Below are 52,077 nucleotides of genomic sequence, written 5' to 3'. Positions count from 1 at the left end.
AACAGCAGGACAGAGCCTGCGGTACCCTCCAGAGCATAGAATGGGAAGTGGAAGCATCAGCAAAACAAGCATTGCCCTCAGCAATGGGAATGACACACTGTGCTTCAGAAATTATTTGGGTTTTTTAACCACCTAAAGAGCCATACACTTCAGGGCTTGTTTTTGTTACTTGGGCTATATGCATACATGCATTTTAAAAGCAGCTGTGTACAACAGTGAATGGCTAGCAGTAACATTTCACATGTACTATCTAAAAATGTGATGCACCACCTCCACAGCTTCAGCTACCAGAAAAAGCAAGTAATAAGAAAAACAAAACCCACCACCCAAACCAAAACCCAAATCAAAACAAACCACACCTCACCGTTCATATTAATGTCACCACACTGAGCCGTGGGTCAGCACATGTGGTGTCAAGACTCAACACAGGCTGTGGGAGCACAATTTAGGCACCCTCCATCTTTGGTGTTAGTGACAGTCAGACAACCACAGCTTCTGGGCACATGATATTTTATTAAAAATTAAGAAGTCCAAAGCAAGAACAAAGTACGATGATGCCCAGCATCTTACTTCCTTAGTATCATTGTCCAGGAACCAGCAGACACTGGCAACCATGATGCCATACCTGAACCATATACCTGTACATACGTTATGGTAAAATGTTGTATCTAAATTAATATATACAACATGTAAATTTAAAAAAAAAAAAAAAAAAAACCATAAAAAGAAAACAAGTACATTTAAGGGATGTTAGAGAGTCAAACACAAGCTGGAAGGTGCCAGAATTTCAAACAGAAACATTCCCCATGTTTTAATAGCAGTAAGAGAAAACCTAAGGTGGTCATTTTTCCCTTAATGCTGCCTACAAGCTTCCATTCTTCTTAAACCAGTGTAGGTATTCTTCTCTATCCAGAGATTTTTTTAGGGAGGTTTTTCTTGGCTGCTCGGACAGGGGAGTTCCAGATCTTAAAAAAAAAAAACAAAAAACAAAAAACCACTATCTTAAATACTTGTTTCCCTTCTGCGTACAAAAATCTTTAAAGACTGCAGAAAAGCATTATTAAAGTAAAAACTTTAACAAGTTTACTAGCTGATTAACTTCAGGTTGTATAGTCATTAACGTGTGACATTCTCCACTGAGCAAAGAAATGTGACAATGAGATCTTCCTGTTCACGTCTGGCATAGTAGCATTTTTTAGCTTTTTTTTTTTTAATTTTAGGAATATTTTATGCCACATAAATATAATACAAGGAGGCAGCTTACATGAAACAGAGCAGTGTCTTCAAGGATGGTTGATTCACTGCTTAATGCTTACATGAGCTGGAGGAAGGGCAGACACACACTAAGGCAGATTTTGTGGTTTCTTCAGATATCAACATTCCAGGACACTTCCACGCACTTTTTTGTGCTCAAAGCACAGACATTGAGATCTCTTCTGCAAAATTAACAGTAAATTTGTGACTCTTCCCTCCATGGAATGAGCTAGGGGAGCTGGGAGAGAATACTCTCTTGCAGAATACAAAAGTTAGGTGCCTACAAAGAGCACCAGGCTTGTGTCTCTCATTGATGCAGGGCTATAAATTCCAGTAGTGAGGGCTGGGAACATTTCTGTACATTTCAAGCATCAAATTTTCATTCACCTGGATTTTCTTTAGTTTCTAAAAATAAAGCCTTCTCAATGAAATTTCCACTGAGTTACCAAATGGATCAGGACACAAAATCTGTATGTTATATGTAAGAAATTACACAAAGTTACACATCTTAGAATAAAATACAATGTTAGCTGTTCAGGGTTGTTCCCAAAATATAGCAGTATCCTGAAGCATGTATTTCAACTTTAAGAGCCTTACAGTGGTGATAGTTTAAGGCATAGTATGATCAACATATTTTATTATACAAATACATTTCTGTAACAGAATTAAACATACATTTATTTCTAAGATCCTTCATATCCGCACAACATCAACTTTGAAGTCTAATCTTCCTCCCAATTATAATTAACTTTACATATACAGTTCTATGCATTTAAAATTACCTTCAGACAAAAAAAAAAACCAAAAATGACACTTCAACCTGTAGCCTTAGATGCAAACAACCCTGGCAGTGTAATGACTACAGTACACGGCCTTGCAAAGATGGAATGTACCTAAAACATTTACAAATGCTATGAAAGCAAGATCTCTTTCAAAACTACAGTTCCTTTGATGAAATGAAATTCTGATCACAGAAGCATCTGGAAAAAATGCGTAAGCACTATTTACCTTACGTAACTACGACTCTTACTTGTTAGGCATTTTGCCACAAGCCCTTCCCGCTATTAACGCCCTTAAGGAGTTTGAATCTTCTGCCTCCGGAATGCACCAACTTGAAACCAACTTGCAACTGAAGACAAGAAAAAAAATTCACTTCAATTTAATTCTTCCATGTTACATTGCGGTAAAGCCAAAGTCCTATTCCTTGCTCTTTTTAAGGCACTCCCGAAGGGAGTCCTCATAAAAGATCCAGGGCAAAATATAACCCATTTAAACCCATTTGACACTTTGATGTAAACTTAACTGTTCACTGCAAAAGCCTGTCTGCCTTTACAGCCAGGAGGGTCCTGTGGACCGCAGAGCCCAGGTCCACAGATGACAAAGTTCACCTCAATTTTACAAGTTCAGTTAATAACTTTGGGCAACTTGAATTCCTACAGCAATAAACAGGCTTCAGAGCACTTAGGTATTTACAGAGCAGCAGCATCAACTTCCTTGTTAATCCCTACATAAAGCATTTTAGTTTGTCACTGCGTCATGGGGTAATGGAAGCAGAGTTTTTGTTAGAGCATGGGGGAGATGAGCCAATGCCCACCCCAACCATCACAACAGGGCCAAGCTATCACACAGTAACGTTCTGTCATTCTGCACCGAGTCACTCCTGGTTAACCAAAGTCACCCTTCTTCCAGGTAAATAACTTGCTTCCTTTTAATTACATGCTAAAACCCAAAAAGGCACCAGTTTACATTTAAGTGTTGCACAATCCACACGGTGTGAGCTTTGAAAATGGCAATGATCTATTTCAGTTCTTAAAAGAAACAAGGAAAACAGAAGAGCATCTTCTAAAAATAAAACCCCCTGATTTATACATCTGCACCCAGGTAGCAGATTTACAAGCAAACTTGTGAAACAGATTTTATTTCAAAATAAAAAAAAAGTCTGATCATGACAGTCACCAAGTGCTCAGTGCTTCCTACTGCAGCCAACAGGAGCTGTGAAGCCTCAGTTCCCTTCAGGGCACACCCGAAGTGGTACAATCGTAAAAGTCCCTGAACAGAGAAGGGAGGAGGGCAAGAGGGCAGGGAGAAAGCAAACAATTCTTCAACCTTCACAACATCACTGTGAAGAGAATGTAACATATGACAACACAAAATCTGAACATGAACCAGCAGTGTGCCCAGGTGGCCAAGAAGGCCAACAGCAACCTGGCCTGTATCAGAAATAGTGTGGCCAGCAGGACGAGGGAAGGGACTGTCCCCTGTACTTGGCACTGGTGAGGCCACACCTTGAATACTGTGTGCGGTTTCGGGCCTGTCACTGCAAGAAGGACATTGAGGTGCTGGAGCGTGTCCAGAGAGGGGCAACCAAGCTGGTGAAGGGTCTAGAGCACAAGAGGAGCAGCTGAGGGAACTGGGGTTGTTCAGCCTGGAGGAGGCTGAAGGGAGACCTTATCACTCTCTACAGCTACCTGAGAGAAGGTTGTAGCGAGGTGGGTGTTGGTCTCTTCTGCCAAGTAACAAGGGATAGGACAAGAGGACATGGCCTCAACTTGTGTCAGGGAAGGTTTAGATTGGGCATTAGGAAAAATGTCTTTGCTGAAAGAGTGGTCAAGCATTGGAACAGACTGCCCAGGGAAGTGGTGGGGTCACCATCCCTGGAGACGTACAAAAAACATGGCACTTCAGGACATGGTTTAGTGGGCATGGTGGTGTTGGGTTGACAGTTGGACTTGATGATCCTAGCGGTCTTTTCCAAACTTAATGATTCTATAAAAAAGAAATATTGCTGCAACTGGGGTTCAATACACTCCGCTTATACTGAACACTGCTAATCTCTTAGTACAAAGCTGTAGCAGGTAAGACACCTGGTATCACTCTGGGCATTCTATACAGAAACTTTGGTTTTAGTGGGTGCTTCAAGGTATATATGGCCATCAAAACATTTCTGAAGGGAGCAACAAAGGAAGTGAGCAATTTCTACAAAGAGAAAGCTACAAAGGATTTTATTTCCTTCTAAGTATTTGTAATTAAAATTATTAAATTTTAATTAAATTATGTCTAAAAAGACAACAATGTTATTTCTAGTTCAGTACTCATAGTTACAATGACTGGTGCCTGCCCCAGGTTCCAAGAGAGTTCTCTCTAGTTTCACTAAGACCACTTGAAAAGCAAAGAAACACTAATTCCCTGAATGCAGAGTGAATAAATGCACAGAAAAATATCAGAGGATGGAGATGCCTCCAAACTGCAGTGACACATTCTTACTCTCCTAGCCCCTGGTATCACACACTGGCCTACTTTGGCCCCACTGGGGTTTCAGGAATAGCCACAAAGACAAAAACTTGTCCCATTTAGTCTTGTACTGTACTCCCTGCAGGACTAAAGCACACTGGTTTTAACAGACAGAGTTGAGAGCAGACATACCACCTATCATCAAAGTGCACTGTCATATAAACAAGAGGTTACAAAATTTACAGGGCCAAAACAAAAACTTTTATTAGCAAACAAGTAAAGATTCATCATCACTGGTATTGATTTCAGAGAGGGGAGTAGAGGACTCTAACATTGGCACTTCCACAGAATGGCAACAAGCCGCATGAATACCCAAAGGCTCCTCCCGGTATGAGTTAGGGCAACATCGGTTTTGTCCATCCACTTGGATATGAACACGCATAGGGCTGTCTGGATAAGCAGAATCCCACTTTTTTAAGGGTAACCTACATGGCTCTTCACTCAGTGGATGACTTCTACTTAAACTGTCCTCTGGGACAGTCCTCCTGGATGCTGACCCTCCATGGAGCGCTTCTGTAACACCTTCAGATAAAGGATCTCTGAAAGCCTTTCCTGAATCCGCTTTACTGGACTGCTTAAGCTCACTGCCAGAGGTCTCAGCACCTAAAGATTTATCAGTGCGTCCAGCCTCAGGCTCTGCATGTGCTGCTGTGCAAGTATTTGGCAAGACATTTGAAGGCGATGGCTCTGTGATTTCAGTCTCGGGCTGCAAGCTGCTACATCCAGCTTCTTGTAGGCCCCTGGCTTGGCCATGGGCATTTGCCTCTAAGCTAGGTCCTTCAGGGGAAGGTGGAGGACTCCGAATAGTCCCGTCAGCATGGTTGATGATTCCATCACCCAGTGTAGTCTGTGAAGTGCGGGCAGGCGTCAGGAGCGGGATCTGTCCTCTCACCCGAGGTCTGTGGAAGAGTCTGTTCCAGAGCCTGCCCAAGCGCCGCCGAGATGAGCTCCGTCTTGATGAATGTCGTCTCATCTGCCTCCTCATGGCTGTTCGAATGTTCTGCAGCACAGAAGCCTGCAACACAGATGTAACGAACTATGATTTCACACATACTCAAGACTTCTCCTAAACCCTGTTTTTTCCACTAATATCTCCACCTTACCAGGATTCTCAGACTTGATCCCTACACTTCCTTGTTAAATGCGTATTTTCTAATGAACTATTTAAGAATGGCAAAGACAGCTCTACCTGTACCAAAAGACTCTCTATGAGTTTAAGCTGTACTTGTCTGCCCAGGAAGATTCTCCACTCACGTGATCACATCACCACTAAAGAACCAGACTGAAGACCACTGAGTCCTCTATCATCAGCAATAGCAGAGGATCCTCAAAAGCTGATGACTAGCAGAGAAGAAAGGCCAAGGCAAACTATTACTCCACTCGAGTAACAAACCGCAAGTGCTTTATCACACTAGGAACTGTAGCACAGTTGGATACCTTCAACAGGGCACAAGAGATTTTTGAGAACTCAGCAATCAAATAGAAGAATGACTTAATGGCTTCCCAGTGTAATGTATTTGTAAATGAAAAATAATCCCAGAATTTCTCAAAATTACTGCTAGAGACCTTACTTTCTTACCGCTTCAGACACATTTAGAGTTTCAGCTCGAAAAGCCTTTTTTCTGTTTACTTTCTGACCTTTCTCTCTGTCTCTGTTCATTCTACCTTGATGTAGAGCAAAACAGCATGTGCTTATCTCACTGCTGTTCCCTAGCAAATACATTTAACGAGTTCAAAACTACCCAGAGTGCCAAGACGCGCAACTGTGGTTCTTCAGCTCCAAGTACACACTTTCATATGACTTCCATATAATTAGCACAACTACTGAAAGAATACAGTTCCAGATTGATTCTATCTAATTTATAGCAGTTTGGCTGCTGATAGGTTCATTGGCACTCCTGTCTCCATACCTGTGATGCATTGTACACAGGGAAGTCTTCAACTGGGGGGATAAGCCCTTGTGCAATCAGCTGCCCGTAGGAAGGTGGAGCTTCCCGCCGCACAAACTCTGCCTCAAGTCGCGTCATCTGGGTCTCAAATGCTCTGGAAACAGAACCAGAGGGAAAACACGTAAGAGAAATAACAGCCAGTTTGTCCTGCCTCCCTCACATTTATATATAAAAGCACTGCAGAAGGCTTCACACTAGCATCAAAACCACAAACCTTCAGCTAGGCTCAGGATGCTAAAATAAACAAAAGGAGTAAGAGTACAGGGTATAAGCATCAGTAAATCAAATCAGCAAACTCTTTGGTGTGGTCCCAGGTTGCACTCTGCAGCAACAGAAGTTTTTTCAATAGGCCAGCTTATGCAAGTAACAGTGACAACTTGTTCAGCAAGAGCCCAAAGGTTATTTTTGGAAAATACAACATTAAGAACTGGAAACAATCACACAACAGGGACTGCTTGCAGCTGCAGAGAGCTTTGGCTGTCCTGCCAGAACCGAGGTACCTAGGTTCCCAACATCGCACGGTGGCTGGTTTCCAGCTCCTTAATCATGCAGATTTGATCAGGAGAGAATGTAAAGCACACTGTGCTGAAAACAGAAACAGTGTCAGCAGCAAGGCACAGAGCTGCTGCTGTGACAAGAGACAGGCTTCAGAAAGTCCCTTACAACTCTCTCCCAAAGGGCAGAACCATGCTTGTACAAACAGAGACATAGAAACACACAGAGGCTGTCCAGACAGCAAGGCATATAGGACCAGGCTAAAGGGGCAGAGCTCACACCAATGGGAACAGCAGAGGTAAAAAAAAATGCTCAGAACAGGCCCCACCACTGCAGGACATTGCTTCAAGTAGAACCGAGAACGACAGTGTTTGGGGAAGGCAGGGGGAAGAGTTATTCAGTTCCGTTTCAGCAAAGACTTCACTGTAACAGTTCAGCATTCAGTTTTTTGGCAGTACAAGGTGTTTGTTGCAGGAGGAGGTGGAAGAGGAAACTGCTCAAAACAGTTTTGATTGAAGTTAGATACAGGTTCTGCCAGGTCGCACAATAAGTGATCTGAGAGATCATAGAAGTGCCGACATTCCTCTCGCTACTTCTGAAAATCTTAAGTACTCTTCTCTAAGCCTAATTCAGTGACTGCTATTTGTCATCAATTCCTTGGACTGATTTCACAGTATTTTGCAAATTCTCTGGTTAACAATTTACTTTCTTTCCTTTAAACAAAAAGAAAAAACCACAACAGCTATTAAAGCACCATAAAAGCAAGATACTTACCTGTACTCCCTGGTCCTCAGGGAATATAATTTAAATGCACAACCCAGTGCTATCACCAGCAGCAAGCCGCACACAAGACTCCCGATCAGAGCAGCTGTGATGACCTTCCTGGGAACGATCACCAGGCAGTTATGTTCATCGCTTCCATCCTGGCAGTCTTCTTGGCCGTCGCAGCGCCAAGTCTCAAAGATGCACAGATTTGTACCACAATGGAAGTTTCCTGGCTGGCAAGTGAAGCAGTTTTTTTCATCCGAGCCATCTGGGCAGTTCTTTTGGTTATTACAGCGGTCAAGTATCGAGTAACAAAGCCCGCTGTTTCCTTCACATGGGTATTCGTTCTTCTGGCAAGCAGGACAGTTCTCCTCATCCTTGCCATTTGGACAGTGCCACCAGCCATCACAATGCTGCTTATCTGTGAAACATTCCTCATCACTTCCACAAGGGTGTTCCCAAGGAAGGCAATAGCCTTTCACCTGATAGGTTGCATTGAACCCATGGCCAGTGCTCTTGGAGCGGGCATGATATGAGACAGTGAGCTGGCCCTTTGATGACTCCACGCTCACCGAATGCCTGTTGTTGTGGTACGAAAATGTTTGCATTAATTTATCACCTCTCTCTCCGATGCCATCATACACCTTTACGTAGTCGTTGTAGCCTAACTGCAAATCAAGCTGCAACAGAACATGGCGATTATCTTGTGTGTCCACGTACCATGTGCAACGAAGGTCTGACCTGCTGTGATCAGCACGGAATAAGTCTGGGGAAGCAAAAGATCCATAGAAATTACCCAGCCTTTTGCCACAGGAAAGATCAGGACAATTATCTTCATCTGAACCATCACTGCAGTCCTTCACTGCATTACATCTCAGCTCATTCATCAAGCACTTGGTGGAGCGGGCTGCACTGCACTGAAACATTCCTGAGGGACAGATGCTGGACGGAGGCTCTGTTGGAGGGACAGTGCAGTTTCTCTCGTCCGAGTTATCACCACATTCATCCATGGAATTACACTTCCAAGTACTGGGAATACACTTTCCATTTGCACAACGGAATTCATCTGACTGGCATTCAGCCTGACCTATTTTCCCTGTGAAAGAGGGCACGGAGAAAAGTCAGTATCAAAACTTTTGTAACCATCTGATGTCAGTTTTTAACGTTTACTACCCTGCATGTCACAAGTCAATTGGTCAGGCCAGTACACTTCAGGAATACTCTTAAAAAGCCAAGTGGAAATTATATCAGTGTTACCACGCTAACACCTTACAGTCATCGAGACCGGCCCAAGACTCCTGACAACAAAAAATACTACCATCTTCAAGTTTTGCCAGGGGGAGTATAAGTGAAGCCAAAAAAACCTGTAAGGTTTTACCTCTAATATAAGAAAGGCGAAATCCCTGAGCCTGTCCTGAACTTGATGCATCTGAGTGAAAAAATATCCAAACATGGTCCCTTGCAGAGATGAAAGATGGAGGTATGGAAGATCCACACACTTTGTACTCCTCCCTCTTGGAAGAGGGGCCAATCATCAGCCAGTCTACTGCACATTTCTGAGAGTCTTCCAAATCGAAGTTCTTAAAACTGTTAGCAACAAAAGAAAACACAAGTTAGAAAGAGGACATATATCTGGAACAAAGCCAAACAGAAAAAAACAGACTTTAACAGTTGACTTTCTGCACCAAGCAGTGCTGACATAAAGAGATCACATTCAAAGATAATGAAACACCTACAGTATGTTGTGTACACACAAACAGAGCACTCAAATTCCCCCAATTTGGAAAAGCACCCATCTCACAGGCATAAAAGCACGCCAAGTAGCTCCAAAAGCTGACAGAATGATTCCTCTTTTACTTAAGAGTCCTTAAACAAAACTACTTCCAAAAACTACAGATATGGGTAAAAGCAGAATTCCAGAATACATTATACAGAGGGTAGATTAATGTCAGCAGTCTTTTCCAACCTTAAAAGCTACAAAACTATGGGACAAGAGGGGAGACTACTGTCTTGGAAAAAAGAACAATAGGGAGCAGTAAAAAGAACTCTAAAGAGATAAATACGAGAGACAAACATCAACTCTTCAAGATATGGATAGGCAGGGAGAGGACAAGAAGAGAAGAGGACTGCAAGGGGTGGAAATTGAACCTAAAGTCTAACACTATTATTTTTTAATTCAAAGATTAAAATATTCCCTTTCTGGGAACACAAACGCAGAGCAAACAAGCCTGTAACCTTTTACAGTCAAACCTCCAGCCCTTCCACTGACCTGAGCCCAGTGATTATTCAATAATAGTTTACCTAGTGCCCCAATTGTTTGCAGAACTCTGAATGCAACCAGATAATACTCCCTAACCTGTAACTCAGGAACCATACAGAGTATTTGTTCAGTCTGATGAAACAGATTACATTTGCATTCAGTAACCTGCAATGACAATAGCATTGCAAAAAGACGCACACTAATTAGAAAAGGGCACATTGTTCAGGACACTTAGAAACGAATTTTGGTCCTCTTTCATATCACGCAGATACACAAAATGAACTTGGTAGAAGTTTGTGCATGCTCCATGCAAATATCTAGACAGAAGTTTCAGAAGGGCTGAAAAGCTGCTATGAAATACAGACCTCCTTCCACAAAGGACTTCTCACAAACATAAAAGGCGCAGTCTTTGAAAAAGATAAACAGAAAACTAATTTTCTGATATCACTGTGTATTTACAAAAGGCTGTCAATGCCTGCCAGATCTTGCCGTTTGAAGGTGAAAGGGAAAGAGCAACTGCATAAACTACCCAATTCATTTAAGCAGGAGACCCACCCAACCTACCTGTAGGTTCTGCCAAACACATTGGCTTAATAACTCTCCAGAAAAAAAATTATCAGCAAGAGAATGAGAAGTAGGAGAGCACTGAAAGTGTTAAATTAAAATGGAAATTAAGATACGTCCAACAATGTATGTGCAGACAAGGACAATCCACCCAGAAATATGTCCTTCCTCTTGTCTAACTCTTTCTCCCACCATGCTCTATGTGTCTTCCCAGCTGGGGAGAAATATTTCCACAGTACCTAATTCTTTGCTGAAAGTGATCTCATCACGCTTCTCAAAACAGCACATTTTGCAAAGAAATTTTGGATGACTGTGCGGTCAGAATGAAAAGATTTAAGTATTCAGTCAAGGTAGGTAAACTAAAGAGTATCTCTGTCCCAGGTGTCTGCAAAAAACTTTTTCATGATCAAGAAAGTGTACGAACAGGCACTACAGCCTGCAAAAGAATTAGACAAAGCATCAGTGACCCACTGTCAGTCTGTTGCAAGAGATGTGAGACAGCATTACTGAGCTACCACATTGGGTTTGCTCTCTCTAACTCATTTTGGCACCAGACATCAACAAGGGTTTCTATCATCTACCTGGAGGATTGTTTCTAGGTTTTCTTTCCATAGAGACTTTTTGGCTAAGTATTAGAAACATCTATCAGCCCAATAACAAAAATTTTTAAGAAACAGTTACTGAATGAAGAAATGGAAACTCATAACTGGTAAGGTAGGGGGGGTGACTAGAAAACCTTCTGCTTGTGCAGTACAAAAAAGATCATTCACTAAATCTTCTGATCTCTTAACTTCTATAGTTATTTTAGATGTACCAGGACCAACCTTAAAGAGCTAAACAACTTGTTCTCCTATCCTACCCAGTTTCCAGCACTCCAGTCGAGTCCCACAGCCACTCATTTTCCCCATTCTGGTGAAAAGAGCTACTTTTGTCTATCAGGTAAATAATTCACCCACCAGAGCTGTTACACAACACAGGCTGCACACACCCAGGGGAGAATTTGCCTATATAATAAGCTGTCTGCACCTTACATTAAAATGCATTTCTTTTAGGGGGGGGGCAAGCTTTAACACTTTCAAGATTCACACAAAGGAAGAGTACAGAAAAGTCAGCTACACACATGCCTTGTTTACAAACTCCTCTGCAGATGATAGCGACACCTCTGGAGAGCCTGCGTTTGTTTATAATTACCAGTATCGTCTACTTGCACCTTGAGAATATAGTATTGTACGTTGCTAATAAAGGACTTTTTTTGGTTTGTTATAAAGGGTGTGGAAGAGGAAGAAACTTTAGTCTCACCTTCCAAAGCGGAAGCACAGGCATACAGAGGATAACTTGATTTTCCTGAGCATCAGTTGTGGCTCTGAAATAGATTCAGAGCAGAATCTAACACTTCCCCACTAAGAAATCCAAGCTTTAGCCACAAAACCAACTGATTACAAGGGTGATGAGGCAGAACAGACTTGCAAGGAAGCACCACCTTAACGGCCTCCCTGAAAACACCGTGCCTCTCAGGGATGCACAAGCTACCAAAACAAATGCCTTGGTAGCTGAAAAAGGGCAATACAGAATACTCATAAGTAGTAACTCTTTTTAAAAAACAGTAAGTATCTTAATCACTGGTGCCTAGGAGTTTCCAACACCACTGAATAAACACAATTTCTTTGAAATACAGAAGCTCTAGTTCTGATATAAAGTTTTATATATAACAAATACCACAGTAGTGCTAAAATTTCTTCTTATAAGGCCAAAAGCAAAGTCAAAGCAATTGTGCTCTACCTCATGTAAATTAATTAACAGACATATTTTGAACAAATTTTGCTTTGGTTTAGGCTTTGTCGCTCCACTCCAGCACTCTTTCAAGTTATATTGTCTAAACGGAAGCAAATTTTGTCCCATTTAAATTGATGGTGATTTTTACTTAAGACCAAAATCATGATCTATTTGAGCAAGCCATCAACCAACCTCACCACAAAAAACACTCCTTTGTAAAGAAATAAAAACCAACATGCATACATATGTGTGCGCATATAAATATATGAAATTGATTTTCACTTTATAATGCATTTGGAACAACAAGGTTTTGTGCAAGAAGTTTCTGTCATACTAATCTGACAGTAAATAGCCCACTGATTTATTTTACCTAAGAGTCCTGAATAGTGCCTTCAAACTCTGCTACTTCACTTCTTTCACCATCTGTAATTAGATCTAGCACTGCTGCTGTTACAGTCTTCTGAAGAATAATCTAATCCTTCTAACCACAAAATAGAGCACAAAATAGACATTTAACTTATTCCATTGAACTTTCTCAAACTGGAATGCAAATTCTTCTGTCAAAAGGATTAGCCCAATGGTTGAATGACTGAGTGTATGCAGTGGAAATAAGGGACAAAGTCTTGTGCTTGTAAGACTGTACAAACATCTTACAGTCTTTGGAAAAGTACTGAATAAAGTCTGTAGTTACAGTTCTTGAGGGAGGTCTCAGGTCCTTTGTAGCCAAACCCCATGTCATTTTCTGTAATTCAAACAAGAAACAGAATCAAGTCGTACTGAAATACAGAGTACTAATGGTTATGTCACCGATGTGTCAAACAGTGCCCATCAGCACTGCAGTATTTTTAAACATCTTGGGCAGGAAAGCACAGGGTTTGGGAGGAAAAGCAAAAGAAAGGTTGGTTCAGTCACTAACCCCCTCCAGCAAAGCATGCGTCTGAAGGAGTGGGATGTGGACCCAGAGGCCTATCCTACCACACGAGCTGCAGTGCACAGTAGCACTAAACTCCAGCCCTTGCACCCCTCAACTACAGCCTTCCCCACCACACTGCAGCTGCTCCTTGGGATGCAAACATCTCCCTTCACCCACAAGCTTCACTTATAGGCAACACTCCTCTGCTTTGGCACCTCAGCACTTGATGACGAAGGGAAGGAGAATCCGGCTTTTTTTCCTCTCCATGACAGGAGCACACAGCCCTAGCTCAGAGTGCAGGGAGAAGAGGAGCACTCAGGCACAATACTGCAGGAGTCAAATGCTCATATTTTGAGCACTCAGAACTGCAATATTAACAAAGTACAGAACCCACCACTAACACACAGAACATCCTTTAAAATGCTTTGTCCCTTAGGCTATTCTCACTACTACCTGTAATCTCCAACACAATACAGGAATAGAGAAGGAGACTGGTATAAAAAACCAGACTTATTGGACCAAATTTTGCAGGTTTTGTTTCTTCCGAAAGATGCTATTCAAAAGCTCTAACTCCAGTTATCTTGCTTTTGGAACACCTCTTCCGCAGCTAATTCCTTTTAAAAAAATCCCCTAATTTTATACAAAAGCACAAGAATAGTCTATTAAACACTGGAAGCGCTCGAACTCCGAGAACAACTCAATCTGAACTGCCAAATGCAGCACTAAACCTGTTTTTACAGAATTCTACAGAAATAAGTAAAATCATCTGATTTTTCCTTCAGCGGTATGATACTGAAACAAGGTTACCTCCAACACTGAGCAGGACTCCAGGAGCTTACAGAAAATTACAGGATCAGCTATGTATCAGATCTTGCCTATACAATTAGTTGAAGCATTCATTGAATAAAAGTAATAAATGAAGCAACAGTAGCCTACAATTATATTTTCCTATTAACTGTCAAGTATTTTTACGTTGCTAGAAAGAACATCACTAAACCAGCTTATCATAAATACTCATGTACTATGAGTACAAATCAAGTAGTTTCCAAATACACTGAAAATATGAAAAAAATTTGCTACCTGCAAAACTAACACTTAGCAGAGCTAAGCTTTTTGCCATCTGCACTGAAAGAAGCAGTAGCAGCTAGAAAAAAAATGTACTTCTATAAATAATGTAGGGAATTCCCTACAACCCTCTTAGTAATTTAAGCACGAGCAACTACAGATTCAAGAAGAAAAAAAAACATTCTTAATAACTGGAAAAGGACAAACATGGGATGATCAGGAAAATGAACAAAAAAGGGGTAAACTGTTGGAGGCCCAGTAGATGTAAAATCTGAATGAAAGTAATTAGTAAATAAATTTTAAAAAAATGTCTAATTGGGCCCTCTAAATTAATTAAAAAATTAGAGAATAAATATTATGGGTAGATCAGTAGAGCACAGTCCCAAAATAAAATAGACCAGCCAATTAAGCAAGAAAAGTTACTTCTATTTGCCAGCCTCTCACAGCAAGTGCAGACTGTGAACAACTGATGACTTAATTGGCTCATTAAAAACTTCTTCGTAACCACCGAAGCACAAGGACCTGGAAGTCAGGAAAGCTCTATTCTACTCCCAGCTCCCAAGCACCACCTAACTGTGAAACCTTAGGCAAGAGACACCGGGGCTGTGTTTTCAAAAGCTGACATATACAACTGAACGAAATAAATGGCTATTATGAGTTTTTTTCAATTAATGTCAAGTTCTGAGTTTGGTAAATAGACTATGAAGCAGTCCCTTTAATTCTTCATACAATTACAGACCAGCAAGCCTTTACATGAACAGGCCTCAGTTTTACTCAGAAATTGAAACTCAGATGGTATCTGAAAATTTCTTTTTTCAAAGCAAATGACATGAATCACTGAAGTGAAAGCCAATGAAGGTGATACCCCCCGCCTTAATTAATAAGACATAGCTTGAGTGGATCACCAAGCAGATGAGTTTTCAATACTCTTATCTTGAATTCTGAACATGGATAACATTTTACTCTCAGTCCCATAAATTCCTATAATAAAATGCAATTAATTTCTATTCTGCCCACATCAGGTTAACTACAACGACCAGGTAAAGGCAACTGCTAAACAAAAACCATTTTGATCTTTTTCTCAGATAATGAGGAAACATACACACACGAAGCCTGTAAAGGATGATACAAAGGCAGTTACTGCATATAACATCTTTATCTGATCTTACAGGATTTTTATGTGGTCCTCTGTGAAAACAGGCATAAAAAAAGAAAAAATGGGTGGAAAAATCAAGTAGTTTCCAAAACAATAACTAACAGACTGATTACCTGAATCTAAAGTGGCACAACATAGCCCTGGAAAGCAGTAGCTACACATTTGCTCCCAGGTCTCAACAGCACCATTCCATCAGACACAAAAACTTGGAAGACAGTCTTGAGACATGCATAATTAACAGAGAGGTATAAGCACAGAGAACATATATTTCCTGTTCTTGTGAAGTCTCCCCCAAGGATTTCTAAAAAATAAGCTATAAAGCAAATCAGAAAGAATGGCAATGTGAGGATATGAAGAAAATCAATACACACACATGAAAGGTAGATATCGGGACAAAGCTTCTAAAGGACATGCCCACAGGAACCAGCATCTTACATCCACATGTAGATCTGGGCACTGCTTTACTGAAAGCTGCTGAATAAAAGGTTTATAAAAAATGACCACCGACTGCAAATGTTTCAGAAATCGAAACTACTTTGAATTGCAATTTTATCCCTTAATGACTCAAATATGATACTTATATAACATTGCTGTCTTACTGTCAATGAGAATTCAAGATCAAAGGAAATGCATTCAGCGTAACATAACACAAAGGAGGCAGGGTTTTTTTAAACCTTTCAAAATCCAGATGTTATCACAGGAACTGTCTTTGGTTTTCCTAGCAAAATTAAAAAAGCTACTCTTTTATGCCCTTATCAGCACACTGTTAGGACAAGAAGCATACCCAACTGTTAAGAAGAAAAAATGTTTGCATTTGAACCCTCTTTCCCAGTTAGTCTGTATCACGCTAGCCTAGGCAAGTCAGCTGCTTCTTTTATGTCCTTGGCATTACGAGGGCTGCAGCCTTCTAAAGAAATCTTCCAGTGCTGTAACATTTTGCATTTCGTACACTGGAGTGAGTCATTCCAAGTACATTTATAGTCAGAAATGTAACACCACAACGCGACTCCCTAGGATGTAAACACACAGCTCCCATTGTTTGCATGTGCACAGGAGGGCAGGATATGACAGTGACAGAAAACAAACCCATTGAGAAGAAATCTTTCAAATCATATTGCTCTGCACACATCTAAACTGTACACACACATTATTACCAGCTTCCTCATCTTACTTTCCTTTATTTCTTTAGCCCCTGTTACACTCATTCTTGCAGAAGGGAATCCTAATTCTAACTGGGAGCTCTGAGACATTTTCGTAGCACAAACTGCAGTACTACTCTCCAGAGTCAAGTCCTGTGTCTCATTTGTATGTTTCCTCAGAGCTTCCAACAATCTCTGCTTTGAAACAAATTCCCCAAGTCCAATACAATTTAATGGGGTTTAAAAGCATGTTTCTATTTATGGATCTCAAATGCTGGCAGGTATCTACTTCCTTACTTTTGATGAGTAGTTCCTATTTTGAACTATGGATGGTGGAGCCCTCCTATTATTCCATCTGTGGCAGATTTGTTTTTAATTGCTGAGCATCTGCAGTTGAAGAGGTTTGCAGTCCTTTTAAGCAGCTGAGCAAAGAATGAGCAGATGGTGTCAAATACAACAGTACTAAAAACCAAACAAAAAACGCTTTCCTAGGTTTGCTTTTTTTTTCTTTTTTTTAAATAAGAAATTCTTGGTTTGAGAAGGATACTACAATTAGCCCAGAGAAATTAAGCACATTCGCATATGCTGGTATTACAGCCTAAACATTCTTAATAGACCATTCTAGTCTTTTCTGAATAGTATTTTTATAGAATGAGTGTTGGAGATAAACATTGAGCAGAAAAGCACGTGTCTTTTGCTTAACAAGTAACAATAAGCAATGATTATCTTCACTGTCAATTAAACATAGCACCATTTCAACACATTACAGAAAAAGCCATTTTTGCTCTAAGAATTTTACATATTCCACTGAGACGGTTCCAGGTTTTATAGCTTTCACCTATTCCTATTTATAAGCAATGAAGAGAAGGGCAACTATTCAATGTGAGTAAATATCCCGGTTTCCCACCTCCTCATCTATCCAAGGTGGATGAAATCTCATGCAGGCATTGTGAAGATAAATATTATTAAAAGACTACAAGTGACTTGCATATACAATAACGGATGTCAGAAGTAGCCTACAGAAACAAGACGGGGGGGGAACATTTCTAAAATGACAGAGATAGCCAGCCTGCAACCATGCTCTAGTGTAATCAACTTCAGCTTCCTTTGACCATTCAGTAGCTCTGATAAACAGACTCACACCGGTATAACAAATAACTTGCATTTTGTTTCATTTCAGCAAAGCAATCCTTTATCTCCACGGAGTATCAAACCATACCTAATTGTTATCATGTCTCCACGATCTCCTTGAATGTACCAGCTGCAGTTTACAGCTGGAGGATAGTTCAATGGCCAAGAAGGACTATAGATGACTCCCCGTCTCTCTGTGTGCTGTTCCAGTTCTCCACTGCAAGCAGCTGTTAATAACAGGGGAAAAAATATTGTTGTTAATGGTTTGCCTAACAAACAATTCATATTAGCTACAAGAGCTTTCATCAATTTCTGGGGATTGCAGACAAATGAGATTCAACAGTTTTATCCTCTTACTGCTTTCTTCCCTGTCTCAGTTTTTTATTAAGACACCCACTCTACGTGTAGGTAAGCATAACCTGCATTTCAATGCAGGATCAATCAATAAACTTGTATTAATCTACCAAAGGTTACAATCAATATTACTGCATGGATCTGCCAAGAGGATGTAATACAGAAGTCCTTCTTTCCAGTTTCTCAAAGCCTGGGTATGTCACCCAGTGACTGAAGAAGATTCAGTGTAAAGTATCTAGAAGGTAATTTTGTTGTAACATGTTCCTGGACATGTTGCTTATTCTCTTAACTATACAACAGACCTGAAGAGTCTGTAATGGTTAAAAAAAAAAATCCCCAAAAAAAAAAAAAGAAAAAAGTAAACTGAACTCCAGTGTCAAATGTTTTCATTGAACACTATTAAGTCCTTTAAATTCCTTCTGAACTCCCATAAACATCAGAAATTTTCCAGACAGGGAAAGGAGCAAACAGGGCTAAATAAAGGCCAATATTTTCAAGCACTTTCAGACCTTCCTATGGAAAACAGCAGGCCAATTAAGGCTACATCAAATACTTATAATTTGTAATTAAGCAATTCAAAAATGAAAGTGGAATGTTTCAAGGACAAGTGGGAAAGCTGTTCTGATGGGAAAATGTACTCTCAGCAGACTACAAGAGGGGAAATTCTGTGTAATGGAATAGCTATTCTGAACATTCTTCAAAAATATTTTTAAAACTATTTTTAAAACAAGTTACTATCTAGAGCACAACTTGTAGACTGCAGCTGAATATTCAATTTTTGACAGGTTTACTTTCTTGTAGCTTAAAAAGGTGGTGAGGAAAAAAACGTCACCTATACCTCGTTTCCTCATACGCATACACGTCCAAATATACTGGGTTATAAATCACAGATTTACAGTATTGCTTGAAATTCAGCCACATAAATGCATCATCTTCAATTCACAGTCAGGATTAGATTCAGCTGCACTGGAGGGATGGGGTGAAGAAGTGCCGACAAAGCTGCTTGGCTGCAATCAAGTCAAGTGGCAGGGCTGCCTGCAGAACGCCTGGCTGGGGCTGGGGCCAGGCTGCAGTATACCCCCACCAGTAAAACTGGGCCTAGCACTATTCGGTTTGTTCACAGTAAGCACTTTTGAAGTGAGAGCCACGGGAATATAAAAAGCATGAGGTGAGTAACTTACCTGAGGCAAAACATATAAAAAGCCATTATTTTTACTCTCCAAGCAGGGCATTCCACTGAAACATATGCATATAATTCCTACTCGTTTCAAAGGCCACAACAGCATATAGAATACATAAACACACGAAAACATCTATTTTCCAAACAAATATTTTGCAGTAAGGCAGTTACAAAAAAACAAGAACATCGCTATCACACTTCTAAACAGAGAGGCTCCACGCTAGATGCTGGCAAAACACTGAGATGCAGATGCAATTACAGAACTACAATACCAAATGTAAGATCCAGAGGACTTTTCAACTCTAGTTCTCTAGATTGTTTAGGTCTTCATATGTGCTCCTCCACATGCTTGTCACTGCGTCATCGTATCCTAACAGCATAAGAGCACCTAGAGCTAGCAACCACGTACGAGGAGCTGGAAAGACTGCATTTCTAACTGTCAGATTACTAAAACTTCTGAATGGGAAGGAAATTGAACGCACAAAGCGGAAAGAGCCAATACACCAGACAACGCTATCCAGCAGCTTCCAGCAACAGCTCTGCAAATATTCCTGGCTCCTCTTGCACCGAACACTGTTCTGGAGTAATATCACTCACTCGCAGTATATGCATTAGAACAGCGAACAGAATCGTAATTACACAAAGCTTATTTTAGTTTCCATTCTGAGGAAGCTCCAGTCACACTGGTGACTCCGCATGAGCGCCTCCACTCACGCATTCATCAGTGCAGTTAATCAGAGCTTTTATCCTCCCAAATACTTGTTTCTCAGTTTTAGGAAGTATTTACAAAGATCCTGAGCAATAGTTATTTGAACTATGCCAGCCTTTCTGAAGTAACATCACTAGCATTCTTTCTTTTGCAATAATGTATAGTTTCCTAATTTGTAAGCAGTGGATCTGATGTGACAGTTCAGGTTCTCAGTGAGAAATGCTTTTTCCTATTAACAGTGCACATCTGCTATGAATGCGGGGCATGGAAAGAAGACCAGACAAAAGATTTTCCAGTTTAACAGAAGAACTGTAGCTGTGAAAATCTAAACATACAAGGAAGGTAAGGGCTGCACTTACACTCTATGTCATTTTGGGCAGTTCATCTGGCAACGGTCACTGCCACTCCATACTTTCCCATGGCTTTACCCCTGACACACAAAAAGCATTTCAGACTTGCCCTACTCAAAATTAAAAGGACAACTGCTTTGCTCTTACAAAGGCTCCTGATTCTAAGGGATCACTAATCCAAATTCATATTGCAAAAACATAATTGCACTATTTGAAGGATATGTCCACAGCGCCCTAAACCTATCGGGGCAAACTGGGGATGCACACCAGTGCACCCCCCCAAAAATACTACTGTGTTTACCTAAACCTTACTTAATTGCCTTAAGCTTTTGATGCCTTTCAGTTCCCATCAATGCTCGTTACTATTGTATTTGCAATATATCAATAGATCTCCTTGCTAACCAGTCGTCTGCCTCTCTACTCCTTGTGCACTGACTGCTGTGTGGCAGACAAAGTGTCCATGCACTGCTTTCAGTAGCTGTTCTTTCACCTACATAGATTTTGAAAGAAAAATCTGTACTAAACAAAGCCTTCAGTGCTGGCAACAAAACAGAAAAACCACACAAGGGCACAACTTCATACTGTTGGGGTTTCAGTGTCAATAAAGGGGCCTCCACTTCCCTCCTCAGCTCCTGGCCATGAAGACTGCAGAATCACATATGTGCCTAAGTATTGCATTATTAAGTTGGGCTTCGGCCTGACAGTGTGGTTCCTTAAGGAAAACAAACAAAAGCCTTTTCAAATTGCCAAAACATCTAAAGGAAAGGGAAGTCTCTAAATAGAAAGGTACAGTCCTGGATTCTGAAGGCTTTATCATCAGCGACAACACAACAAGAAGAGCGGTGACAACGTTTTTTCAACAATTGTTATACAACTTGCTTTCTGCAGCCTTTCTGCACAAACCCAGAAGAAATGTGAAAACCCAATTTACTAAAAGCCCCAAACGGCTTACATTTTCCACATTTAGGATTACTGAAGAAACATAAGAGGACAGAAGTCCCTGGATTGGCAAACCAACCCACCAAAAATCTTACTGAGGCTTTTAAAAAAAGATAAATTCTGAAGACAGACAATAATGAATCTTTCATAGATTAAAAAAAACTTTAAACAAATGCCAGAAGAGGTTTGAGTTCAGAGAGTTTCTGTCAAGCAGGCATAAATCTTAACAAGGCTCTTTCTGTAATAATCAAATGGATTTCTTCTACTGTAAACAGCATTAGATTCCCCCTGCCAGTTAAATATGACACAAATACTTGCACAGAAAGTTTCCAAAACTTTACATGAATAATATTACTCCTATTTTTGCAAAAGCAACCATAACAGAACAGACATTGAGCTGCACCAGAGAACAGCGCTGGGGGCACTAAGCTGTGCAGGAATAAATTTTCAGACGATCCCAGCAGAAAATAAATCCTGCAGTTTCACATTCTTCTGTGATGCCCCAGGGTCTGCCCCAGTCCCAAAGGACACATCCCAGCCATCTGCTCCAGGATAAAGGATGGTTTGCACCTGCCACAAGGAACCTTCTCTCAGAACTGAATGCTTGGCAATACGCATGTCCTCAGTAGCTATCTCAGGGTCAGCAGCCAACTCTCCTCGAGTTCTCCAAATGCTCCCTTCAAGGAGGGCTTGCACACATTGCTTAATGCAGATCCTCTGTGCTTATGGAAAGGACTTAAGGCTCGCCTTCATTTTACCCAGTCTCCAGCAGGCTGCTTCTGCTCCGGATACCATAACCAGCAAAGGCACAGCCCAAGGGTTCAACTCTCTGATCTGACAAAATCTGAGCTCACGTTCTGCTGGATCAACAGGCTGAACTGGCTCACTACAAGCCCAGGGAAAGGGGGCTCAGGAGGAAGACTGCTCCCTGTCAGCAGCAGCAGCTTTTCTGGCTTAAAGTCAATGTACAAATGCAGCTGAGATCGTGGCTCGACCTGCGTTCTCCAGAAGTCATTATTTCTGCTATTACTAGCTTTCCAAAAAGAAACCACGCTGTACCTTATCATAGAGATCAACACTGTAGCAAGCTGCTTTGTCAGGACATGTTTAGGACAGCAAGCATTCCTCCCAACTTTTACCAGGGCTCCTAAGGAACATCTCCTGCAAGACGATTCCCAGCCAGGTCACCTGCCTTACAACTGCACTATCCTACCTCATTATCCTCCAAGGCACAGGTAAGAGAAGCTACACATGGATCACACTATTGCAATGACCTTTTATGACCATTTTTCTCCCCTGCTCCAGTTACACTGTCATGAGACAAAGTAACTCAAAACTATATCAAGACAAGAAAACATGAAGGCTGCAGGACTCTGAAGTTTTCAGTGTACTTGAAAGAATAAAAGCCAAATGTTACAACTCCCTCTTTCTGTTTCTAGCAAAAGAACAGCATTAGAAAGCAGCAGAGCCAACTGGATGAAGCATTATGTATCTCAGGCCAAGGCAGTATCACCAATCTAGGCCAGCCACCGCATAATTACTCAAGTCACACTTCATAAACTCACATACCATACATCCAACAGATGACAATCTTCATCAAAAGCCAAAGAACCACACAGGCAGAACAGACTAGGACATATATGACATTCTGGATTTTTTTCCAATGAAAGAATGGAAATACTGCGTTGCAAATAGATGTCCTATATGGTTCGTCCACACTTCCCCTAAACTAAATTTAAGGAAGTTACCTAATCATAAAATTACTACCTCTTCCTGATTTAAACCTTCTCTCAAACCCTCATGTTGATTTGAATGCTTGAGCTCCTACATTAATCAACCCACTGCCTTAGAATTATTTTAATGTTTTCCCATTTCCTTTCCTCCCATTTGCCTTATTTGGTATTTCTGGTTTAATCTCAGTTGCAACCTCTTCGGGCATAAAGTACACCTACAAACGTGACTGTGGATTGACAGACACAAGAGGGCCCTTATCACTAAGGGGACCCTGACTGCAACGTTCCTGTAACATCAGTAAGTCACAGTACTGCTATAGAGAAGGAAATTACACTAAGGGCTGCAATCCTGGTTGAATTTCCACTTTGACATTCATGAGACATTTTTAACATTCTTCTTTTACCTCCCCAGGGAGTGGGCCGATGTCCCTGACTTGATATTCCCAGGCACATTTCCTAAACATAGAGGTTTCCCCAGTACATATCAGCACGTACTACAATCTTAGTTTCAAGCTTATGATGTTTTCCTAGCACAGTGACACTGACAAAGCCTATGAACTGAGGAAGACTCAGAAGCCCTAAACTTCCTAAAATGTCATTGTTACTCTCTCTCAAACAAAGGTCACACTGTTGCATGGGGAAGAAACAGTAACAACTCAAAAGAACAGTAAATACAAGAAAAGTACATCTTACCTAATGAGGTAACAGCACTTTCTATTTTCCCAGTCAGGAAGAGATTCACTGTGTAAAGACAGAAAAATAATGTTGATACAGGTTCCAGCGGCACAGGGTGGCAGTCAGTAGTTAACCATTTGTAGGTGTTTGCTGGGGTGTTAATATAAATACATTACAGTCTTCCAACAAGAACTTTGCTTATCTACACAAGCAAGTCATATAATCAATTATTATCCTTCACTGTACTATAGAAAAGTCAACACACATTAGTTTAGTATCTGTCAAATATGCTACCAGAAGAAACAACTGCCAATCTATCCTAAGTTGCCTTCTGCAGGATTTTTTTCAATTAGGAAAACAGAAGAACAATTACACTAAAACATTTGTCATCACAGCTAGTCACTTTACCTGCTTAAATGCCGGAAAATAACTAATGAGATTACTATCTTTAAATATGTCTCCTCTGAATAAAGCAAAGTTTGTTCCTCTCAGGTAAAAGTCACCTTGAAAATAAACTGCTAAAGCTAACACGATTACCTTGACTAATCAAGGGCAACAAATGGAAGTTTTCAAAAAGGTCCATTGGTAAAATCAAAACAGGATGAGGCGGTGCTTGCAACACACATCTGACTTACAAATTAGCCTCCAAATACTCTTCACTCTCTCAGAAGTCTCCTCTCACAGTATATACCATTAGAGTGATCTGATAAGAGCACTTATTGCCAAAAAAAATTTCTCCTGTGTCATTGTTGCTCCAGAGGTCAGCATTAACATTGTAGTTCCATAGTAGTCTCCCCATACGCTCTTTAAGGCACTTCTCTAACAATTACAGCATATTTCACTAACCGTTCTCATTTTAGCAGTATTCTGTAATCTACAAAGTCAGTCTATTAATAAAATGACAAATGTTTAAAAGAATTGGAAAGGTTTAAAAGGTTACCAAAACTTAATTTACAACATCCCAGACCAAGCACTCACTTTGGCTTTATTCTGTATGTGTTAAGTCCTAAATCTTTTTATAGTCAATCTGTTGGCAAGCATTTAGTAAAAAACGTTTAAAAATGAACAGTAGGAGATGAGAGGAAGAGAAACTGTCCCTGTTCCCAACAGTCACTTGGGAAGCTGCTGACAATTAACACTATTTATGTCTCAGAGTAGAATGTACGAGCACGGGCCCCCATTATCTTAGACACTGTCTGAACACATCACAAAACAATGACCCTGGCCCTGACTACCTTCTGGTACAACTTAAACCAGCACAAGAGGAAAAAAGTACCTAGTGCTAAAGGGGTGAAACAGAAAAGCTGAAAAAGATCCTTAACTTGCTGGTTTCAGCCCAGTCACCGTTTTCAGTCAGCAGTGGATCTGAACTATCACCAAATTGCAGCAGCCCAGGTGCTTATGGCAGTCCTTCCCTGACTTACGTCTGGATGACCACAATTTGGACTTTCTCCTTCCTGAAGCCAAAGGTCCAAGAGCTAAATGCAGACAGTGCTTTTGGCAGGCACACGGACTGCTACAAACCTCAGGCTGAGGCCAGGCCCCACAAACCAGAAAGAACAACTGCTCCTGGCATCACCCATCGCAGAGGACTTCAGGGTACTACCACAAGGGCAAGGGCAGCAACTTCTGGCTCCTTCTGAGTGGCTGCAGGATTGAACTTTCAGTAATGCACAAGGGAAGGAGGGCAACTAAATGCAGCATACGTATGCTGTGGCTTGAGAAGAAACAGGCCTGAGCTGCAGATTTGCGTTAATAAGCATTAACACTATGTTCAAAGGACCTTAACTGATTTTATTACATAATTATTGTACAGTAACATATTGTACAGTAACGTGCCATGTAATTATTTCCTTTGTTTCACAGAGCTAGTTTGCTCCAATAGGTCAGTAAGCACACCTAGGAGCAACACTACCATCCTGTACCAGGAAACAGCTCAGCTCCATTAATTCTTGCTCTGTGACAGAGCAGCATGTCTGATTGTGACACTTGGATCACAGCAATAACAGTAACACAACATTTTCTCACACCGTATTAAAGCACCGCTATTCCTGTAACCATAGTAATATAGTCATAAAGACAGAGAAGAAATTAACCAGTGATTAAGTCACAAATTCGATTCCATGAAAATTAAAATATTTTGTTTCGCTCCAAAGAAAGTACATAAATACACTCTGCCTAACTATTATCACCACAACTGAAAGGAGTGTTTGAAGATGCATTGTATGGTAACGTCTGGGTCTGTATTACCATTCTACAGTCCTTCTTCATATTTCCTTCCCAAATCTTCCTGATGGCCATAACGGAAGATGAGCTCCCAAGCAGAGGTTCCCTCACATGGCTGATGAGGGGCCCCTATGCCCTTTAAATGGAAATAAGTAGCATGAAGACAAGGGGTGTGACAGAGTGGAATTATCTGACTTGGAGCCACATTACTTTCTTCTGAGGACTGTTAAGCAGACAGTCCTAGCTTGCTACCAGGACAGAGTTATAGGCAGCTTTGCATGCCAGACCTGGCAGATACCTAAGAAAGACAACCCCCAAAAATACTCTTTTACCTCTGCAAATGCAAAACACCTATTGGATGCTGTTGCAAGCTCTTTGCTTTCATTTTCAAACTCTTTCACACTAAGAAGTCATCAGTCAAGAACAGATCTTTAAAATAGAGTCTAAGTTTCACATCAGGTACTTTCCCCAGCGGCTGAATAAGCTTACAGCTCCCAGTATCTGTTTTCCTCACTCTCGGTCTCACTCAAGACCGTCAAATCAAACCACAAGAGCGCTGTAACCCAGCATTTTCTGAAGCACTCAGCTCTCAAAAGTGTCCAAGGCCCAAAAGAAAGAACAGCCGTTCCCTGATGTTTTTTTTGTCTCTTATCAAAACAAAATCTTGTCAAAATAAAAACAGGTGGGAGACTAGGGGTATATTAGAAAGTTTTCTAAACACTTTTCTTCTTAGCTGTTGGGTAGTTATGGGAAAGCCAGAAAAAACAGCAGCGGTTCAGTCAGCTTGAACTCCATGTAGGAAACTTACTGTGCCGTTCATTTGGATTGCTAAATAATTCTCAGGGTGAGGTTTTCAGCTGGGAAAGCAGTTATTTGGATCAAAAGAGAAATTTACATCTTGGCACCTCCGAACTAAATGACAGCTACCAGGCTTTTCCTACAGCCAGAAGGAGAGACACCAGCTTTGCTGTTTTGATTACTTCCTATTTGATAACTTTCTATGTCCTCCAGAATTTCTCAAGAATGAGGAACAAAATGGCCTCGTGAAAGAACAGTTGCAACAAACCCAGTTCCAGTCTTTGGAGCAGCAGTTTACAGACAAGGTCACATACAGCAATGGTCAGTGGCAGTGCATTGATACAGACACCAAACACCACATACAGCCTACGGGAAAACAAAAAGTAAAAGAAAAGAATGGCAAGAAGCAAGAACCAAAAATAAGGACAAAAGGAAAGGACAGACAAGCAGGAAGTAAAATACAGAAATAGTTAAATCAGCAGCATTATATTCTTATGGGTTCACTGAAGCAGAATACCTTACAAGCTTCCCACCTCTCATGTTTCTCAACTTCCACTACTGCCAGTTGTGCAAGGAATAGGAATAATACATTCCAGCTGAAAAGAAGAGCCAGACAGTGAAATTCTAGAAGTCATAGAAAGCAGAAATCTACTAAACTTTCAACCTGGCATTACTCACAGCTAAATACACCAAGTGTTCTCACTTAAACTCTGGAGTTTACATAATCTTTTATTATTATCTTACTAGTCATTTTAATAATAACCGTGCTATTTCTGTTAAATAACGAAAGCCTTAACAAAGGTCTGACCAGTCCACAAAAAAACCTCAAAAAATTCAAGAGATATGGTGGAAACTTTTATCTTTCTCTAACTTTAAATAAACAACGCAGCAGAAATTAACCTCACGCTGTGCACATCTCTGACATCCCTTTACGTCCCTGCAAAAAAAAGTGGTACTAGCTAGAACAGATGTTCAAACTGTTTTGTAGTTTTGACAGCTTTTTACATTGCACTCCCATTAATTAAAATAGATACATTTGAAGTAACCGGAGTATCTTTTAAACTTCAACTTCCTACATTTTTCTAGGCAAGCACCGATGTTAAAAAAATCACTTTAAAAAAACCAGAACGACCAGTCTGGCCACAGATACCCATTTCTGATCATTTATGTAATGATCATAATGGGAATTATTAAAAATGAACTCCAACCCACTTTATTAGCAAATAGCCATTGTTTTCGCACATTCTAGATCGAGGAGCTGCAACACCAAACACCCGTCAGGAGAGTGGGGAGCAGCCTCAGCACCGCCAAGCTGCACACAGTGCTTCTGGTAACGCTGCTCCACCACAATCTTTTGGCAGCACGCAGGAACGGAGCGGTCAGCTTTAACAACTCCCAATTTCTACCTGCCCCTGTTAAATACGCGGGCCTTTGGCTCGCTCGTTCTAGGCACAGGCGTCAACGCTTCTCCCGAACAAAAACCACCTTCCCTGACAGAAAGGGCTGACAGACTGGAAACCAGTAACACGCTTCATCACGCTGCCATAACTTAGCACCTGCTGCGAAGCAGAGCGGAGAGCAATTGCTTCAAGCAGAAGGGAGGGAGGAGAGCTGAATATGGCAGAGAAACACGGGGGGGAAAATGTTTTTCCACCCTGCCACTCAGCGAAGTGACAGGCAGGCGAGAAACGCGACCGAGCGTCGGGCAGCCGAGGCGGCACCGCGGGCAGTTTCGTAACGACCCCGGCAGCCGCTGCCCGCACCGCGCTTCACGGGAGCTAAAAGTCTGGAGAAGGCACCGATGATGCCCAAACTTTTTTTTTTTTTTTTTTTTTTTTTTTTTTTTTAAGCGCTATGCGGGGTTACCGCAGCGGTTTCGGAGCCAAGGGCAAAACGCCAGTTTCCGCAGGACCGGGCCGAACTCCGCTCGGCCTCCCGCCGCCGGGGAGCGGCCAGGCACGGCGACCCGGGTGGGCGCCCTGGGGGACCCGCGGCCGCGCCGCCCCCCGCCCTGTCAGAACGCAGCGGGGGAGGGGGGCGGGAGTGGGATCCGCCAGCCCGGTTTGGGGTGTCGTCGTCCCGTCCCGCTCCCCATCCCCCCCCCCCCGCCGGTAACTTCCCGTGGCGGACCGGGGGGCCCGGCAGCCCCACCGCAGGTGCCCGCGCCCCCCGCCCGCCGTGCCCGGACATGCCCCGCCGGGCGGGGAGCGGCCGGGCCGGCACTCACCCAGGCAGATGGCGGTGAGCGGCACCAGCGCGCCCTGCCGGAGCTCCGCGGCCGCTGCCTTCTCCATGGCGGGTCGCCGCCGCCTGCCCTTCAGCGCGGGGGGAACCACGGCAGCTCCGCGCCCGCCTCGCCCCTACGCCGAGCCGCGGAAGCCGGCGACGCGGCCAGCCCGCCGAGCCCCCGCAGGCCGGGGGGCCGGGAGTGGCGCGGCCGCCTGCCGCCGCCGCCGCAGCCCCATGGCCGGCCCGCGCTCCCCGCTCCGGGGCAGGTGGAAGAGGACAGACCGCAGCGCCAGCGCCGCCGCCGCTCCGCCGCCGCCGCCCCACGTGACAGGCCCGCCGTGCAGCTGCGGCGGCCGGGCCGGAGGGCGAGGGGAGCGCCGCCCCGCTCCGCGCCCCGCCGCGCACACCTTGAGGGGCCGCCGGCAGCTGGCGGGCGGCGCAGGCGGAGCGCGGCCCGGGGCGGAAGGGAAGGCGAGGGCCGAGCCCGCCCGCGCAGCGCCAGGGCGCCGGGCCGCCGGGCTTCCTGTCAGGCACAGGGCGCTCCGCTCTCGCCTCGTCCCGGCCCCCTCCGCCGCCGTGCCCGCGGCCATGGCGCGCCCGAGCACCTGCGCCGGGCAGGGGGCGGCAGCGCAGCGCCCCGCGGGGGCTGCCCCTGCGCCGGGCGGGCTGCGGGGAGCCCGCGGCCCCATGGCGGGAGGCCGCGCCCAGCGCCGCCGCGGCCCGCCGGCCCCCCCTGCCGGGGGAAGCGGCGCGGGGGCGGGCGGAGCTGCCCCCCGGCCGGGCTGGGGGAGCCGACTCGGCCCAGCTGAGCCGGTGCGTCCTTTCCCGAGAGTCCCCTCCGAAGCTGTGCTGCGAGCCCGCGGGCGGCAACGGGGGCTCAGGGAAGCGGCTGCTGGAGCTGCCTCCTCCGCGGCTCGCGAGCGAACGCGCTGGAGGTTTTACATCAGATGTCACTGGTAATTGCACGGGGGGAAGAGCCTCCCAGAAACTCGGCTGCCCCCCTGAGCTCTCCGCTCCCTTCAACGCACGGGTCACCCGTCCGAAGGGATGGGACCCGGAGCCTCCCAGGCCCAGCGGAGTGTGAAACCGAAATAATCTGGTCATACTAACGGGGTTACGTATCCACAGCAAGTCAACGCAATTTGGATCAATGCAAGTGACGTAAAACCATCGTGTTCCACTGAAAACGGACGAAGTCTCACGTGTTTACAACAAGCAGCCAGACAAAGTTAACTGGGAACTTCATAAGCAGAAGAGCAAAACAGCGAAAGATGAAAGATGCCCTTGTTCAGGTGACGAACTGCTAAAATGAACCAGCTCTACCTCACCTATTTCCTGACCTTTTCATCATTTTCCCATTTGCAGGTCCTCACATCCTCCCCCAGAAAACCAGTACCAGCTCCTCTGTTGGTGGCACAGCTTCTATTTTCCAAGGAGCAAAGACCTGACAGCACTGCCGCACTGCTCTGACATGAGCGCTGCAGCCCAATGAGCAGCAGTTTAATTCAGCTACAGATGCCAACAACAATAGAAAACTCCATGACAGCGCCTTTTCTTAAACTACACAAAGGAGGGCTGTGCTACAGGGCATAGTTTAATCCTCCAGGGCAAAGATGAGGTCTTGCTGCATTGCACTATAAGCAGAAAAGTTTCCCTACAAAGATTGCATCTTTGCTTTCTGTGGCTATATCACAGGAGAGATACCAGATGTGCAGTCTGTGGGTATTTGTAACAGAAACTCTCCAATCGCTAAATTAATATTGACCAGTAAAATCAACATCATGAAACAGTAACATACGTTATTGTACCCAGTTTCCCATGAAAGGGATGCAATTCCCAAGCAAAATTCATATTTAAGGGGTTTCCATCCAACATCGAGGTCTAACTGTGCTAATGACACAGGCACAGGAACTCACAAGCACTGGGCTGGCATGCCCTCCAGGGCAGGTTGCGGTAGCTGCAATTCAGTTATAACAACCAGGGACTCGGTTATTCTGTCATCGATAGTCCCAGGTTCAGCGCTTCACTCTGACTAGACCTGGTGGAGTGATCACATCGCAAGGGTGACATTCCTGGGGAAGAATAAGAAAAGCAAGAGACAGCAGTAAGAGGAACTGGGATGCTGAGGTAAATCTGAGGCGTTTGCTAACAGCAAACATCACCTTTTAGCAACGCACGCACCATGAGTAAGATTCTCACTAAAGAGATGCCACAACATAAATTATATGCTGTATCAGAAGCTTCGTGCCATTTTAAACTTCTGATTCTCATCTAAGAGTCAGGTTTGGATCAGGTACTGCCCAACACCAGGGAGGAAAGCAAGCGGCCGTGGGGAAGCTGGGTGTCCCGAGCCCATGACAGGTAACACCCAGCTGCGTGCATCATTGGGTCTCTCACACCAAAGGCACATTCGATGCATGCCCAGGGACACACTCGGACAGATATTTCAGATATTTGTTAACTACGTGTGCCCCACTGGGGAAAACAGCTGCATGATTCTAAACGTCTGTACGGTTCAAATATGAGAGAAAAGCATACTTAATTTGCCTGAGGTGCTCTGCAGTTTAAAAATACTAATTAGAACTATGCTCCTCATTTGCCTATAAGGTCATGAGTGTAATTTTAAACACACGGCTCAATTAAACAAATAGTTTCAAATGTCTACAATAAAACCACTCCACAGAGCTATGCTCATGGCACCGTATCTTGTTTAAAATTAATCCACTTGGCAGAAAGCTTCAGACGCAGATTTGGCCAGGGAAATAGAGAAAACGACCAAATTATAACATGGGAAAGGAAACACCAGATGAGAAAGAAAAGGCAGAAATGGATGAGAAAATACCAGGCCAGGCGGAAACTATTTTAGGGCAATGGTGATGACAGATGCTTTCTGGAGTGTATACGGGAAGCAGATCGTGTTGGATGTAGAAAGCATATCAAAGTCAAAGCACAGACTCAGGTTCCCTTTTGCTGATTCTTAATTGATAGTGAAAAACTCTGGCAAGGCGATGAAACAGGGGGCTAAGGGCTGTAATGCCTGGAAACACCACAGTTCACCAAAGGACATCTCTCAGCACGCTGAGATACTGCTTTAGGCCTTATTTCAACAATTCAAAGTGTGGCTACCGTAATATCTCCAGGGTTCAGGTGATCCTTATCCTTGCTGAGCTACAGACTCGTACCTTATCTTAGCAGCCCTTTGATGGAATTATAATAATTGTAATTCACATTTGTCTATCACTCTGGATCTTAATGGAGGCCTAATGGATGACTGGCCTGAGGATCAATAGTAGCACATCTTGCCTACTTGGGATGAGAGGACTGGATGTTAAAATAAATACTTCTACTATGCTAAAGATGCAGAAATAATAAGCAGATCGACACAAACGAAGTTTACACATAGGTGAGAAGGCCCTGCACGCCGCACAGAGGGGCCCTGCCTGTTCTGCAGATGCAGCCTGCTTTACAAGTACACGCGTCTGTGTGCTTTTTAAGTAGCATAATAAATCACACAACATTTTCCACAACTAAATTCTTCCTAATCCAACCAGACAATTCTTAAACCTTTAATGGGCCCATGATTGTAAAATCATTTCGTCTGGGTTTTTGAGCAGTAATCTTCAAATTACGGTCCTGTAACAGCAATAATGGAAGGTGTCATAAAAGAGTTTTTCCTCGGTGAGTCTATTATTATAATAAAATAATTTATCTATTCACCTCTACATTCCGCATTAACCCTTTTTATGATAATTATGAGTAAAGTGCATCTCTCATTTCCATTAAATAACATCCTCGCATCTCACTGAAACAACACACTATATAGGACTGAAAGCAAAGTGACAGATGCAAATTCTTTTTTAGCAGACTCTATCCATGCCACTAACTTGTTGTTAAGATAAAACCCACTCAGTTTAGAATTATTCCTGTACTTCAGTGTTCGTGTAAGACTAACTTAAAATCCTGAGTCTTGATTTTCAGTCACACACTTTTGTGTTCACAGAAATATATGTACAAATTAGAAAATTATATATGAAATTATATATACATATGCTCCAGCATCTACTGGCATAAGGGAATTCATAATCATACTACAACATCCACACAAACACCTTGAAAACATAACCAGGAGAACCCATTCTAGGTGCTCTACTTCAGGATGATTTGCAGATCTTTTTAAAATCAGTTTAAAAGAGTTGCACCAAGCTAAACCACTGTTGCAAGCCAAGTGTCAAGCCTTCATATCCCATTTCAGAACATGTGATACGGAGACGGCTCTAGGAAATTTCATAGGTAGAAGTTATACATTATATATGCTGGAGCTATAGGCATGTTCATTCATTTTAATGCTTTTGACAGAACTGGATCACAAAAAAGTCAAGTAACACCACCAAAATAAAGTTCTGATAGAGTTTTACTGAGTGTAATCAAAGGATATTACAAATTTTTTTTTTAATTTACAGTAAAAAGATGAAGACATCAAAATGATACAGCAATGTTGACAAAGAGATTATGGATTTCATCAATATTAGTACCAAGAATGTTAAAATAACTTGGAACCTCAACCTGCCCATGTGAGTAATCTCTGTCTCAGTCTGACTGCATCTAATTTTATTGCCTTTTCCACATCAGTTCCTTCTGTATCTAATTTTTGTAACTCATAAAAGCTTATGTCTCTTTTATAAGCAACTCTTTCTTTGGATTAATTTGGTTGAGATTTCTTTAAACCAGGACTATAATTTTACCTGTTACACAAGTTCTTTCTGTGCAATTATCTCTTTTTCACCATAAATCGGTTTCAACACAAGAGTAGCACGTACAGATTTGTGTAGATAAGTGAGCCTGTAATCCCATATATTTTAATGACCACTGCTCTCTTTTGAAACCTGGCATTAAAGGAAAGTTGGTTAGAAAACATTGGGTGTGGTAACATGCATTATGTGTCTCAACGTCACATAGTTTACCACCAGTTTTGTTTTTACAAGGGTTCACATTGCACCACTATACAACACTATCTGCCTGGATTTAATAAGGTTTACACTTAGTAAACTCTCTCCCTGAAAGGGAAGATATTTCTCAAGAGTTCTTTGCTGCACCGACTTTAATGCTATTCCTGTCTTGACCCATTATAGATCATTGCTAAAACTTCACAGTGAACTATTTTCCTTACTCTTCATTAGGAATTTGTAAGTCATGCATTCTATGAAGAGCTGGAAAAAACTTGATGTAATTCACATTCATTTTATGAAATGTGATGGGAATAAATATAAGCAACTTGGTATTACGGGAAAGCGAATCCAAATTGTTTGATGGAGAGATACTATAATAAGATGACCAATGTATAGGCATTTTTCCAAGGAGTGCACAAATCTGTGATATTCCTCTGTGACGCTGAATGTTCAATGAAATCCTGAATTTGTATCAAGCACACCAGATTATGAGTAGCAATTACATTAGGGTAATTGCTTGAGAAATAAAATAAAATCATTCTCTCTTGAAAGGGTTGTCTTTGTAACTACTATCAAGGTAGCATTAATTGCATCTTAATTTTTTTTTTTTTATACTTGTAACTTAGCTCTCTTAACAAAACTGGAGGTCTACAGAACCTGCTCCATTAAGTAAATTAGGTCTTGTTTTTATTTCACAGTGTTATTTATTGAGACCAGAGTTTTGAAACATGCAGCATAATTACAGAAGATGATTAGAATTGTCTTTGTTTCTAATCCTTACAGAAATAATTTGAGGAAGTTTATCATGGTTCCTTATCAAAATCACTAATCTGTACTTCATCAATCAGCTCCACTGGACAGCAAGTCATTCTGGACACGTGAAAAAGCCCAGCTAAGACCAACACCGTTTTATTTCTCTTTTCTTTTTACCCTTAAATATTTTCAGTGTGATTCAGTTTTAAAACTATAATCTCATGACACTTTTTTATGCCAACAATTATGTCAATTGTTTCATGAGGCTCTCGTCTGTCACCTGCCAACACACACACCTCGTTGCCTGCAGTACGGTCCTGAGCTCTGGTTCCTGGGATCCTTTGAGCACCTTCCCACTCCCGCTACCTTGCACAGAGGTTCTGCAGCTTACACAAGTACAATGAGTTCCTACAAATCTATTTCACTTGTGACTCCACACACCTTTCAACACCACACCTCCTACCTCCCCTGTGACTTTATCATTTAATAACTGTATTTGGATTGACTTAAACTGTGGTGACACTAGTTTTCATTATCTCTGTACTAGAAAGGCACTGCGAGACAATAGTGAGTCTCCTGATCTACTAAGATGCTAAATTGATTCCTCTCTTCTGCCCGTTTCTTCATATCTGTTGATGAGCTAATTTGGATGATTTAATTTAGTTTATGATAAATCCTTTTATGCTTTGGTTATGTTAGGGGCTTTCTCTCTCTGGTAGCTGGAGTCATTAAAGGATTTACTATTCTCCTTGACATACAAAATCTTTGGTAAATGAGGGCTAAAGTAACTCAGAAGCGAGTCTCTTCTGCTTGTAAATGATACAAGAGCAATGCCAAATGAAAGCTGAATCATGTTTCAGGTGTATGAATGTGTTTTCAGATTCCGCTTCACATACAGAAATTCAGGGAAATAATGGGCTTAGTAAGGCCTGAAGTTCTCTTTATTACTTTACTTCTTTTCTACAGAAGAAAATGAAGTAAACTATCAATACATTCTTAGCCAAACATACACTATCTGCATGAATTACTACAGACTTATTTCAGAATTTAAGTAGGAGATCAAACAGATTTGAGTTAGAAACATGAAAGCTCCTCTAAGTCACAGGATGAACACAGTGAATGTGCACTAAAACTATCTCCTAGGGAGAGAACAAATATTTTCTTTGCTCAGTATGCATATTGTTATCAGAGCAGATTAAAATAGCCACATGAGGTTGCTCAGCAATGTGCTTCCAGCCTCCAATTCTGTTTAAAAAACAAAACCAAAAAAAGAATAGAAATTAAATAAGGTGTTGCATGAAATCAGGCATATCTAAAACTTAGCATGCATGGAAAAGCAAAATATAATTAGGGCTGAACAGACACCTTCAAATGAGTTCAGTGACTGGCTTTTGTACTGTGTGGAGAAGGGCTGGACACAACTGCAACGCAGATGGACAGGCTGCAGAGCAGCTCCCCTGTCACGCTACCCTGTAGCGTTCCCACTGCCAGCCCAGGAAATGCTCTCTGGTATAACATTACCCACTGGTTGGGAACACTAATAATTTTTAGAGCTGTCTTCCACCCATTCTTATGACTGTGAAACTTGTGCAAAGACTTAAGACTGATATAAATTATCCAGAGCATGACATTCAGCAGGCTGACATTTGAGGAATGGTGCAGGAGGCAACTCGGAGATAGTGCTCTGCCAGTGCCATCCACAAGTGCTGGGGTAAAAATCACTGCAATACCTGCAGTTCAATTCTGAACTGGACTCTGAGCACTGCAGAAATTCCACTGTAAACTGAATATAGTTATAGCCTATACTACCCCCTATACTTACTATAGATGGCCATTTTACTTGCATCCAACTACGAGTTCAGCAGGAAGAGTATAAACAGAGGGTAAGAAGAACCAGGCTTTTCATGTTTCATTGACGATTAAGTAATTTTTCTTTTTTTTTTTTTTTCTCTAGTGCTCATTGCATTACCAATACCTAAAATGTAGCTGCTATGGCTACTCCTTTTCATTCAAATTTGGCCCAGGCATTTCCTCAGAGGCTTTATTTGGTCCTAGAGAATTTAACTTGCATTCCACCTGTCCCAGGGGTGGTTGCTAACACTGATTTATGGCTTCATTTCCTTTATTTGTCTACTATAGTTATGTTTTTAGAGTTCCAGTGGCATGGTTTTGAGTATAAATTTCTGTTAAACCCATTCTGCACAAAGCATTGTACTTCTTATTCACTGCAATACCCTACGTAGTTTTAAAAGTCCTCATGATTTTCCGTATGAAAGTATCCTTCGAATCATTATGACAGCTAAAATCATTACTACCAACAATTCTTCCACATTTTTTTTCTCTAAATTCTCAATACATATTCATAGCACAGTGATTTTTGGGTTCATAAAAGAGCAAATTACAGCTTATTTCCCAAATGACTGCAAAGCTCTTCTTCACATGCACAGGCAGAAAAAACCAGCAAAAAATGTGGAAGTATGCATCAGTGAGGCTGTTCCACAGGAAGAATGAGAAAGGACATAAAGGAACACATGAGCTCACCTACAAAAGTCTCCCTATTTTTCACAGGGATAATACAGCCAGACTTATAGTATTGTATTAAGAAGGACATAAGGATGACAATGTATTGGCTCATCAGGACAATAATCTGTTCAGCTAATTTTACTAAATGTCAAGGAAGTCTAAAGCACCAGGAAACAGAAAAACCAACATGTGCTCACATGTGAATGTCAGGTCATTAGGCAGACTGTGTGCCAATGCTTATCATGAAAGGGATACAGGAACATAGACTCATCATACTAAATCATAAGGTCTGTTTCCATATACAAAAGGCTCTGCGCTCTTTGCAGTGTCACACCGAATAAACAAACACTATCTCTCTGGCACCTTAGCGATTCTACCAACTGTTCACAGCAACAGCAAGAATGGGTATTTATTGTGTAAACAGTGTCCAAAACACAAACTGGTAGCATGTCATCAGGAATGGTGGGCTAGTAGCTAGCAGGTGCAAAGATTTAATCTCTGTTCCTTGCTGCTTAGGCTATTTTTTAGTACTGAACAGTGTACAAAAATCTCTAAAAAGTAAAAGCTGTCTGAAGCATGCAAGTGAACTCTATCTGATTATTATAAACCTAGTAACATTTTGACAAATGAGAATGCTGATTCAGACCACGTTACTGAAAGAGATGAAGAAAACAAAAAAAAAAAAAAGAGGACAAGCATAAACCATGGAACAAAACTCAAGGGATTTGCAGAAGAATCAAAGCTGCTTCAACCTTCAATGGAGCTTAAAAACATTAAAAGTCAGGTTTTCTTTTGCATAAAGAAAACCCTGTAATCCAATATACCCTTTAACTGTGACTCAGTCTGTGCAGCCAGTTGTATGTTCTGACCAAAGCATGTAAATAAAAGGAGAGCCTGTGGCAAGTGGGCTGAAGAATGCAAAGGGAAAATCATTCAATAATTGTGTAAGAACCACGTTGTAAGAAAGTATCTGAATGAACAAGACAGCAGCCGTGTGGATTCATTCATACACAGTCTGTAAGTGTGCCTGGAGAGAAGTAAAAAAAAAAAAAAGAGGGGGGGGGCGGGGGGAGAGAGTATGAGGATAATTAGTGATTTAGAGGATCAAAACTCTTTTTAGAGAGCACAGGTACTTGTTTTCACAAAGCTTTCAAGAGATTTTTGAGAAATCCTTCACACAATTTAAGACCTGGACTATGTAACTGTACATGTTGTTACAACACAACATCATATGTAAATACGATGCCAAACAGAGACAGTAAAATATTTCTCAAAAACTGAAAGACAAAGTCCTGGAAAATGTGAGAAAATTCCTGCCCTTGCACTTCCCTTTTTCTGAAGGTAGAGTCATTCGAGATCCTCTTTCATATGCATCAACTTCTCACACGGGGTCAATGGCACTCCCCTGAGCTGACATTTGTTTATTTATCCTTGAGGCCAACAGTAGCATGACTGCCTGCACTACTGCCCCGAGATGTCAACCCTTCCCAGAGTATTTAGGTGGCTGCCAAAACATTCCAGTTATTCCCTTAATTGACTGGGAGACGAAGGTGCTAGATAGAGAAGCCAACCAAATTAATGAAAAATATTATTTTAACAGAAATAAGGAAACAAGATTGAAAAAAATGCAATAGAACAACTTAAGGTAATATCCACCACTACCTGGAGTAGCAGGCAGATGAACAAGAATGTCACAAAACAGTATCTACTTACATTCAGAATTATATGAAAGTATATACTTTCCTAAATATATAATTCCTGCACAGAGTTCTTAGTCTGGGAAATCTCAAATGTAAACAGATATTCCAGAGGGGCTGAGGTGGGAGGAGGAGGGAGAATACTGCAACAGGCAACCATAATAAAACCCAATTTATACATGGGTTTCTCTATACTTATACATTACACATTTAAGAATTCTCTTAAACAGAAAGCAGTCAAGCTGGTAGACAGAACCAGCAGGGTCACAAATTCTAAATTAAAAGTAGCTAACAGAAAAGTACTTTGATCTTGTACAGATTTGAGAGGAGTTCAGGGTAATGCAGTATACATACCACAGAAATTCCCATGATACCCAGACTGGCATATGCATTTACAGCCATCAGTGTTCAAATATCCTTCATTGTAGCACTTTTTCCCATGGCAGCATATTATTTGGTTTGTCCGTGTTCGGGGAGGTGCTGTGGAGATTAAATCAGTTTTAAAACCTATTTGAATAAAAGAATAAGTATTTATTTATACTTTCATTTGTATTCGCTTTGCCAGAATCATTTACAGACAGGTTGTGTTGATTTTTCAGTTACTAACTCATCCAACCAGTTGTTTTGGGAGTTCACTGTAATTAGCTTTTATGAATCTATCATTATTCACAGACCATCTTGGAACAAATGAACAAAAATATTTGTATGCATTTATGTTGTTGAGTACTAAAAATATGGCAGCTCATATATAATTTTTATGCAACTTAGGAAAACTTATCCATTTTAAAATATTAGTCTGCTGCAGTAACTTGTCAACTTTCATAAGTGACAATAATTACGACAATTGTTTTTTTTAAATCTTACTTATGCAATACTCTTCTGCTCTAACTACAAAAAAGAACAGTGGTAGTTACGGTCACAAAAATGGCATATTACTAGCTTGGAAAAAAAATAGTGATCCAAAGAGATAACATTTAATGTCATTGTTTCACTAGCTAATATGGTATTGATCCATTTCCACAGCCACAGGTGTAGCAATCACAAATTCAATTCTTCTTGTTTCCCCTATTGCAAAGAACTTTTGTGTTGTGATTAGTTCATTTGTTCTCAATCCTACGTTCACTGAACTTAATGGCAAAGCAGTGCCCACTGATTGCAACGATTGAGGTATGAATCACAAAGGTTTCCTATTTCTCAAAAGCGAGGCAAACTAGCAAATATTTAACTGCCAAGCAATTTTAAATATTTCATCCCATGTCTATAGATTTACTGAAAGTACAGTAATCCCAGTTGGAAACAATTACAATTACTCACTGCAGTGCCCACATTTAGCTCAGCACAAGTCTAGCTGTATTTGCGGGTAATTTACTTGATGCATTCCAGCACAGAAGGGCTCATTAGAATTTCTGCTAAGCTCTGTAGTGTCCAGAGTCAGGGGACAGAAAGTTAATGCAAAAAACATTAGTGATACATAAATCTTGATGTGCAAGCATTCACAATTTTAATATTACCACAATATAACTTTGTTTCAGAAATATTTGTATTTACTGAATAAAACATGCTCTCTTTCTTACAGGCAATTGTCATTCCAACAGTCATTACTGAATATTCTTCCTGAAGTTCTTCACAGGGAGGAACAGACACAGAGCAAAGATCTGGATCAATTTCAGATTGTAGAGTACCCACCAGAAGCTCTGCAGCCAAATTAGCTATGATCAGTGCCAGGCAGGCCTAAAGCCAGTGGTGCCAAGACAGCCCCAAATCTATTTTTATGTTCTCCTGAGGGCCCCGCGTTCAGAGTTGCTGAAATACGGAAACCAGCATCAGCTGCCTAATCAATTTATGTGAAATCATTTGGAAATTATTAAGTCAGAGATTCAACAAGATGGTATCAAAGGAACCGACTAAATCCTTCTCTTATTTCTAGTCATGTAACACCGAATTTGGACCACTGCATCTAAACTACAGTGTTATGGGTCTTACTAGCCACCTTTTTAAGAGATAGGGTAGCTCAGAGCAGCCTTGGGCTCTAATCATTCCAAATTTCTGTTTACAACTACTAATTCATTAATTCCTCCCTAATCTTCCAGATTCTGTTTCCACAGACCACAGCCAGAGGGACTGCCAGAAGAAACGGCAATTGACCTCATGGGAAACAACATTAAAGGAGCACATGAAGTTCACCCTGTTCTTGCCATCTTAGAACAGGGGCAGATTTTGGCCCTGGCAACCAAGGCAGTACACTCATTTTGACCAAGTGCCCCAAGTTAACTATTCACCAAATGGTTTATTTTTCTGGGTAGTCAAAGAACTGCAGGACACTGTGTATCTTTTCTGCTGGTCAGAGTCAAGAAGTAGAAATCTTGAGCATTATTTTTTTCTCATTCAATATGCAAACCTTACATACTCTAATTTCATTTAAGGAATTTGCTAGAAATACCTTGGATACATTTTCTCAGGCAAAAGAAAAGGATATCATGTGACAATGGTACCTGAACAGTTTGCATAATCCCAACCTTCATCACACATGGACATGCAGTTACAGTCATTAAGGACACACAGCTCTAACACTTCAAAGGACAATCTATTAGAAAACAAAAGAATCAACTTTAGAACTCAGCTAATACAGATAATACTGTACAAGGATTTGGTTCGGGTTGCTTTAAAGGTAGGGAAATAACAGGATACTGGTATCCTGCTCAATTAAGATTATGCATTAATGCATATTTATTATATAAAGATAACTCAAATGACCGTGAGAAGCACCGAATAAAAGATCATAACCCACACCAGAGAAAAAACTGAGTGACTCTGTTTTGCCTGAAAATGACATGCAAATTAAATGTTAATTTAACAAAAATAAAAGTCTAGTACTGAAAATAATAGCCACCCAGGGCTGGCCAAACAGAACTGAGTTAATGTGTTATTTGACAATTTCTGTTACTGACAGCAAATATTTATTCTAACAAAAAAGCACTATATATAATGTAATTCATCAGAAATAAACACACAAAGTTAATTGAATAGTTTAAATCAGACATTTTTCCAAATATTAACCCAAATCTGTAATAATTAGGTACACTATACTATATTATTTCTGGGCTATGATGTTCTAGTATGTTCATTCAGTGAAATATGTCAAATTAAATTATAGGTATAAATGGTCATATTATTTGCTCTTGCAATAATTTTGACCATTACATTTCTCTATCATGGGAGAAAAAAAAAAAAGAGAGGAAGATTTTTAATGTACATAGCATACACACTAAAAAGCACATTTGTTTAAAAAAATCATCTAGAAACAATACCTAATCAACCTTTCTGTCATAAAAAAGCTGTAATTCAGACAATTTCAAAATACTTCTTGTCTTAAGATATTATCAAGAGATTTTCAGAAAAACTCAGCACTCAACAGTTTCCATTGACAACAATGAGCTCAACACATGCTTTGGCAGGAGTAACATGAGGGCTGACTGTGTTTAGCCGTATGTAAGTGAAGAATAATCATAACCACTACAGCAGATAAGGACAGACCTGGTTGTTTTGATGGCACTGCACAGTTAATAACACAGGAAAAACTCTACCCACACAGCTTGGGTTGAATCATCTTTTCCTCCCTTCATTATGAATCAGATTCTTTATTATCTTTTTATTGAATGAAAACCTGACTACAGCACAGTCAGTGGGAGTTTTGCCATTGACGTCAGTGGGTCAATTCTTGATTACCTCACCAACTAATATTAAAAATATCCTTGTATATTTAAATCTCAATCATAGCTTAACTACAGTTTTTTTGACGGAAAGAAAAGACCTGTTGCAAAACGAAAGACAGATGCCTCCCTGTTTCATATACCTCAGGCATTATCTTTTAAACAACTTAGAACAGAGATAAATTGCTGGCTTTTCTGTGGTTGCTGAATGCATTTAAACTTGCATGCTGGCCTTTTCAACACATGAAACAGAAGTTCCCACAACCACGTTAGTAGTACGTATGTGCCCGTGCAATCTGTGCAATCTCAGGTCTCCAGGATTAAAAAAGCAATGTCCTGGAACAAGGCTCATGCAGATGAACCCGGAGCAAAGCACCCACCTGCAGGAATCGTGCTGCAGGTTCCACAGGTCCATCTGCAACATCTGCACCTCACTACCTTAATTATAATGAAAGAGACGTACAGAGACTGAGAAGCAACCACAGCCATTAATAAATACCTTCAAAATAGACTGAATTTCAGCTCATTTGAAGATCTAAAGGCTCTTTGGCCAAAAAGGAATGCTACGTGTCAGAGGCCTTAACATTGTAGATTTTATTTCATAGGGGTTAACAACACTCACACTTTGCTCAAGGTAATTGTTTTTAAAATAGTTCTCAAAATTAACAATAAGGCTATATACATGTAATAGAGACGTGTATTTCTTACTACAAATTCCATCTTCACACCACCTGGATCACAGTTAGGACATGGGTCTCCTGTGATATCAGGCTACATAGTTTTCAAATCTATATTACTCCTACGCAAAAAAAAAAAAATATATAAAAATTAATTTTTATGTATACACATTTGTTAATTAATTTATCACAGAATCACACAATGTTAGGGGTTGGACGAGACCTCAAAAGATCATCTAGTCCAACCCCCCTGCCAGAGCAGGACCACTGAGAGTAGATCACACAGGAACGCGTCCAGGTGGGTTTTGAATGTCAGAAGTCAAGCTGAAAATGAACTGCATTGTAATGGTTTCACCATCTAATAAAACAATCCAAATTGCCAAGATAGGCAATGTACATTTAAAACATGCGAAGTGAAAACACCTTCAAGAAAACAAACTTCTGAAAATAAGCCAAGTGTACCTAATGAAATAATATTTTTCAGAGCGGTCAAAGAACATCTCCAAAACTGCCTCACTTCTCCCAGTGGTCCCACAGAACCCCACATTTTAGATTTTGGCCTTTTGGATGAAAAATTCTCCGTTCTGCTGCAGGAAGGCAGACAACTTGCAATTTTCTAGCTAACCTGTCTCCCTGCTTGAAGAATCTTGGTTTCCATTCTGAACTGAGACACAACCAAGCTTTCAAAAACTTTTTTTTTTTTTCCCCGATTCAGGTGTAGTTACGAGCTGGGTTGACTGGAGAATGCAGCAACACAGGTCCTAAATGGGAAGAATCTAAATTGCTCAGTGCCTGTCTCTTACTCTCGCTGCTGTTGCCCTCTGTTGTGTTTTCTGTCTTTTAAGTGACATGGGGTATCTGTCTCTAAGTTCACAGGCTGGTTTTACCTCCATAAAGGTCTGGACTATAAATATCAATAGCAGAATACACGAGGGACTGATCTGCTGGATGATGGGGTCAAGTCACTTTCTTCTCAACAAGACACACTAACGTCACTGCTTATTTTGTAAGAACAGACAACGAAAATATTTCAACAAGCCTACAAGTAACATGTATAATTTCTGCCAATTACTTACAAATTAAACCATCCATATCAACACTTTCTACAAGCAGCAAAGTAGTAACTGGAAAATGCCTTTGTTTTCCAACATGCAGACTACAGTATCCCAAACAGTTCCCCCCACCACCCCAAAGTTCAGAGCTGACATGTTACACACTGACAAATCCTTTCATGACACAGACATCACATCACATTATACAGGCAAGACACCATGTCACTGGACATGCCTGTCGAAGCATGACACATCACAGAACAGCGTGTCAGGAAATATGAAAGGGCAGTTTTACAAACTGGGGTTAACAGGCAATGTGGCTTCACTCGACGTTTTCATCAAAGGTTTTCAATCAAATCTTTGTGACTAACATGCAGGCAGCAATGCCAGCTCACAGGCAAACTGGAAAATATCTTCCCCTAAGCCTGTAGTTGCTGCTGCAATAAACAGCCACTAAACATCTGACTGCCTCTAATATTTTCCTTCTTTAGGCGACTGTCCCCATGATAAAGATGTCTCCAATATGCACATCTGCCTGCAGGAGTCACTTCACTTTTTCCTATTCACAGACATGGAGAAATGAAAAATTAAATTTGATCACATCTGTATGTGAGAGTTCAAGACCCTGAGCTGGAAATCACCAGAGGCTGGTACGGTATTCTGGCAGAATATCACTGCATGTTTGCCCTGTGCTTATGTTCTGCCCTAGACATGTGCTATGGGCTACAGTTATAGAGAGGACACAGGGCTAAATCCACCCTTGGTCTGATTTAATTTCAGCATAGTTTTTTTCTTATGTTAAGCGATACTTAACACACTCAACTTCATTGAGTCAGCAGCAGGGAGTCACCATGATAAATGTGATAAATTCCGGATACAATTTCACAGAACAAGCTGGTGATGAAACTCCTAAGAAAATTATTAGTCACAACAGCACAGGAGTTAGATCTTCTGGAGCAATTCCTGCCACTTTGAGAATTCTTTACAATGTCAGGTACTGGCTTTTTATTTCACATTATTTTTATGTAAATGCTAAGCTATTGAGATACTACTTCACATGTTACTCTTCTATAGCACCTTGATAGAATTTCAGCAGCTGATTCTCAAGAACAGGTTAGTTTCGTGCTCCTAATGCAGCTAGAAACCAGTAACAGGTACAAATTATGGAGTTTTTGGCAACTGTCTAAGGTAAAAGCTTATTAAAAATACACTTAACAGGATAACTTAAATTTATTACCCTACAGCTCTTTAGAGGTACTGTATATGCTGTGGTTAAGTCAAATAAAGTATGCTAATATATCATCTTTTTCCACCACTGCTGTACACCTTACACATGAAAGTCAAATATTAAGTGTTCAAAATACATCAGACACCAAAAGAGAAAAGGTGCAGCAGCAGCTGAGAACAAAGCTAGAATCTAACCTCTCAAAATGTAGTTCCTGGGCTTTAAGAGTCATTTGGCCCAATCCAGAGATCTATAAAGCAGTGTTATTTCAATAGTTTAGTCTCCTATTTAAAAAACAAATATTCTAATTCAAACACATTTTCCAGTGATGTAGCTGCTGTTAGAAAACAAGAGGAAACATGCTTATTTTGTGAATATACAAGGCAGTCAGACTTCTTCTCTCTTTCTCACCTCAGAAAATTTGCCACCACTGGGATAAAGCATGAAAAGCTGTAAGAATACAAAACTGTCTTCCAATTACGTACATAAAAAGATATTTTATTTATTCATCTAAAGTTAATTTTTAAGGCTTTCATAAAAGCCTGGAACTATGGTCTTTTGTATTCCAGATGGAAAGTGTTTTATTAGATTAATTCAAACCAAGGCTTAACTTTCAACTCATCACACATGATAATGCCATGTGAAAACCATTAAGCAGGTTCAGGCCAGAGCACTGGTATACCTGGTCCATACTGGAGTCACCTGTCCAAAGTTCTTTTGGGATGTATTTTGCATGTTTTGCATTTAAACTACGCAACAGCAAGTCAAAGGCAGGTGTCATACAAACAGCCAGTGAAGATACAGAGGCGACATATTTAATTATAAAAACTCTGCCTGTCTAAAACAAGAATCTTTTTGCCAAGACTGCGACAGCACTGTACTGCTTCCATGGGGCTTTGATTACAGACTACTTTGAACAATCCAGAGCCTCCTGACCTGTTCGTGAATCCACGTCTCGGGTATTGTGTCCTTGCTCACACAAGCTAGAAAATTAAGGTAAACACGAGTAATGATTAAGGAACCACCGTGCATTTTAGGAACCATTAGAGAAAATCATGCTTAAATTGCCTATGTGTAATGTCCACAGAGAGGACCCAAACATGCTCGAGAACTTATACTGTTTACTTCATTCCAGATCTTCAAAGGCAGGAGGATTTGCTCTCCCAGCTTAAATAACTGAACAGTATACTTGCTATTGGCAATTAAATTATTCTTTGGTTCCACTTTAGTATGATTTCAGAGATCCATTACAGCTCTAAAACGTTCAATACTGTATGCTCTGTGGATAAAAGGACCAGAGCACAATTAACAATTTTAGGGATTTGTGTCTGTCGCAAGAATTTGGTCAGGGTCGTATGCAAGTTCCTATAATACACTTTTACAAGAGGTTATAGTTTATTATATTTAACATGCGAGGATTCCCTGTCTTTACCAGGTGTTAATTTGTCCCATTTGAAGGAGGCAGTCATTATGGGAACACATTGTAAGAAATATGGTATGCATCCTTCTTTCTTACAGACTGTGGCCATTTAGTTTAGGCTTGACATCAAAAAAACAGCTTTTTTTTTTTTTTACAATTAGAAATATCGTAAAGTATTTTCTAAAAACTCATCATAAGCTACCTATTACACTTACCTCTTCTCAGGCAATATCAATCATATATTCATATAATAATCACACATCTTCATGCAATATTTTGAGATTAAAATAGGAAAAGTATCTTGACAGAAAAATACCATCCTGGAAAAACATGTATTACATATATGTCTGTAGGCGAGCACAAAATAATCTGAGTAGCTAATAAGCACCTTCAGCAAGAAGACTGTCACAGTCCTACACACTAAATTTTCAAATAACACCTTTATTTAAACCCTTCACAAGTTTTATTTGCAACTTGATTTTTTACCTATCAATGAGATTAAGTCAGTCGGGCCCCTCTTCCCAGAAACAGTCCAAACGCATCTGTGAATGTTGCCAGCACTATTGAAGAGGCTTAGCACCAGCATGATCTAACTGCAGAATGACTGGGCTTACTGAGAAGAAAAATAAAAACATGGCTTTAATATCGATTTTATCCAAAAGCTTAAAGAGCTTCATACAACATTAATTAACTCTCCCAGCAACTCTGTAAGTTCAGTATTATTGTAATTTTGCAGATGGCAAAAGAGATCACAAGTTAAGAGCAGCGTGTCCAGTGCCAAGGAGCAGTTGAGGAGCAAAGAACAGGTCTCTTGATACACAAGGCCAGTCTGACCACACACGCTCTTGCTTGTTGGGAATTAAAACAGACCACGCTTGATTAGGTGTGTATTTTCAAATACAAAATTGCGAATACCAGTAGCATAGCAGCATAAGGGCCAGAAGGTCTATGAGCACCACTTGCTATATTTTAGGACAGTTGATGACATGACTGTATACATACACATATATACAACTGCCTTACTTCACTGGTTATTGATGTGATGGTGTAAAATTTGGGTGAGAAGTGGGAGAAGGAAATGTATTCAGCTCACATTAAAAATAAAAATGCAAATATTTATGCAGACAGGTGTTACTGCCTGCTACCTGGCAAACTACATATAATCTTCAATGTAGTTTTAACTCTATTGACAAATCTTGACTTTAGATTTAAGTTCATTTGGCCCATTGTCACATGTAAATGTAAAAGAAAAAAAAACAAAACCAAAAAAGCCATACACACTCAACATGCACATTTCGCTTAAGCGCTGGTGATTTGTTTAGCAGTCCTAAATACCTTAGGAACTTATCTTTGTAGAATCTCACATGATAAATAATACAGAATCTTTTTGGCATGACTTATATTCTGGTATTTTAACAGAGGTTTGTTTTTTATCACACGCATCACAACACTTAACACAACTTCCACTCGGAAAAACCAGACTTTAGGTAATAGAAGCAAATAAGAAGCGGTGAAGGGCAGGTGTCGGTGCTGCTGGGCGCCCAAAGCCCCAGCGTCAGACACTCAGCCATACGCACCCGAACTGTAAGAGGGGAAGGGGAAAAAAAAAAAAAAAAAAGAAAGAAAGAATGGCTGCGTTTACCTAACTGAGGGGCTACTGAAGTTCTGGAGACAAGAAAAAAATAAATTTGAGAGGCATTTTCTCGGCCCTATACGAAAACCGGCCCGGGGCGGCGGGGAGTGCCCTCGGCTGTGCAGGGTGCAGCGGGCGGCCCAGCCTGACTGGCGGCGTCTCCACTCTCACGCCTGTACATGGGATTTTCCCCCCCATCGCAGCGCAGCTGCAGCCCCGCGGCCCCGGCGCAGCCCCGTCCCGCAGCGGCGGAGCCGTGCCCGCCGGCAAAAAGCGCGCGCCGCCCCGCGCAGGCACCGCTGGGATTCGAACCCAGGATCTCCTGTTTACTAGACAGGCGCTTTAACCAACTAAGCCACGGCGCCGGGCGATAGGCGCAACCTCCGCGCCGCCCCAATACAGCGGTCCGGAACCCGCCGCCCTGCCCGCGGCCCCGGTACCACCGCCAGCGCCGCCGCCCGGCCCGGCCCGACTGCCCTCGCAGGCCGAGGCAGCGGACGCGGTCCCGCTGCCGGCCCGGCTCCGGCCAAGGCCCCGACGCGCGGCTGCAGCGCGGGAGGACGAACCGCGCCTGGTGCCGCAGCTGAGAACCGCGGGAAGGGGGCGGCCGCTGCCCGTTCTCTGTGCGCGACCGCGCACCGCACACACGCGTCAGCCTTTGGTTTGGCACAACGCAGGTAAAGGCTGAAGGAAATAGATAAACGTCAGCATTTCAAAAAACCATTGAGGCGAGATTGCTTACGGGTAGGCTCCAGTCCGGCCTCATCCCACAGCGCCTCGACTGCCCAGGGCTCCCAGCAGAAGATACCAGGGGAAGATCGGACCTCGGTCACGTGCTGCAGTCACCTATAACGATGCAAAAATTAAACTGCAATATGCGTAACCACACTCTGCTTATGTGCTGTGTGATCTGTGCACACACATAGCGCCAGAGGGCCTGACCGAACACGCACGTGTTCGTACAAGCAAAACCACCAGAAAAAGCGCTCTGGGCAGCTCCCTGCGATTGTTCACACCGATTTCATGCTGCCGCCAGTAGAACGCCGTCCCCGAGGGCCGCAGCCCCTCGCTGTGCCAGGATGGTGTCACCGGGTGGGCAGGAGCCACCAGTGAACACGGAGCCTGGCTGCGACCCAGGCCTTCGGAACGGATCGGCTTTGTGCGCAGACCCTGCTACATGGCTGGGGCGTCCTCAGAACCCGCAAAGGGCAGAGATTGCTTTGGCAGCTTAGCGGGCATCGAAGGCATATTTACAGCCCAATTATGGATGTATTCTGCAAATAACTCCTACAGGAGGGTGGCCACACTGACTTGGTCAAACAGAGTCTTACAACTTTCTCATCAGATAAGAACGGGGACTGAGTGCATTAGTCAAACTACAGGGCTACAGGAGCCAGAAAAAACTGCAGATAAATCTCCAGCTTATGAATTGTCTGTAATCATCACATGCTCTGTAAAACCCACACGGCATACAAATATGAGCCTACTGCTGCAGGTGAGATCAGTTCAGCACTGAAGACAAGCTGACTCACGTGGCACCCAAGCACTAAACAGTGATGGTAATGGACACAAACCAGCAATAAGTATTAAAGCTTACTGATTTTATTAAAAATAGAATGTAAGAATTCATTTGTCCTTGTTTTTCCTCAATTTGGGAAACAGAAAAAGGATTCATTCAAAAGAAATTTTCCAACCTATTCACATCATTACTGCAAAATGAATCAAGCTTTTATTTTCTGGGTTTTTTTTCTGTTTCGGCAGAAAAAAATGGAGCTTTGATTTTTCCAGCTGAAAAGGGTAAAGCAACAAAGAACACTTTCAATTCTAATATTACATTAATTATTCTAGGACTAATCTTTTCTAACATACAGAAATTAGTTCAGTATTAACTACATTAAAGCTAAATTAATTCAGCTATAAAACATGCACATTTTGTGTGATCTGTTTAAAAAAAAAAAAACAAACATGAGGAGCATAGACACAGCATTTTCTTCTAGCCTCTATAACAAAACAATAATATTTAATTAAGGAGTAGAAGGGAAAAGAATGCTGGAAAATAATACAATTTATCACCTGATACTTATTCAAAGCCATAAATCTTCATAAAACATATTCTTCCCTAGAAAAAATTTTCATTTAACCTCGGATTCAAGTGTAATTGTTGCTACACAATTCCTGTACTTTAAACAAGAGAAAAAAAATCAACCTACTTCAATTTCTTTGTCTTCCACAGCTTAACTGCATTCCAGGCTGTCACATGCCCAGTTCCAACCATTTTCCCCACTTTAGGCTCCTGTTAGAAAGAAATGTTGAAGAGGTTGAAAACACTATTTTTAGAAAGAAGACTTCCAAATATTTTGAAACAGTTAATCTTTTATTAATTGACATTCGGACATAGACTGAATAGATATAATCCTCTCAGAGTTGCTCCTAAGACAGGGTAGAAAAACCACGTTCCTTGTTGGAGGGAGCCTTTGTCGCACAGAATTAACTTGTGCTGCATCATGTCAGACGTGAACCACAACTTACTCTCAATGCCTGAAAGCTCCTTTACCAAATTTTTGTAAGGGGTAGAGCCAACAAGTTAGAAAAAAGTTCATGGTCTTACTCGTGGTTTTACTGACAAAACTCTTTCTGATGTCCACTGACAGCAAAGATTCTTTGTTTGCCATAGTGAAGAATGCTTTAGCTAAAGGATGGAAGGAAACCTGTCAATCATTTACATATCCACACATTTTATTCAGTAAATTGAACTTGGAACTAGTGTATTCATTTTAAATTATTTAAAGTTTCGCAAAGGACAAGTAAGTAATTTTACTGTCTAGTACCATGCAGCATAAATAATATTTCTACTCCTGGGGATTTTATTCTTTACCTGATACATCACAGCTATTTAATGGATTAGTACAATGTATTTCATTATTCTCCATGCAGAATACTATGGTAGAGCCAGGTTAGAGGAAAGCCTTAGCTTTATGCGTGTATTACATAAAGACGTACAGACACTCCATTTATACTGAAAAGTGTTAACATCCCAAGACCACTAGATTAATTTAAAGATCAGAAGTAGTGGGAGGTGGCAATGGCAAAATTTTTCTCACTGAAATGAGACAGACGACAGAATACACACATGGATATTGTTTCAGAGTCACTATGTTGCAGGCATAAGAAAGGTTTTTCACATTCTTCACACTGGTGTAAATATAAGAAAAAATGGCATCTCAGTTAATCAAGTGTGACAGATGTGCTTTATGTCGCTTATGAAGGTACAGCTCCATATGCACACATACATCCAGGCCTGACTTTTGAGATGCACTGACTGCGTATAGCTGTCGTAAACTTGGCACAAATAGTGCTGCTCAAAATCCATTCCTGTGATGGTTTGGAGGGGGTTTTTATGTGGTTGTCAAGAGTTTTTAATTTTACGTGAACTCTGAACTTATTTTTTTCAACTAATACAGTATCATACTTTACTTTTTGGGTGGCTTGATGG

The 52,077-nt window shown here is 41.3% G+C and overlaps 1 protein-coding gene and 1 non-coding gene across 2 annotated transcripts; both read right to left on the bottom strand.

Moving 5' to 3' along the window:
• Positions 1 to 4,723: 4,723 nt before the first annotated feature.
• LRP3 (LDL receptor related protein 3) lies at positions 4,724 to 29,013 on the bottom strand. Its single transcript, XM_086469119.1, has 7 exons — positions 28,947 to 29,013; positions 23,714 to 23,761; positions 17,844 to 17,982; positions 9,133 to 9,341; positions 7,764 to 8,850; positions 6,456 to 6,588; positions 4,724 to 5,560 (listed from the first exon to the last, which is right to left on the bottom strand). Exons 1-7 carry the CDS (start codon positions 29,011 to 29,013, stop codon positions 4,751 to 4,753), a joined length of 2,493 nt encoding a protein of 830 aa, XP_086325245.1. The 3' UTR covers positions 4,724 to 4,750.
• A 19,862-nt stretch (positions 29,014 to 48,875) lies between these two features.
• Positions 48,876 to 48,949, bottom strand: TRNAT-AGU (transfer RNA threonine (anticodon AGU)). The gene has a single exon. It is a non-coding gene; the product is annotated as a tRNA-Thr (tRNA).
• Between the last annotated feature and the right edge of the window lie 3,128 nt (positions 48,950 to 52,077).

Source organism: Leptosomus discolor, chromosome 8, assembly GCF_034619465.1.
Source record: "Leptosomus discolor isolate bLepDis1 chromosome 8, bLepDis1.hap2, whole genome shotgun sequence".
In the NCBI taxonomy this organism is placed as follows: domain Eukaryota; kingdom Metazoa; phylum Chordata; class Aves; order Leptosomiformes; family Leptosomidae; genus Leptosomus; species Leptosomus discolor.
This window is presented reverse-complemented; position numbering and strand designations above follow the sequence as displayed.

Bases quoted from the DNA above. Each gene is read 5' to 3' on its own strand.
- LRP3 (XM_086469119.1), bottom strand. From the start codon at position 29,013: ATGGAGAAGGCAGCGGCCGCGGAGCTCCGGCAGGGCGCGCTGGTGCCG. The intron at 17,983-23,713 runs GTAAGATGTACT...TGTTATTAACAG, and splicing joins AAGTGCTGTTACCTCATTAG to CTGCTTGCAGTGGAGAACTG. The intron at 8,851-9,132 runs GTAAAACCTTAC...CCTCTTTCACAG, and splicing joins TCGCCTTTCTTATATTAGAG to GGAAAATAGGTCAGGCTGAA.